The 62,363-nt window shown below is 46.3% G+C and overlaps 1 protein-coding gene across 1 annotated transcript; it reads right to left on the bottom strand.

Annotated features, from left to right (window-relative positions):
• Positions 1 to 26,732: 26,732 nt before the first annotated feature.
• Positions 26,733 to 30,204, bottom strand: EZHIP (EZH inhibitory protein). The gene is made up of 3 exons (XM_089323935.1): positions 30,166 to 30,204; positions 28,201 to 28,995; positions 26,733 to 28,104 (listed from the first exon to the last, which is right to left on the bottom strand). The coding sequence occupies exons 1-3, from the start codon at positions 30,202 to 30,204 to the stop codon at positions 27,055 to 27,057; spliced, it is 1,884 nt and encodes a 627-aa protein (XP_089180061.1). The 3' UTR covers positions 26,733 to 27,054.
• Positions 30,205 to 62,363: the final 32,159 nt, after the last annotated feature.

Here is a 62,363-nt window from a genome sequence, read left to right as displayed (position 1 = left end):
CATATGGGGAGTTCTCTGGCACGAAGAACATATTCTTTCTCCCTTCCCCCACCCCGACTTTTCTCTGCGACCTCTGGCCCTCCATAACCCTGCATTTCAAATAAATGTAGGAATCCAAAAATAAGCAACTATAACAGTCAAAAATTAAAATAAAATGTATAGCTTTGTTGATTTGAAAGGCACACATCAACACACAGAGAGATAAAGAATGGAACAGAGGATGTCTCTCTCTGCTATGTCAGTGCCCAAATCCCAGCCATATCCGCTCCCCTCATACCCAGTGAACACTTCACTAGAAATCACACATTATATACAATTAATGAATTAACTTGCTACTCCTAACCTGACATAGAGGGCTGGGAGCAGGCTAGTCCCATGGTCACGGTGCTCAGCCTCCACTTCCAGCCTGGGCAGGCGCCCCGGCAGTCAGGGTTCCACTGCAGGCTGCTCTGCTGCTCATACAGCTCCCTGCTAACGTGCCTGGGAAGCCAGAGGAGGACAGTGGGAGTACTTGCGCCCCTGCCAACCACAGGGAGACCAGAATGGACTACCTCCTGCTCTGTGTCTCCCTCTCTCTGTCTGCCGTTCCAATAAAGGAAAGACATCTTTGAGGGCAGTATGTCAGCAGGAGAGTGACACAGTGAGATAAACAGACAGACAGAAATCTCCATGTGCTGTTCCCTCCCCACATTTATAAAACCCCAGTGCTGGGCCAGGCTGTAGCTGGGCACCAGGAGCTGAATCCAGGCCTCCAGGTTCTGGGCCCGGATCCCAAGTGCTTCAGGCAGCACCTGCTGCCTTCCCAGTGTGTGTCCCCAGCAAGCTGCAATGGCCAGTGGGGCCTGGACCCCAACCCAGGGCCTGCATGGTGGGCATGGGCGTCCCAGGAAATATGGGACTTGTTAGGAGAAATGGGCATCACACAACGTGGCCATCCAGGATCAAAATGTCTGTATTTGTTAAGGACCAGAGGGTCTATTGCTAAGACATACCCTTTGGGTTCTGTTTCATGTCCAGATCTCAATCCTGATTTCCAGGTTCTGTGGGATCTCCAAGGTCCCAAGCAGACAGCTACAGATGGGCTGCACAGTGAGCAGGAAAGAAGAGCAGTACCCACAGCTAGTGCTGTCCCCAGATGGCACAATTCTTATGGTTGCTCCCATCATGGTTAACTGAAACTTTATCATCTATAGTAATTAATTAATTAATTAATTAGTAGGTGCTTTACCTGCAAAAGCAGAGAGAGTGCTGGACAACTTCACAGGGGAGGTATATCTTCTCTCTGTGTGATTTTTCTGTTTTCCTCTGTTCAAGAAAGAAAATATCTTTCGACACACTCAGTAAAAGGCAGAGGGACCAAAGGTGACACAGAGACGGACAGACAGAAGGAACCTCCCATCTGCCCTTTCGCTCCCCAGATTTCAGAAACCCTTCGTTCTGGGTGAGACTGAGGCCATGGTCCCCAGGAGCTGAACCCAGGTCTCCCATGTGGATCGCCCCAGTTCCTTTGCTACCGCCTGCCACATGAGAGAGGCCGCAGAGCAGTTTCCCCTCTTGCTTCCCACTGGAACCAAACCCAGCCTCTGATGCCATTTTTGAGTGGCCCATGGGTAAGATATTTCTTTCTGTCTCTGCTTCTCTAGTGTCACTCTGCCTTTTAAAGGAGGAAAAGATCTCCCAGGCAAAGAGGGAGAGAGTGACAAACGCAAGGACAGACAGACAGACAGAAAACTCCCATGTGCTCTTCCCTGCTAAAATACAGAAACACCTAGTTCAGGCCAGCTGGGAACCATGCTCCAGCAGTAGACTCCAGGCCTCTAGGTTCTCAGGGGGATCCCAGGTGCTCCCACTGTCACCTGCTGCCTCCCTCAGTGTGTATGCCCTGAACCTGGCATTGCCAGTGCAGCATGGACCTCAACCTAGGCTCTGCAAGGCTGTCAGGGGCATCCCCAGAAATGTCAGATCTGTCGCATGAAATGTACATTCTACAACTTGCCTTTCCAAGACCAAAACGGTCTGGAATTGCAAGACACACACAGAGAGAACTACAGATGGAATGAGTCAGTAAATAAGAGACAAAGAGACCTTCGTCAACAACTTTGGTCCCCAAATGCCCATAATATCCAGGGCTGCTCCTGTCATGGTAACACAAATCTCTATGATCTATAGTAACTGATTAATTTATAGGAGAGTTACCAAGGAGAGGTAGAGACAGGGCTGGCAAAATTTGGCAGAAAGCGATGATATGGCTTGTTACTGCGACAATCCATACCTGAGGGAGGTTCAATTACCTGTGGCTCAGATTCTGATGCAGCTCCCTGCTCATATGCCTGGGAAGGCTGATGAAGGTGGCCCCAGTCTGGGCATCTACGTCACTCTCTTGAGAGAGACCCAAGTGCAGTTCACCACTCCTGGCTTCCCATGGGGTACCACTCAGCCTCTGAGACCCTTACAGGAGTGAACCGGCAGATGAGCGGTCTCTGTCTCTGCTTCTCTCTACATCACTCTGCCATTCACAGAAAGAAAATATTTTTTAACACAATAAGCAAATGGCAGACATGATATAGCGAAACTTAAAATCTAAAGTAATTAATGAGTGAATTAATTAATTCAGAGGTTACTTACCTGCATAAGAGCAAGTGCTGGCAAACTTGGGATGAGAGGTGTCCTTTCTCTCCCTGTGTCTGCTTCTCTGATCCCAGCTCTCCCACGTGGACGGTAGGGTCTGAGTTCCCCTGTCCTTCACCTGCTGCCTCGCACAGTGTGTCTGGGAGGAGTCAGAACTGGAGCAGAGCCTGCACTGGACGCCAGGCCCTCCCACGTGGGGTGTGAGCATCACAGGGAGTGTCACACCCACCAGTCCCCATGTCCACCACCAGCCACACGTTCCTCAGTCCTGCTTCTGGGGGCGGTGCATAGCTGTGGCCAAGCAGGCAGCACTATGGCCAGGCATCCCCAGTGAGCATGGGTTCAAGTCCTGGCTGCTCCAATTTTCATCCAACTCCCAGATTACCTGCCTGGGAAAGCAGAGGCAGATTTCTTGGTCCTCAAACTCATGGGTCACCAGGTAGCTCCTGCAGGATCCTGGCTTCAGTCTGGCCCAGCCCAGGCAAGTGCAGTCATCTGGGGAGAGCTCTGGCACAAAGAAGATCTCTCGTTCTCGCTCCTTCTCTCTACCTATCTCTGTCTCTTGTTCTCTCACTCACTTTCTGACTTTCTGGGCCTCCATAACCCTACCTTGTAAATACATGTTGGAATCCAAAAATCAGCAAGTATAATGGTAAAAATTTAGAGAAAACACTAACTCTGCTCATTTGCAAGGCAGAGAGCAAGCCAAAGAAGAGGAGGAACAGAGCAAGGATGTCTCCGCTGTTTCAGTCCCCAAATCCCACCAATATCTACTGCCCTCCCTATCATGCAATATCTTCACTAGAGGCTGTACATTACATATAATGGACTCATTAATGGACATACAGGGCTGGGAGCAGGCTAGCCCCATGGCTCAGGGTGTTCAGCCTCCACTTCCATCCTGGGCAGGTGCCCTGGCCGCCAGGGTTCCACTTCATGGGTTCTCATGCAGTTCCCTGCTAATGTGCCTGAGAAGGCCGAGGAAGACAGTCCAGTACTCGGGCTACTGCCCACCCCAGGGACTACCAGTTTGGACCGTCTCCTGCTCTGCTAGCCCTCTGTCTGTCTGTCTGCCTTTCCAATTAGGGAAGGAAATGTTTGAGGACACCAGGTCAGCAGGAGTGTGACGCAGTGAGATAATCAGACTGACAGTTGGATGAAAATCTCTATCTGCTGTTTCCCTCCCCACATTTTTCATAGTTTTATTTTTTAAAGATTTATTTGAGATTCAGAGTTAAACAGAGAGAGGAAAGAGAGAAAGAGAGCGAGAGAGAGAGAAAGAGAGAGGTCTCACATCCTCTGGTTCACTCCCCAATTGTCCGCAATGGCTGGAGCTGGGCTGATTGGTAGCCAGGAGCCGGGGTCTTCTTCCACTTCTCCCACTTGGGGGCAGGGGCACAAGGACTTGGGCCATCTTCTGCTGCTTTCCCAGGCCAGAGCAGAGAGCCGGATTGGAAGAGGGGCAGCCGGGACTAGAACCGGCACCTATATGGGATGCCAGCAATGCAGGTGGAGAATTAACCTACTGCACCAAGGCGCCGGCCCCTCTCCTTATCTTTTTAAAGATTTATTCAGGGGCCAGTGCTGTGGCACAATGTGTTAAAGCCCTGGCCTGCAGTGCTGGCATCCCATGTAGTGCTGCTTCAAGTCCTGGTGCTCCATTTCTGACCCGCTCCCTTCTTATATACCTGAGAAAGCAGCATGGGATAGCCCAAATCGTGGCCCACTGTATGCACTTGGGAGACCCGGAAGAAGCTTTGGCTCCTGGCTTCGGATCTTCTTAGCTCTGGCAATTGCAGCCATTAGGGATGAACCAAAGGATGAAAGATCTCTCTCTCTCTCTCTCTGTCTCTGTCTCTCTCTCTCTCTCTCTCTCTCCAAAGGTGACACAGAGACAGACAGACAGAAGGAAACCTCCCATCTGCTTTTTCCTTTCCCAGATTTCAGAAAACCCTAGTTCTGGGCGAGACTGACTCCATGGCCCCCAGGAGCAGAATCCTCATCTCCCATGCAGGTGATAGGGACCCAATTCCTCTGGCTCTCACCTGCTGCTCCCAGAGTGTGTCTGGACAAGCACTGGAATTTCAGCAGTGCCTGGACTGGAAGCCAGGCCCTCCCATAAGTGGTGTGCCCATCACAGGAAATATCACACTAGCCAGAGCCCATGTCCACCCCCCAGCTCATGGTCCTCCATCCTGCTTATGGAAGCCAGAGTCGGGTTGAGGCAGGTCAATGAGAAACTGGCACCATGGCTAGGCAGCCCATTTATGCATGTGTTTGAGTAATAGCTGTACCACTCGACATCAGGCTCACAGAGAATGCACCTGGAAGTCAGTTGAAGGGTCTGGATCCCAGGGCTGCCTGGCTCTCTCATTCGACACCAGGATGGATGGTCTTGTGGGCTCCTGGCTTCAGCCAAATGCAGCCCAGGCAACTGCAGGCAGCTGGGGAGGGCTCTGGCACATCAAAGATCGCTGTCCCTCTCCCACTTTGTGACCCTCTGGCTCTCAACAACCCCCCCTTTCAAACGGATGCAGGAATCTCAGAGGAAGAGCAAACAGACAAATATAATGGTCAAAATTTCAATACGGTGCAGAATTTTGTTGGATAGAATGGGAGACAGACAGACAGACAAGGAAAACCAAACAGAGGCGGTCCTATGTGCTGGTTCAGTCCCCAAATCCCAGCAGTACGCACACCCTCCCATTATGTGACAGCTCCACTGGAATGCATTTTTACTCACGATTAATGGATTTATTCAGCAATTAAGTGATGTAAGGCTGGGAGCCCACTAGCTCCGTGGCATGAGCCGTAGGAGCTGGGGTTCCACTGCCGATGCTCTGCCTCTCATGCAGCTCCCTGCTAACACGCCTGGGAGATAGAGGAAGACAGCGCAGGTACTCCGGCCCCCTGCCAACCACAGGGAATTCCGCTTTGGACCATGTCATGGCTGTCTCCCTCTGTCTGTCACTCTGCCTTTGCAGTTAACGACAGGAATTTTAATAGCACTGTGTCACCAGGAGAGGGACACTGAGACAGAAAGTCCAACAGGCAGACTGAGACCTCCCATCCACTATTTCCCTCCCCACATTTCACAAAACACTAGTGCTGGACTAGGCTGTAGCTGGACACCAGGAGCTGACTGCAGACCTCCAGGGTGTGTGGCAGGATCCCAAGTGCTTCAACCCTCACCTGCTGCCTGCTGCAGTCTGTGTCCCCAGCAAGCTGGAATGGCCAGTGGGGGCTGCACCTCAGCCCAGGTTCCGCAAGTTCGGACACGGGCACCCTAGGGAATGTTGCACCTGTTGGAAAAGATGGACATTGCACAACGTAAGCTTCCAGGAGCAAAATTATCTGTAACTGAAAGACACAGACAGGTAGCTATGGATTGTCATAGACAGCAAGGAAGAGAGAGAGAAAACAGAACTTTCATTAGCTAGTTCAGTCCGCAAATGCCCACAATACCTACTGCTGCTCTTGTCAAAGTAAAGTGACACTAAAGGTCTGCAGTAATAAATAAATAGATTAAAGGTTATTTACTTACAAAGCATAGAGGGTGCTGGCCAACTTCGGCAGAAAGCAGTGATGCAGCTCACAACTCCCGCACTCCATATCTGAGGCAGCTAGGATTCCTGGTGCTCCTGTTCCCGTGCAGCCCCCTGCTAACGTTCCTGGGAAGGCAGAGGTTGGAAGCCCAAGCCTAGGGACACCACCACTCATGTTGGAGAGACCCCGGTGCAGTTCCCGTCTCCTAGCTTCCCACTGGGGCACCGTAGGATCTCTGCTCAGTTGCAGTATGAACCAGTGGATGTGAGCGCTCTCTCTCTCTCTCTCCCCCCCCCCCTTCTCTCTGTCACTCTACCTTTCAAAGAAAGAAAATACCTTTTAACACAATCAAGAAAAGCAAACAGACTGTGAGTGCCAGACAGGCTGACAGACAGAAATCTCCCAAACTTCGGAAACATCTAATTCGGGCTCTGGTTTAAGCCAGGTGCCAGGGGCCGACTCCAGGACCCCAGCGTCTGTGTCACACGATCCCAAGTGCTTCAGTCCTTGCTTGCTACCTCCCACAGTGTATATGTCCAGCAGGCTGGCACTGCTACTGGTGCCTGGACACCTCCCCAGGCTCTGAAAAGGGGGACGTGCCACCACAAGAAATGTCCAACCTATTTCCACAAATGCATATCGCACAACTTGATCTTCGAGGATCGAAATGATCGCCCGTGTCGCCCCGTCCTTCTTCCTGGTGGGTCCTGCCTGCGTGGGACATCTGGAAGAAGCTCCTGGCTCTTTGGCTTTTGGGGAGTGAACCAGCAGATGGAAGGCCTTTCTCTCTGTCCCTCCCTCTCACTCTGTAACTCTACCTCTTAAATAAATAAATAAAATCTTAACAAAATGATCTGTGTTGGAAGGGCACACATAGAGAGCTACAGATACACTGAGACTGCAAGGAAGAGGGAGAGAAAAGGGAACTCTCATCAGCTGGCTTGGTCCCTAAAAGCCTACAATACGCATTGCTGTTCCTGTTATGGTGACGTGAAATATTAACACCTATAGTAATCAATCAACCAATATGTTTGTCACCTGCTGAAGCCAGGAGAATAGTGGCAAACTTGGCAGAAAGCGATTACGCAGCTTGCAACTCCCGAAATCCGTATCTGAGGCAGGATGGGTCCCAGCTGATTCGGTTCTGTGCATCTCCTTAAATTGTGCCTGGGAAGGCAGAGGAAGGCGGTCGCAGTACTGGCTTCTACACCACTCTCGTGGGAGAGACCCAGGTCACTCCCGTCTCCTGGTTTCCCACTGGGGCACCACTCAGCCTCTGAGATGCTTTCAGGAGTGAGCCGGCAGATGAGCGGTCTCTGTCTCTCTCTGTCTCTGCTTCTGTCTGCGTCACTCTGCCATTCACAGAAAGAAAACATTTTTCAACACAATAAGCAAAAGGCAAAGAGACACAGGTTGACAAACAGAAAACCCCCATCTGCTCTTTCCCTCCCAGATTTCAGAAATACTTACCTACTGGGCAGGAGGAAGCCAGGCCCCAGATCTGAATCCAGGTCACCAGGTTCTGTGGCAGCGTCTCATGGACAGCTACAGATGGACTGAGACAGTGACGAAGAGAGAGACAAGACGGATCTTGCATCAGCTAGTGTGGTCCCAAAATGCCCACAGGACCCGCTGCTGCTCCAGACATGATATAGCGAACTTTAATATCCATAGTAAATAATCCGTTAATTAATTAATTCACAGGTTAGTTACCTGGAAAATGAGAGTGAGTGCTGGCAAACTTGGGATGAGATGTGTCCTTTCTCTCTCTGTGTGGGCTCTCTGATCCTGGCTCTCCCACGTGGACGGTAGGGACTGAGTTCCCCTGTCCTTCACCTGCTGCCTCCCACAGTGTGTCTGGGAGGAGTCAGAACTGGAGCAGAGCCTGCACTGGACGCCAGGCCCTCCCACGTGGGGTGTGAGCATCACAGGGAGTGTCACACCCGCCAGTCCCCATGTCCACCCCCAGCCACCCGTTCCTCAGTCCCGCTTCGGGGGGCGGTGCAGAGCTGTGGCCAAGCAGGGTAAGCAGCAGGCCATGTTGTGGCCAGGCATCCCAAATATGCATGGGTTCAAGTCCTGGCTGCTCCAATTTTCATCCAACTCCCAGATTACCTGCCTGGGAAAGCAGAGGCAGATTTCTTGGTCCACGCGGACTCCAGCCCTCCAACTCCTGGGTTACCCGGAAGCCTCTGTAGGATCCTGGCTTCAGTTTGGCCCAGTGAGGCTACTGCAGCCATCTGGGGAGTGCCCTGGCACAAAGAACATTCTCTCTCTCTCTCTCTCTCTCTCTCTCTGTCTGTCTTTCCTTCTCAGTTTGCGACCTCTGGCCCTCCATAATCCTGAATTACAAATAAATGTACGAATCCAAAAATAAGCAACTATAACAGTCAAAATTTAAAATAAAATGTATATCATTGCTGATTTGAAAGGCACACATCAACACACACAGAGCTAAAGCATGGAACAGAGGATGTCTCTATCTGGTATGTCAGTGCCCAAATCCCAGCCATATCCGCTCCCCTCAATATCATGGGAAAGCTTCACTAGAAGTCACACATTGCGTATAATTAATGAAGTAACTCGCTAACTCATTAACAGACATAAAAAGCTGGGAGCTGGCTAGCCACAAGGCTCAGGGTGTTCAGCCTGCACTCCCATCCTGGGTATGCGCCCTGCTAGCCAGGATCCCCATGCTACCTGCTCTGATTCTCATGCAGCTCCCTGCTAGAGTGCCTGGGATGGTAGAGGAAGACAGCCTGAGTAATCAGGTCCTTGCCAACCCCAGGAAGGACCAGTTTGGCTCATCTCCTGCTCTGTGTCTCTCTCTCTCTGTCAGTCTGCCTGGGCCCCTGCACACATGTGAGAGACCCAGAAGAAACTCTTGGCTCCAGGTTATGCCCGACAGTCCCATTCATTACTATCATTGGCAGAGTCATCCAGTGGATGGAAGATCTTTCTCTCTCTCTCATTTTCTGTCTGTAATTCTCTGCTTCATATAAATAAATAATTTTTAGAGATTTATTTTAAATATTTGCACAGAGAGGAAGAGAGAGAGAGAGAGAGAGAGAGAAAGAGAGAGAGGTCTTCCATCTGTTGGTTCACTCCCCAGTGGCCGCAATTGCCGGAGCTAAGCAGATCCAAAACCAGAAGCTAAAGCTTCTTCTGGGTCTCCCACGTGCATGCAGTGGGCCATGGATTTGGGCCATCTTGTGCTGTGTTTTTTTTTTTTTTTTTTGACAGGCAGAGTGGACAGTGAGAGAGAGAGACAGAGAGAAAGGTCTTCCTTTGCCGTTGGTTCACCCTCCAATGGCTGCCGCAGTCGGCACGCTGCGGCCGGCGCACCGCGCTGATCCGATGGCAGGAGCCAGGAGCCAGGTGCTTTTCCTGGTCTCCCATGGGGTGCAGGGCCCAAGCACCTGGGCCATCCTCCACTGCACTCCCTGGCCACAGCAGAGGGCTGGCCTGGAAGAGGGGCAACCGGGACAGAATCCGGCGCCCCGACCGGGACTAGAACCCGGTGTGCCGGCGCCGCTAGGCGGAGGATTAGCCTATTGAGCCACGGCGCCGGCCAATGTGCTGTTTTACCAGATCCATATGCAGGATGGGGGTCAGAAGTGGAGCACCCGGGATGTGAACCGATGCTATATGGGATGCTGGCACTGCACACTAGGGCTTTAATACATTGTGCCACAGCACTGGCCCCTGAATAAATCTTTAGAAAGATAAGGAGAGGGGCCGGCGCCTTGGCGCAGTAGGTTAATTCTCCACCTGCATTGCTGGCATCCCATATGGGCACCAGTTCTCGTCCTGGCTTCCCCCTCTTCCAATCTAGCTCTCTTTTATGGCCTGGGAAAGCAGTAGAAGATGGCCCAAGTCCTTGGTCCCCTGTATCTGCATAGGAGACCCAGAAGAAACTCCTGGCTCCTGGCTTCGGATCAGCGCAGCTCCGGCCATTGTGGCCTTTGGGGAGTGAACCTACGGAAGCAAGACCTTTTTGTCTCTCCCTTTCTATGTCTGTAACTCTACATTTCAAATAGTTTAATAAATAAAATCTTTTTTAAAAAGGTAAGGAGAATATAAAAGCAGACACAGCTATCTCCAGGTGGACTGAGAGAGCATGAAAGAGAGCGAGAAATGAATTCTTCATTAGCTAGTACAGTCTCCAATTTCCACAATGCACCATGATACTCCTGTCATAGAAATGCAAAACCTTGAGATCTGTAGTGCCGGCGCCGCGGCTCACTAGGCTAATCCTCCGCCTTGCGGCGCCAGCACACCGGGTTCTAGTCCTGGTCCGGGCACCGGATTCTGTCCCGGTTGCCCCTCTTCCAGGCCAGCTTTCTGCTGTGGCCCGGGAGTGCAGTGGAGGATGGCCCAAGTGCTTGGGCCCTGCACCCCATGGGAGACCAGGAGAAGTACCTGGCTCCTGCCATCGGATCAGCGTGGTGTGCCAGCCACAGTGCGCTGGCCGCGGCGGCCATTGGAGGGTGAACCAAGGGCAAAGGAAGACCTTTCTCTCTGTCTCTCTCTCTCTCACTGTCCACTCTGCCTGTCAAAAAAAAAAAAAAGATCTGTAGTAATTTATTTATCAACTAATAGCTTGGTTACCTGTGATAGTGCACAGAGTGCAGGAAAACTTCAGCAGAAAGCTTTGGTGCAGCTTACAACTCCCACAACGTATATCTGAGCAGGGGAGGATTCCCCAGGAGATCAGGTTCTGGATGCAGCTCCCTGCTAGCATGCCTGAGAAGGCAGAGGAAGGTGGCCCAAGTCCACAGGCCCACACAACAGGGAGGGAGACCTCAGTGAAGTTCCCTTCTCCTGGTTTCCCATTTGGCCCACACCCAGCCTCTGAGATCATCTGGGAAGTGAACCAGCAGATGAGAAGTCTCTATCTCTGTCTCTGCTTCTCTGTGACACTCTGCCTTTCACAGAAATAAAAGATCTCTCAACACAATCAATAAACGCCAGAGAAACTAAGGGTGATGGACAGATGGACAGACAAAAACTGCCATCTGCTATTTCCCTCCGCAGTTGTTGGGAAAACCTAGTTCTAAGCCAGGCAGAAGCCAGGCCCAGTATCTGAATCCTGGTCTGCAGGTTCTCTGGCGGGATCCCACATGGACTGCTATAGATGGACTCTGACAGTGTGCAAGAGAGAAGAGCTCTTCCATTTGCTAGTGCTGTCCCCAAATGACGCAATCCTCATGGTTCCTTACTAGTTAATTAATTAATTAGCAGATAATTTACCTGCAAAAACAGAGAGGGTGCTGGAGAACTTCAGTGGGGAGGTATATCTTCTCTCTCTGTGTCTGATTTCTGTTTTCCTCTGCTGTTCAAAGAAAGAAAATATCTTTCGACACAATCAGTAAAAGGCAGCGAGACCAAAGGTGACACAGAGATGGACAGACAGAAGGAACCTCCCATCTGCTCTTTCCCTCCCCAGATTTCAGAAACCCTTCATTCTGGGTGAGACTGAGGCCATGGTCCCCAGGAGCTGAACCTAGGTCTCCCATGCAGGTGGCAGGGACCCAATTCCTCTGGCTGTCATCTGCTACCTCCCATGGTGTGTCTGGACAAGCATTGGAACTTCAGCAGAGCCCGGACTAGAAGCCAGGCCCTCCCATAAGTGGTGTGCCCATCACAGGAAGCATCACCAGTCAGAGCCCAGGTCTTCCCCCCGGCTCATGTTCCTCTGTCCTGCTTATGGCAGCCAGAGTCGTGGTGAGGCAAGTTATAGAGAAACTGGCGCCATGGCCAGGCAGCACATTCGAACATGGGTTTGAGTAACAACTGCTCCATTCAGCTTAGAGCTCACAGAGAATGCACATGAAATCAGCAGAGGATGGCCTGGAACCCTGGGCTCTGCGACACCGTCATGGGACATCCAGGTGGCCTGGTGGGCTCCTGACTTCAGGTGACTCAAGGCCTCCAGGGTCCGTGACAGGATCCCAAGTCCTTCAACCATCACCTACTGCCTCCCACAGTGTGCGTCCCCAGCAAGCTTGAAATGCAAGTGGGGCCTGGACGCCAACCCAGGCGCTGCAAAGTGGGACATGGGAATCTGAAGAAATAGGAGACCTGTTGCCACAAATGTGCTTCGCACTACTTGATCTTCTAGCATCAAAGCTGTCTGTATCTGAAAGGCACACACAGGGACTGGCACTGTGGTGTAGCGGGTAAAGCCACTACCTGCATTCGGCCATCCCATATGGGTGCCGGTTCAAGTCTCAGCTGCTGCACTTACGATCTAGCTATCTGCTATGGCCTGGGAAAGCAGTAGATGATGGCCCAAGTCCTTGGGCCCTTGTACCCTCATGGGACACTGGCACAGTTCCCGACTCCTGGCTTCTCACTTGACCTAGAGATCACTGGGGGAGTGAACCAGCAGTTGAGAGGTCTCTCTCTCTCAGTCTATGCTTCTCTCTGTGTCACTCGGCCTTCCAATGAAACTATCTTCTGGGGCCGGTGCTGTGACATGGTGGGTTAAACCTCTGCCGAGGAGCCAGCCTCCCACATGGGTGCCAGTTCATGTCCTGGCTGCTCCTCTTCTGATCCAGCTCTCTGCTTATGGCCTGTCAACCCAGAGGAACATGGCCCACGTGCATGGGTCCCTGCACCCATGTGGGATACCTGGAGGAAGCTCCTCTGTGCTGGCTTCACATCGATGCAGCAACAGCAGCTGTGGTCATCTGAGGAGTGAACAAGCAGATGGAAGCTTTTTCTGTCCCAAGCTCTTACTCTAACTCTACCATTCCCGTTAGCAAATAAATTTTAAGAAGTGAATTTGAACAGAATCAATAATATGCAGAGACATGGGGTGACAGACTGAAAAATGATTCCCATCTGCTCTTCCCCTCCCCAAATTTCAGAATTACCTACCTACTGGGCCAGAGGAAGCCAGGCCCCAGATCTGAATCCAGGTCACCAGGTTCTCTGGCAAGATCCCACAACAGGAACAATGGACTGAGATAGACAGGAAGAGAGAGACAAGAGATTGCATCAGCTAGTTTGGTCCCAAAATGCCCACAGGACCCACTGCTCCTGAGATATACTAAGGCAAAACTTTAAGATCTACAGTAAATAATTAGTTAATTAATTAATTAATTAATTCACAGGTTAGTTACCTGGAAAATGAGAGTGAGTGCTGGCAAACTTGGGATGAGAGGTGTCCTTTCTCTCTCTGTGTGGGCTCTCTGATCCCAGCTCTCCCACATGGACGGTAGGGACTGAGTTCCCCTGTCCTTCACCTGCTGCCTCCCACAGTGTGTCTGGGAGGAGTCAGAACTGGAGCAGAGCCTGCACTGGACGCCAGGCCCTCCCACGTGGGGTGTGAGCATCACAGGGAGTGTCACACCCACCAGTCCCCATGTCCACCCCCAGCTCATGGTCCCCCGTCCAGCTTCTGGTGCCCAGACTCATGGTGAGGCAGGTGAATGAGACACTGGTGCCCTAGCCAGGCAGCCCATTTGCACGTGGGTTTGAGTAACTGCTGCTCCACTGGCATACAGCTCACAGAGAATGCACCTGGAAATCAGCAGAGGACAACCAGGATCCCTGGACTCCGTGACACCCTCAGTCAACACCTGATGGTCTTGTGGGCTCCTGGCTTCAGCCAAACTCAGCCCAGGCAACTGCAGACAGCTGGGGAGGGTTCTGGCACATCGAAGATCGCTGAACCTCTCCCACTTTGTGACCCTCTGGCTCTCAAACCCTGCCTTTTGAATGGATGCAGGAATCTCAGAGGAGGAGCAAACAGACAAATATTATGGTCAAAATTTCAATACAGTGTGTAATTTTGTTAGTTAGAATGGCAGACAGATAGCCAAGGAGAACCAGAAAGGGACGCAGTCCTATGTGCTGGTTCAGTCCCCCAATCCCAGCAGTATGCATTCCCTCCCTATACGTGACAGCTCCACTGGAAGGCAGGTTTTACCAACAATCAATGAATTTATTCATTATGAATTGACGTAAGGCTGGGAGCTGGCTAGCTCCGTGGCTGAGGGTGTTAAGTCTCTGCTTCCAACCTGGGCATAGACACAGGAGCTGGGGTTCCACTGCCGATGCTCTGCCTCTCATGCAGCTCCCTGCTAGCGTGCCTGGGAAACAAGAAGCAGACAGCCCAAGTACTCAGGCCCTTGCCAACCACAGGGAATACCACTTTGGACCATGTCTGTCTCCCTCTGTCTATCACTCTGCCTTTCCAATTAATGAAAGAAATCTTAAGGAGCACTATGTCACCAGGAGAGGGACACAGAGACAGAAATACCAACAGGCAGATCCAATTCCCATCTGCTATTTCCCTCCCACATTTCTCAAAACACTAGTGCTGGACTAGGCTGTAGACGGGCCCCAGAATTTGACTGCAGGCCTCCAGGGTGTGTGGCAGGATCCCAAGTGCTTCAACCCTCACCTGCTGCCTGCTGCAGTCTGTGTCCCCAGCAAGCTGGAATGCCCAGTGGGGGCTGCGCCTCAACCGAGGCTCTGCAAGCTGGGACACAGGCACCCTCGTGAATGTCAGACCTATTGCAAAAGATGCACATTGCTGAAGTTGACCTTCCAGGATCAAAAAGATCCGTAACTGAAAGAAACAACCAGGTAGCTATGGTTTGTCGGAGACAGCGAGGAAGAGAGAGAGAAAACAGAACTTAAATCAGTACATTCCCCATATACCTGCAATACCTATTCCTGCTCCAACTTAGCAAAGCGAATATTTAAGATTTACAGTAATTAATTAATAAATTTATAAGTTAATTACTCACAAAGCATAGAAAGGGTGCTGGCCAACTTCATCCGAATGCAATGATGCAGCTTGTAACACCCGGAACCCTTAACTGAGACATTGGTGCAATTCCTGGTGCTTGGGTTCCCATGCAGCTCCATGTTAACGTGCCTGGGAAGAAAGAGGAAGGCGGTCCAACTCCTTGGGACACTGCCACTTACGTGGAAGAGACCAAGGTGCAGTTTCTGTCTCTTGGCTTCCCACTGAGACCACACCCAAGATCTGATCATTTGGTGAATAAATAAGCAGATGAGACCTCTCTTTCTCTCTGTCTCTGCTTCTCTCTGTGTACCTTCTTTAACAGAAAGAAAATCTCTCAACACAATCAACAAAAGGCAGAGAGAACAGACAGAAAACTTCCATCTGCTCTTTCCCGGCCCAAATTTTGGGAATACTTAGCTCATGGCCAGGTTGAAATCAGGCCCCAGGAGCTGAAAACATGCCTCCAAGGTCTATGTCAGAATCCCAGGTGCTTCAAAAATCACCTGCTACCTCCCACAGTGTGTGTATCCCGCAAGCTGGAATTGCAAGTGGGACTGGACATCGACCCAGGCTCTCCAAGGTGGGGTATGGGCATCCCAAGAAATATCAGATCTGTTGCCACAAATGTGCATCGCACAACTTGACCTTTCAGTATCAAAACTGTCTGTATTTGAAAGGCACACACAGGAACTGGCACTGTGCTGTAGCGAGAAAAGCCACCACCTGCATTGGGCCATCCCATATGGGTGCTGGTTCAAGTCCCGGCTTCTCAACTTCAAATCACGCTTTCTGCTATGGCCTGGGAAAGCAGTAGAAGATGGCCTCCGTCCATGGGCCCCTATACCCACGTGAGACACCAGGAAGAAGTTCCTGGCTTATGGCTTTGATCAGTGTAGCTCCAGCCATTGTAGTGCAGCTCTGGCCATTGCAACAACTTGGGGAGTGAACCATTGGGTGGAAGACTTCTCTCTTTGTCTCTCTCTGCCTATGCCTCATGTAACTCTGCCTTTCAAATAAATAAATAAAAATTAAAAAAAAAGAAAGGCACATGCAGAGAGCTACAGATACACTAAGACTGTGAAGTAGACAGAAAGAAATGAGGTCTCCATCAGCAGGTTCAGTCCCCAAATGCCTGTAATACTGCTGCTCCTGTCATGGTAACACAAAACTTTCTGATCAATAGTAATTAATAAAGTTAGTAGGATAGTTACCTGGAAAAGCAGACAGAGTGCTGGCAAACGTCAGCGGATTGTGATGATCCGGCCTGTAACTAGGACAATACATACCTGGGACAGGGCTCAATTACCTGCGGCTCAGGTTCTGATGCAGCTCCCTGCTCATGTGCTGGGAAGGCAGAGGATGTGGCCCCAGTCCTTGGGTCTAGGCCACTGTCTTGGGCGAGACCCGGTGCAGTTCCCGACTCCTGGCTTCTCACTTGACCTAGAGATCACTGGGGAATGAACCAGCAGCAGTTGAGAGGTCTCTCTCTCTCTCTCAGTCTATGCTTCTCTCTGTGTCACTCGGCCTTCCAATGAAACTATCTTCTGGGGCCGGTGCTGTGACATGGTGGGTTAAACCTCTGCCGAGGAGCCAGCCTCCCATGTGGGTGCCAGTTCATGTCCTGGCTGCTCCTCTTCTGATCCAGCTCTCTGCTTATGGCCTGGCAACCCAGAGGAACATGGCCCACGTGCATGGGTCCCTGCACCCATGTGGGAGACCTGGAAGCAGTTCCTCTGTGCTGGCTTCACATCGGCTCAGCTCTAGCAGCTGAGGACATCTGGGGAGTGATCCATCAAATGGAAGCCCTTTCTGTCTCTCCCTCTCTCTCTCTCTGTAACTCTGCCTCTCAAATAAATAAATAAATCTTTAAAAAATATCTTTCAACAGAATCAATAATATGTAGAGAGTCACAGGGTGACAGACAGAAACCCCCCATCTGCCCTTTCACTTCTCAAATTTCAGAAATTCCTAATTCTTGGCCAAGTGGAAGCCAGGCCCCAGATCTGAATCCAGGTCACCAGGTTCTGTGGCAGCATCTCACGGACAGCTACAGATGGACTGAGACAGCGAGGAAGAGAGAGACAAGACAGATCTTGCATCAGGTAGTTTGGTCCCAAAATGCCCACAGGACCCGCTGCTCCTGAGATATACTTAGGCAAAACTTTAAGATCTACAGTAAATAATTAGTTAATTAATTAATTCACAGGTTAGTTACCTGCAAACTCAGAGCGAGTGCTGGCAAACTTGGGATGAGAGGTGTCCTTTCTCTCCCTGTCTGGGCTCTCTGATCCCAGGTCTCCCACGTGGACGGTAGGGACTGAGTTCCCCTGTCCTTCACCTTCTGCCTCCCGCAGTGTGTCTGGGAGGAGTCAGAACTGGAGCAGAGCCTGCACTGGACGCCAGGCCCTCCCATGTGGGGTGTGAGCATCACAGGGAGTGTCACGCCCACCAGTCCCCATGTCCACCCCCAGCCACCTGTTCCTCAGTCCTGCTTCTGGGGGCGGTGCAGAGCTGTGGCCGAGCAGGTTAAGCAGCAGGGAACACTATGGCCAGGCCTTCCATATGAACACGGGTTAGAGACCTGGCTGTTGGACTCATCATACAGAGCCCAGATAACTGGACTGGGAAAGCAGAGGAGGATGGCCTGGACCATGCCCCCCCCCCACATCATCAGTGGGACACTTGCATTGTCTTGCAGGCTCCTGGCTTCGGCCTGAGCAAGAACAGGAAACTGCAGGCATCTCATGAGTGCTCCAGTGTATAGAAGATCTTTCTCTCTGATCCTCTTGCTGTCAATAGCCCTGCCTTTGAAATAAACGTAGGAATCCAAGAATAAATTCAAATAAACAATTATAATGTTCAAATATTTTTAAAAAATGCATAATTTTGTTGATTTGCAAGGCAGATGGCGAGACAGACAGAAAGAAAAAAGAATGGAAGAATTGTCTAGGTGCTGTTTCAGTCATCAAATGCCAGCAATATGCATGGCCATCACTACCATCTGAAAGCTTCCCTAGAAGTCATGCATTACATATAATTAATGAATTAACACACTAATTCATTAATTCACATAAAGGGCTGGGAGAAGGCTCGCCCCATGGTCAGTGTGTTCAGCCTCCACTTCCATCCTGGGCAGGTACCCTGGCAGCCAGGGTTCTACTGCCAGCTGCTCTGCTTCTCATACAGCTCCCTACTAAGGTGCCTGGGAAGCCAGAGTAAGACATCCTGAGAACTCAGGCCCCTGCCCACCCCAGGGAGACCAGGGTGGACCATCTCCTGCTCCGTCTCTCCCTCTGTTTGTCAATCTGCCTTTCCAAATAAGGAAAGACATCTTTAAGAGCAGTATGTCAGCAGGGCAGTGACACAAAAATTTCCTATCTGCTGTTTCTCTCCCCACATTTCTGAAAACCCTGCTGTTGGGCCAGGGTGTTGCCCAGCATCAAGGAGCTGACTCCAGGCCTTCAAGGTCTGGGTCAGGATCCCAAGTGCTTCCACCCTCACCTGCTGCCTCCTGCAGTATATGTCCCCAGCAAGCTGGAATGGCCAGTGGGGCCAACACCTCAACCCAGACTCTGCAAGGTGGGACACAGGCACCCTAGGGAATGTTGCACCTGTTGCTACAAATGCACATTGCACAAGTTAACCTTCCAGGATCAAAACTGTGCTTGAAAAGCATACACAGACAGCTACAGATGGACTTAAGCAGTGAGGAAGTGAGAGAGAAAAGAGACCTTCCACCAGCTAGTTCAGTCTTCAAATGTCTGCAGTACCCACATCTGCTCCTGTCATGGTAATTGAAACTTTATGATCTCTAGTAATTAATGAATAGGTTAGTTACCTGCCAAATCAGAAAGAGTGCTGTCGAACTTCCACAGAAAGTGATGATGTGTCTTGCAACTCCCGCGATCCTTATCTGGGCCAGGGGTGGATTTGTGGATTCCCAGCTGCTCAGATTCTGATGAAGCTCTCTGCTAACATGCCTGGGAAGGCAATGGAAAGCCACCCAATCCTTGGCCCCCAACACCCATGTGCAGTTCCTGTCTCCTGGCTTCCTGTTGCCCATCCCCCCCACCCCACCCCCAGCCTCTGAGAATGTATGGAGTGTGAATCAGTTGATGCAAGCTGTCTTTCTGTCTCTGTGTCTGTTTCTATCAGTATCACTCTGCCTTTCACAGAAAGAAAATATATTTCAGTACAACCTACAAAAGGCAGAGAGACAAAGGGTGACACACAGATGGAGATAGAGACAGGCAGAAGCCTCCCATCTGCTCTTTCCTGCCCCAAGATTCAGAAACACTGAGTTCCGGGCCAGGTTGAAGCCATGCCTCCTAGGAGCTGAATCCAGGTCTCCCACATGCGTGTCAGGGATCCAATTCTTCCTGCTTTCACCCACTGCCTCCCACAGTGTGTGGCTGGGAAGCTGGAATTGGAGCAGAGCCTGGACTGGAAGGCAGGCCCCCCCATGTTGGTGTGAGCATCTCAGGAAGTATCAGACTCTCTAGACCACATGCCCCTCCCCCAGCTGCATGCTTCTCAGTCCTACTTCTTGGGGCTGGAGTTGTGGCAAGGTGGGTTAAGCAGCAGCCGGTGCTCTGGCCAGGCATCCCATAGGAGCACAGGTTCGAGTCTCAACTTCTTGACTCATTATCCAGCTCCCAGATAAAGTGCTTGGGAGAGCAGTGGCTTGTGCCCTTGGGCCCCAGCCACCCTCCTGGGACACCCGTGTGGTCTTGCAGGCTCCTAGCTTCTGCCTGACCAAGCCCTGGCAACTGCTGGCGTCTCGGAGTGCTGTGGTTATGGGAGATGTCTTTCTCTTTGTGTCCCTCTGTCTCTCAATAGCTCTGCCTTTCAAATAATTGAAGAGATCTCTAAATGAAACAACATAAAAGAAAATAAATACAATGGCAAAAATCTATATATATATATATATATATATATATATATATAAAATTTTTTTGAAATGTGGCCAGACATTGAGAAATGAACTGGAGGAGTTCTACTATGTGCCATTACAGTCCCCAAATGCCAGTGATCACCACTGCCATCTGTATCATGTTAAAGCTCAACTTTTAAACATATGTTTAAAAATTTATTTAATTATAATTTAAAATCTTAAGGCACCTTGGAAAGCAGCAGAAGATGGCCCAAGGGCTTGGCCCCTGCACCCATGATGGAGCCCCTGAGAAAGCAGGTAACAACAGCCTATGCAGTTGGACCCCTTCTACCCACATAGGAGCCCAGGATGGATTTTTGTGCTACCACCTTCATCCTGGCATGTTCCTGGCTGTTGTGGCCATCTGGGGGAGTGAACTAGTGGACAGAAGATCTTTTTGTTTCTTCTTCTCTTCCTTTTTCTCTGTCATGCTGCCTTTCAAGTAAATAAAGTAAACCTTACATATAAACACAGAGGACAGAAGGAGACAGGCAGGTAGGCAGGCAGGCAGGCAGGCAGAAGTTTCCCATCTTCTGGTTCCCTGCCCAAATTTTTGGAGCAGCAGTGATGGGTCAGGCTGAAGTTAGGTGCCGGAAGCTGAATCCAGGTCTCCCAGGTGTGTGGCAGGGTCCCAAGAGTTTGAAATATCACCTACAGCCTGCCTCGTCCAGTGTGTATCAGCAGGAAAGTGGAATTGGGAACACAGCCTTGACTGAAGCCCATCCTCTACCACACAGATTGTGGGCAGACTAATATGTGAACTGTTGCATGAAATGCCTATTCCACAGCTTTTCAATTTAGAATATAATTTTGTCTGTCTGAAGGGCAGACATTCAGACAGAGAGAAGCATAAATTGAGGACATTTCCTATCTACCAGTTCAGTCCCCTACTGCCTGCAATATCCACTGCCATCCCCATCATGTCAAAGCTTAACTTTAAAACATGGATTATGTAAAATTAATTTAAAATGCCGAGAGAGACCTAGCCTGTGGCACAGGGTATTAAGCCTCAGCATGCAACTCCAGCATCCCTTTTGTGACCCAGAGTTCAATTTCTGGCTCTCCTCTTTGGATCCAGTTCCTGCAAATGTTCCTGGGAAGACATAAGAAGATAGCCCAAGTATTTGTGCCCCTGCCACCCAGAATATGGACCAGCATGAGATTCTGGTCTCCTTGTTTCGGCCTGTACTAATTCCAGCTTTTGTGGCCATTTTGGGAGTGAACTGACAGGTAGAAGATCTCCTTCTCTCTGTCTCTCTCTTTCTCTCTCTTTTTTAAAGATTTTATTTATTTATTTGAGAGGTAGAATTACAGACAGTGAGAGGTAGAGACAGAGAGAGAGGTCTTCCTTCCATTGGTTCACTTCCTAAATGACTGCAATGACCGGAGCTATGCCAATCTAAAGCCAGGAGCCAGGTTCTTCTTCCTGGTCTCCCATTAGGTGCAGGTGCCCAAGCACTTGGGCCATCTTCCACTGCTTTCCCAGGCCACAGCAGAGAGCTGGATTGGAAGAGGAGCAACCGGGACTAGAACCCGGCACCCATGTGGGATGCCAGCACCACAGGCTGAGGATTAACCTACTGCACCACGGAGCCAGCCCCTCCCTTTCTCTCTTTACTCTGCCTTTCAACCAAATAAAATAAACCCTTAAGAACAATAAACAAAAAGCAGAGAGACAGAGTGAGACAGACAGGTATCTCTCACCTACTGTTTCTTTCCCAAAGTTTCTGAAATAGCTAGTGCTAAGCCAGGCTGTAGCCAGGTTCCAGGAAATTAAACAAGATCTCCCAGGTCTGTTCCAGGCTCCAAGTGCTTGAACCATCACCTGCTTCCTGCCTCAGTGTGTATCTGCAGGAAGCTGGAGTTGGGAATGGAGCCTGGGTGTCAATCAGGCTCTGTGTTGTGGATGTGAACATGTCAACAAATATCTGACTTACTGCACACATGATCATCCCGGCACATTAAGTTTTTAAAACACAATTTGATTTAAAGATAAAATTTTTTTTAAAGACAGAGCAAAAGCGAAAGGAGGGGAGACAAAAAGATCTTCTATCCACTAGTTCACTCCCCAAATGGCCACAAGTTTATTTTAAATTTGATTTATTTTAAAGAGAGAGAGGGAGGGAGAGACAGAGAAATAGAGAAATTCCCCATCAGCTAGTTCAGTTACCAGATGCCTGCATTATCCACGGTTATCCCTATCCTGTTAGAGCTGAACTTTAAAACATATATTCATTAATTGATTAAAAATACAGAGATGAGAGCAGCATTGTTTAACAGGGAGTTTAGCTGCAGCTTGCATCTCCAGCAATCCATTGAGAGCCAGTGTTTGACTCTCTGCTGCTCTGGTTCTGATCCTGTTCCCTGCTTACGTGCCTGGGAAGTCACTGGAAGATGGCTGAATTCATTAGGACCCTTCCACCACTGTGGGAGACCCAGATGGTGTTCTGGGATCCTGACTTAGGCCTGGCTCAGCCACAGCCTTGTCACCATGTGAGGAACAAAGCAGCAGATGGAAGATCTCTTTGTCTGTCCCTCTCTGTCATTCTGAATTTCAATAAATAGATCTTTTAAAACAGTAACTAAAAGGTAGAGAAACACGGGGAGATGGACATACATAGATCTTCCATCTGCTGCTTTCTTCTAAAAATTTCTGAAATAGCTAATGCTGGGGGGTTGAGACCTGGAGCCAGTAGTTTTAGCTAGGTCTTCCACGTGGATGGCAGGGACCCAAGAGCTTGACACATCACCTGCTGCCCTCCACAGTCTGTACTGGCAGGAAGCTGGAATTGGAACAGAGCCTGGACTTTAGAGTGCAGGCACTCTGGGCCAGCACCGGTGCGCAGAGTATTAACGCCCCAGCTTGCATGGCCAGCATCACATTAGGGCAACAGTTTGTGTCCTGGCTGTTTCACTTCCGATCCAGCTCTCTGCTAATACTCCTGGGAAAGCAGTAGAAGATGGCCCAAGTACTTGGGCCCCTGTACCCACATTGGAGACCTGGGAGAAGCTCCTGGCTTCTGGCTTCAGCCTGGCCCAGCCCTGGCCATTGTGGCCATCTGGGGAGTAAACCAGTGGATGGAAGACCCCTCTCTTTTTCTCTCTCTGTCACTCTGCCTTTCAAATAAATAAAAATAAATCTTAAAAAAAAAAGAATGCAGGCACCCCAACATAGGATGTGTGCATCTATGGAAATATCATACCTATTAAATTAAATGCCCAAATCACAGCTTTACTTTTTGTAAGCAAAATTTTATTAATTTTAAAGGCAGGCAGAGAGAGACATCTGCTTCTTTAGGCCCCATGTGCCAACAACATCCACTGGTATACATATCGAGTTAAAACTCAACTTTAAAGCATATAAGTAAAATTAATTAATTAATACAAAAGGCTGTGAGGGGACTAGCCTTGGGACACGGGGTGTTGAGACTTAGCTTTCAATCCCAGCCTGCTCTCTGGGAGCCAGCGTTCCATTCCTTGCTGTTTGCTTCCCATGCAGCAACCCACTAATCTACCTGAGAAGCCAGCTGAAGACAGTCAGTGTACCTGGACTCCTGCCCCGCCACCAGGGGAGACCAGGATGGTGTTCTGGCCTCCTGGGTTCGGCATGGCCCAGCCTCAGCAGTTGCGGTCATTTGGGGACTGACCCAGTGGATGGAAGATCTCTTTGTCTCTCTGTCTCTCTATCATTCTGCCTTTTAAATAAATAATTAAATCTTTAAAATCAAGAAAGAAAAGACAGACGCAGACAGAGTGATACTTCCAGTCTGCTCTTTACCTCCCCAAATTTCTGAATTGTCTAATGCTGGGCCAGGCTGAAGCCAGGAGCCAAGGGCATAATCCAGGGCTCCCCCGTGGGTAGCAAGGACCCAAGTATTTGAACCTGCTGCCCCTCCCCCCAACAGTGTAAATTGTATTAAAACGGGAATTGGGAATAGAGTCTGCATTTGAACTCCGGGGGCCAGCGCTGTGGTGTAGTGGGTTAAAGCCCCAGCCTGCAGCGCCGGCATCCCATATGGGTGCCGGGTTCGAGCCCTGGCTGCTCCACTTCGAACTCCGGCACTATAACATTGTATAGTGGCCCTCAAAGTGTGCTGCTAGGAGCAGGAGCTCGTATGCCCTGGCCCTTTGGACCCTCTCCCGCCCCTCAGCCACGGTCTGCCGGCCCTTGCAGAGCCTCTCAAGGCTGCTGCATGTGCCCCCTACCTGCGTCACAACCGGCGGTTACTGGCTTGCGAGATACGGTCTGCCAGGGTGTGCTTTGCGCCTGCGTGTGGCCCCCGCGGCCTTTCAGGGCGTGGCCCGCCCGCGGGTGGCTGCCGCTTGCCCGACTCCAGCTGGGCCTGGGGCCTGGGCCGAGGCGCGGGAGCAAGAGGGGCCCTGAGCCAGCTGGTTCAAAGCGGCTCAGAAGATAAAATAACTGTCCAGTTTATAAACCCTGATGGTGAAACCTTTACCAACAAAAGGAAAAGTCAGTGATTCTCTGCTAGATATTGTGGTAGAAAATAATTAAGATATTGAGTGTTTTGGTGCATAGGAGGGAAACTTGGCTTGCTCTGTCCCTTCACCTTAAATAACATAGATGAGTAGTTACATCACTGATAAGAATGACATGCATGAGCTTGCGTATGGACTAACAGATCGCGGTTGGGCTACCGAATCTGTTCGACAAAAATCTATGGACAATATGACTGTTCAAGTACCTGATGTGGCTGATGCCAGACAGTCTGTTGATGTGGGCGAGAAATCCTTAAAAAATAGAACCACGAAATTTTACCTGATTTTTATAATTATTATTTTTCTTTTTTAAAGATTTTTTACTTATTTGAAAGAGTGACAAAGAGAAAGGACAAGAGAGCTCTTCCATCCACTGGTTTACTCTCCAAATGGCCACCATGCCCAGGGCTGGGCCGGGCAGAAGCCAAGAGTTCCATCTGGGTCTTCCAAGTGGTGCAGGGGCCCAAGCTCTCAAGCCATCTTCCAGTGTTTTCCCAGGCCATTAGCGGGAAGCTATATGGGCAGTAGAGCAGCTAGAACTCAAACCCTTGTTCTTACGGGATGCTGGTGTTTCAGGCCATGGCTTAACCTGCTCAGCTACAATGCCAGCCCCAGAAAATATTTAATTGCTCAGTGAACTACTTGATTTCTTAGTTATTAACCTTATAAATATTTCCAATTTTTGATTTGGTGAGTTAAGTGTGCAGATAGGTGTCTTAACACTGTCAAAAAAGTTTGATCTTCATTCTGACTGAACTACAAGAATAAAGTAAAATTAGATATCTTTATTCCTTTCTGATATAATTGTCTATTTTTGTAATCTTTTGAAAATAACATATATAAATCAGGTTTCTTTCTCTAGAGCTGGAGAAAGCAATGAACTGCTCTGTACAGCACACCCCCAATTGATACCATTGTGTCACCCAGGGCCAAAGCTACATGGGTTCTGAGCCACTGCCCCAGAAGTGAGGCAATGGCCTGAGCACTATTGATTACCAATTATTTATGGAAGGCATGCATATCATTATTTTAATGTAAGTAAATTCATATATTTTTTAAAAATTGAATATGGCATCCCAAAGAAAAATCTCATCCACTGCATCAAAATGCCCACCCCAGTTTTTACATTTCTAAAATAAATTTTATTGGGGTCTGCACTGTGGCGTAGCTGGTAAAGCCTCTGTCTTCGATGTTAGCATCTCATATGAGCGGCAGTTCCGAGTTCCAGCTGCTCCACTTCCTTTTCAGCTCCCTGGAAATGCCCTCGGAAAGCAGCAGGTGGCCCATGAACTCAGGCCTCTGCACCCACAGTAGGAGACTCAGGTGATGCCTCTGGCTCCTGGCTTCCGCCTGGCCCAGCCCTAGCGATTGTGGCCATTTGGGGAGTGAACCAGAGGCTGGAAGCTTTGTCTCTCCCCACCCTCCTCTCTCTCTGTAACTGCCTTTTAAGTGAGTAAATCTTTAACAAATAAAAATAAAAAATAAATTATATTTATTTAATGTCAGAGAGAGAGAGAAAGAATGGGAGACAGAGAATTATCTCCCATTGCTGGTTCACTTCCCAAATTTCCCAACAGCTAGGCCTGAGACATGATGAAGGCACAAACTAGGAACTCAGTCTGGATCTTCTGGGTATGTGGCGGTGACCCAAGTACTTTAGCCTTCACCTACTTTACTTTTTGGGGAAAACAAACAAACAAACAAACAACCTGAATTGAGTTTTATCACAAAAGCAGTGACATGGTCACGACTGAAAATATAGAATATAGACTAAAACCATATCATCTCTCATTTCAAAAATGAGATAAGTATCCTGATGGTGTATGCCATTCATTTCTCTCCACACATACACTTATCCTCTCATATTTCTCACACAGTCACTGCTTTTAAAAATGGCATCATTCATTACAGCATTAATTGCACTGAATATCTGACAGTTTTCCTATCAGTCATCAACCCTGAAACACCCTCACAAGTTTACCCCCACACCTCCCTTGCTCCCTCCCTCCCTCCCTCCGAAGTTTAGAAGCCCCTGTTCCTAACACCTAAAATTTTTCTTCTAGAAACTGAGACCTTCCGGGCTCAGGTCCCCTATTCCTACTGTTCTATGCTTCCTGATCTTGGGTCTTCCTCCCCCACCCCATTCCTACTTTGGGCCATCCCCCCTCCCCCTTCCTGGATCAGGAAGTGTTTCCTGACCCTAGGTATCCCCCCCCACCCTTCCTTTTCTCCAGATACCTTGGTTAAAAACCTCCTCCCCCCTTTGATTCCTTCTCCCTGCGAAGCGTCAGCTAGCATGCTAGGAACTTCTTTTAATCCCCCAAATATGATAGGACCGCGATTAAAAAAAGAAAGAGAGAGTTTTGATGAAAACAGCATCTAAGTTTTATTGGTAAAAACATTTCATACGGAAAGTCAACTTGGAAAATATAACTCTCAACTTCGGGGCAAAGGCAAACCACTTTCAAGGACCAGGGGGCCTGGAATCTAGGGCCACCAGTAGGTAAGTGCTGCAGTGAGCGGGAAAGGAGGCTTCACCTCTGGCCACAATAGGATTAACAGCAAAAACTCTTACACACCTAAATAAAGGGGAGCCCGTTCACCCAGTGGGTGGCTGTTAGCTCCTTTCACAAACCTTGGGGAAACTAACAGAGGGGCACAGCACAATACTGGGGTTGCTGACTTAAGTCTCCTCCGTCTCCTCCGTCTCCTCCTCCTCCTCCTCCTCCTCCTCCGGAGATGCAGAACTCAGAGCCTCAACCTCAGGCATAAGAGCGCGCCGAAGGCTAGCAGGGCTGGGAGTACGGATGGAGTTCAGACCCAGAAACACAGGAGAGGAGGAAGAGGAACCACCGTCGGAAGATGCAGAGGAAGAGGGGATGGGGATAGGGATGGGGACAGGGACGGGGACAGGGGCCCGGGTGGGGGTGGAGGAGGAAGAGGAGGAGGAGGAGTAAGACCCAGAGGAGGAGGAGGGACTGCTCCCACCACACTTGCCAGGGGGACAATAAAACCTTCCCGGAGGTGAGGGCGAGGAGGCACGCATACGGACTGCGTGCCAGACAGGCGGCGGAGGCCGGCTCTCCACTTCACGTTCGGGAGACTCAGGGCTGCTATCAAAGACCAGCTTTCGTAAGGGGCACCCACGAGGAGAATAATGATTCTCCTCAGCGGGATCCGGCCCAGGCCTGGGCACAGATCGGCAGGTGACAGTGGCCGACCTTCTCGGAGCTGGGCGTCTCCGGGAGATACGATCTGGCATCTCGGCGCCACCGCCACCGCCACCACCACGACCACGGCCTGGACCGGATGCCCCGCTGTTGCAAACGGGACCCGGCGCAGAGGCAGTGCGCCGAGCCGCGGAGCCCGAAGGGGTGGTGCGCCTTCGGACAGGGAGGACCGGCAGAGTGGCGCGGCTTCGGGAAGCAGGATCCCGCAGAGTGGTGCGGCCGCGGGAAGAAGGGCTCAGCGGCGCGGCGCGGCGGCGTGCAGCGGGGCTCGGCGTCGGGGCGCGGCGGCGTGGAACCGGACCCGTCTGGGTGGCGCGGCTTCGGCAAGCAGGGCCCGTCTGGGTGCCACGGCTTCGGCAAGCAGGGCCCGTCTGGGTGCCGCGGACTCGAACAGCAGGACCCGGCTGGGTGGCGCGGCCTCCGTCAGCAGGAATCGGTGAAGCTGCGCGGCGTCGGATAGAAGGGCCTGGAGCAGATGCGCGGCCTCCGACAGCAGCAGGTGCCTGGGTTGGAAGAGCAGAAATTGGTGCTGGTGCACCGCTGCTGGCGGCAGAGCCTGGTGGCTTGGCCTGGCTTCGGAGGGCAGGGCCTGACCCTACCGCTTGAGTGCGGAGGCTTCGGCTGCGCTGAGACCCAGAAGATGGCGGCTCAGGGTCGGCAGCCCCAGGAATCACGGGGCGCTCTGGAGGCTGAGCGGCCTGCTTACGGCTGGACTGCTTCTTGCGACGCTTGGTCTCAGGGCTCTTCGTCAGGGACGCGTGGCCTTCGAGCTGGTCGGTGCCCTCCAGGGATTGCCCCAGAGTGTCCGCAGTGCCGGTCGCAGGCTCCTTAACAGACGTGTGGAGACCAGGGCTGCCCTGCAGGTCGCAATTCTCTGCCTGCACACTGGTGGGCAGCCCCGAGTCTTCCTGCACGTAGGAAATGGCGGCGGCAGCGGCAGCGGCGGCTGCTGCACCAGTATCGCCACCTCCGCTGAGCAGCACGCCATCCAACAGATCGCCTGAGGCAGGGGCGGCCAAGGCCAGCGGATAGCGGTTGCTGGGCCTGCAGGCATCGCCGGAGGCAAAGTCGGCCTCCTTCCGCCCTCCAGGCACCTCATTGGGCTGGTGCTCCTTCTCATTCTCAAAGCGCGACTGGGTGGCCATACTGCCCAATTCTCGCTGAGAGACTGGCTCAGAGACGGAGGAGGGCGGCTGCGGCGGCTGCGGCGGCTGCGGCGGCTGCGGCGGTGGTGGCGGCTGCTCCCGTGGCTGAGTGTAACAAAGAGTGGTATAGCCCCGAGGATGGGTGTGGCCGGCCAAATCTTTGTCTCTGATTGGCGAGCTGGGCATCACGTGACACTTCTCGGCTTTTCGAAGCTTCCCAACCCCCACAGCCGCCAGGCGTCTGACGCTCTGGGAGGCGGGAGGCCTCAAGCGGCAGGCGGGGAACGGGGGGAGGGGCAGAAAGGAGGATTGGGGGGGTCAGGGGGGATGGGGGATGGGAGGGTGGTGTGCGCCCTTTTTCCAGGGACTAGCTCAAACAGGTATATTCCACTTCTGTGGAGTCTACCTTAGCCTGGTCGCTAGTGTTGAGTTTGTGGGCCCTCAAGACAGTGTGTTTGAGAAACGGGGCCGCGTTTCAAAAACAAGGCTGCGGCAAGATGTCTGCGGCAAGATGTCTGCGGCAAGATGACTTGAACGAGTTGTGGCACCTCCAGATCAGCTTGTGGGCACCATTCTGGTGGCTCAATATCGAGCGATCCCTTGAGAGCAGTGCCACACTGGACAACGGGCTATATCCCCTGGCCAGATGTCCCTCCTGGTATCTAGTCAGGACAGTGAACCCCTGTGTGCCTCCTGGGGGGATGGTCCCATAGCTCCTCCAGGCAGCTGGAGGGTTCCACACTGGGCCTCGAGGGTTTTCAGCTTGGCAAAAGGCCAGAGGGAAACAAAAAGAATCGGTTCTATAGTGTCTTGACTCCAGATGTACAGTTCTGCCGTTTCCCTCAGGTTCTGCACACCGGAGAGGCGTTTAGAATTTTCCAGTAAAACGTTTCTCCCTGCTTTGTCCCCTGGGGCACAGGCAGCGGGATGCCTAGGATTAAAGGTGATACTGTCCTTAAATATGCATCGACATTTGTACAGTCTGTATAGTAATTCACAGATGAACGTAATTTATCTGGACTAATCTCTAGTTTCTGTTCATATAAATATGTGACCACAGACTGGATGGTTAATATTTGTACACTCATTTTTAGTCATCATTACAAAAGGGTCATGCGTTCAGTACCCAAAACAGAAAAGCAAATGTGTGAAAACTAGCTCTAAAATGCCCATGTACCAATCGGCAAATACCTGGGATTTTTAGTCACGTCACTCTAGAAACGCATTCATACACATTTCGTCGTTTTAAGGAAATGGACTTATTTATGCACACATATTTTAACTTGCTTTTTTGGGGTCCAGAACACACACTTTTTATGTCAATAAATACATTTCCATAAGGCATTTTGCACCTAAAAAATACACCTCTTAGGGAGGAGGCTTGTATTTTCCAGTATTCCTATATTGTCAAACCCTTACACATCTTTTCACACCGTGAGGCACACTGTCACCAAACATTGTTCATACCCTCAAATAAATACTTGTAGCTAAATTCTCAGAAGGGGAAATTCTCAGTACAAGTCCATGCACAATTATAATTCTTCGATAAAAATATTGGCAAACTGCTCTCCTGAAAATTGCTGTTAAAATTTGAGCAGAATAGAAAGGTATTTAAGGGAATGGGTGAGCAACTGGACTGAAACACAACTCAAAAATAGAATGGAATGGTATTTGGAGTGTACAATAGTGTGGAATGGAAAATGGATTTGAAATGGAATGCAGAATGGGATGAAATCGATACTGACAGCAAGTGGAAACGAATAAAATGGAGTAATAGAATATGGGTTTGAACAGGACATGCACAGGAAAATTGAATGGGATGGAAATTGAATAGAATATCACTGGAAAAGGGAATGAAACACAATTGAAATAAATAATATTATATGGAATAAAACAAAAGTATGAGGCAAAGAAGAAATGGAGTATAGTGTGAAAAATATTAAAGGAAATAGAAGGAAACCAAAATAAATAATATAAAATGGGATGGGATGTACAAATGACCTGAAATAATGGAACTATGACATATGCACTACAGATTTTAAAATAGCAGAAAAGAATGGAATGAAATATATAATAAAAATTCATAATGAGAATAGGAATGGAATATGGAAAATGAAATATTAAAAATACAGGGTGGAGTATTTTGTGTTGTGAAACAACATCTATTTCATCCTCATGGCTTTTATAGAGCTAGAATTCAGACAGGACCCAGATGGAGCAACTGGCTTCAGTCTGTCCCAGCCCTGGCTGTGGCCGGCAGTTGGGACATCAATCTTACGAATTAGCAATGGGATCTCTCTCTCTCTCTCTCTCTGGCAGTTGCTTTGCTTTTCAAATTAAATAAATACTTTTTAAATACCTTGTAAAAAGTAAAGCTGGGAGGTGGGCATTTGGTGAGCTGGTTAAATGCCTCTTGGGATGCCCACGACCCGGATCAGAGCACCTGGGTTTGAGTCAGACAGGATATAGTAGGGATGGTTTGTCTGTGCTCCACCGTGTCTGAAACCTCAGCTGGGAAATTTAAATGGCTTCCGAAGTCATGAGGGAAAGAAAGATGACTTTCATTCTTTTCATACTTTACTTTCTGAATGTTTTCAGTGAGTCTATATTGCTTTTGTACTCTGGAATAAAATGCCTATTTGCATTTTTGAAAACAACAATGTACAATTAAAACAATAAACATAAAAATGTTCAGATTTTAAGTAGTTCTAACACAAAGGGACCCCTTGTACTACTAGAGGGCTTTATAAATTCACAGCACCTTTTACAGATGAAAATTTGATGATATGATAATGCATATGTAAAAATCTCACATGTAATCTATGTGATGCCACAATTCCTATTCTGGGCATATGAAATGCTCATATATACTCACAGTGTTATAAGGTGATAATTAAAGTGTCATTTATCTTTTATTTATTTAAATTTATATTTAATAATTTTATATGTGGGATATAATATGATATTTTGCCATACAAATACTATGTAATGATAAAATCAGGGTACTTACCATATCTATCACTTCAAACACTCATCATTATATTGAGAAAAAAATTTTTAGCTATTTTGAAATATACAGTAAACTATGGTTAACTGTAGGCACCCTACTGTGATAATTAGAACTTACTCCTCCTATTGAACTATAATTGTATTTCCGTAAACCAGACTCTCCTCATTCTTCTTTCTGCTCTACCCATCCCAGCCTCTGGTAACCACAATTCTACTCTCAATGGCTATGACATCATCTTCTGCAGCTTCGACATATTAGTGAGAACATGTGGTATTTCTCTTTCTGTGCCTGGCATATTTCATTTAACATAACGTCTTTCAGTTATTTCCATGTTGACACAAATGACAGGATTTAAGTTTTTATGGCTGAGTAATACTTCATTGTGCACACAGAACACACATTTTTTTAATCCTTTAATCCACTGATGGTTATTTTCCTTTCTTCGCTATAGTGCTACAAGAACTATGGAAGTACAGATGTCTCTTTGATATACTGATTTCCTTTCTTTTGGATATATGCCCAGTTGTGGGATTGCTGGATCAAATGGTATTTCCATTTTTCACTCTTGATAAACCTCTATACTGTTTTTCCATAATGACTGCATTAAATTACATTCCTACCAACAATGTATAAGACTTCCATTTTCTCCACATACTTGCCAGCACTTATCATCTGTATTTTGATAATATCCACTCTAACTGGGATGAGATGGTATCTCATCATTTTCATTTGTATTTCTGTGATGATGACTATAGTGATGTGCATTTTTTCATATGCTAACTGGCTATCTATATGTCCTCTTTTGAGGAATATGCAACCCATTTTGACATGTGAATGATATTCTTCACAGACAATCCTAAAATTCATATGAAACCACAAAAGATCTCAAAGATCCAAAACAATCCCAAGCACACAGAATAAAGCTGAAAGCAGCATACTACCAGATTTCAGAATATATCTCAAAACTATAGTAACCAAAACAGAATGGTACTGGCATATTAACAAACACATAGACCAAAGCAACAGAATAAAGAACCTAGAAATAAACGCACATATTTGGGGCCAGCATTGTGGCATAGTGGGTAAAGCCGCTGCCTGTGAAGCTGGCATCCAAATGGGTGCTGGTTTGAGTCCTGGCTGCTCCACTTCTGATCCAGCTCCCTGTTAATGTACCTGGGAAAGCATCAGAATATGGCCCAAATGCTTGGGGCCCTGCAGCCATGTGGGAGACCCAGAAGAAGCTTCTGACTCCTGCTACATCTAGCCCAGCCCTGGCTGTTGCGGCTATTTGGGGAATGAACCAGTAGATGGAAGATCTCTCTGTCCCTCCCTCTCTCTCTCTCTCCATAACCCTTCCAAATAAATAAATCTTTTTTAAAAAATAAAATAAATGCACATATTTATAATCAACTGATTTTCAGGGTAGCAGGAATACATAATGGGAAAGGGACAATCTTTGCTACAAATAGTCCTGGAGAAACTATATATCTACAAACAGATGAATTTTGACCTGTAACTCTCACATATACAAGAATCAACTCAAAATTGGATAAAGATTTAAATGTAAAATATGCGACTGTGAGAAGAACACATAAGGGAAATGCACTAGGATATTAGTTTGGCAAAGTTTTTGCTGCTGTTGTTATTTTTTTGGCTATGACCTCAAAAGTATAAGAAACAAAAGCAAAAGGAGAAAAATGGGATTACATCAAAATACAAAGCTTCTGCACAGCAAACATTCAGCAGAGTGAAGAGACAACCTGCCAAATGGGAGAAAATGTTTGCAAACTATTCATCTGACAAGAGATTAATATCCAGAATCTATAATGATTGCAATAGCCACAACAAAATAAATCAAATTAAAATATGGGCAAATGATCCATATAGTATCCTTTATTTTTAAAAATCTGAAACAGCATAAATTTCCCATAGAATATTCAGTGTTCATAGAATAAACATGTAGCCTTTATAGGATGCTTTTTGAAAAACTTTTAATGCCATGGGAAAATGGTTGTTATATTATGCCCTCCCAAATATCTGATATACTATCTACTGATATTCTTATACTTTTTTCTTTTTTTAAGATTTATTTTATTTATTTGATAGGCAGAGTTAGAAAGAGAGAGAGAGAGAGGGAGAATCTCCCCAAATGGCTGGGGCTGGGCTAAGCCAGGCCAAAGTCAGGAGCCAGGAGATTCTTCCAGGTCTCCCACAAGGGTGCAGGGGCCCAAGCACTTGTCCCAGCTTCTTCTGCCTTCCCATGGGCATTAGTAGGGAGCTTGCTCATAAGTGGAGCAAACAGGACTTGAACAGGTGCCCTTATGGGATACCGGCACTGCAGCTTTACCTGCTATGCCACAATGCCAGCCTCACCTATTTATTTTTATATTTACCTAGATTTCTACATACATTAGCATTTTATTCTCCCTAGTGTAGCTTTTCTCAGGCAGGGGAATTCTGCCCCCACCCAAGGGGAAATGTAAAAATGTTTGTAGACTGCCACAATTAGGCAGGGGGTGATGCTATTGGCATCTAGAGTGTGGGGACGAGGGATGCTGCTTAACCTCTTCAATGCACAAGGGAACCTCTGACAACTGAATTACCTGACCCCAAATGCTGATAGTGTCAAGGTTGATAAATCTTACATTACATCGTATAGACAGTTTCAAAAACTTGAAGAGATTTTAGAGGTGGGTATAAGGTGCACTGGTTAAGATATAGCTTAGTATGTGGACATCCCATATTGTAATGCCTCGGTTCAAGTCCTGGATATTTTTCTGATTCCATCTTCCTGCTAATGTGTACCCTGGAAGATAGATTGAGTATTTGAGATCCTGTCACCCTTGTGGGAGACACAGACTGAGTTCCCAGCTCCTGGCTTCAGACTGGCCCAGCCAAAGTTTTACAGGCATTTGGGGGGAATGAACCAGCAGATGGGAGATCCCTATTTCTCTTTCTCTGCCTTTCAAACTAACTAGATAAATATATATATATATATATTAAGATTTATTTATTTATTTGAAAGGCAGAGTTACAGAAGCAGAGTAAGGGGAGGGGAGAGGGAGAGGGAGAGGAAGGTCTTCCATTTCTGGTTCACTCCCCAAATGGCTGCAATGGCTAGAGCTGGGCCTATCCAAAGCCAGGAGCCTGAAACTTCTTCCAGGCCTTCCACATGGGTGCAGGGGCCAAAGGACAATCCTCCATTGCTTTCTCAGGCACATTAGCAGGGGAGCTGGACTGGAAGTGGAGCAGCCAGGACTTGACCAATTGCCCATATGGGATGCTGGCACGGCAGGTGGCAGCTTTACCCACTATGCCACAGCACTTGCCACAATAAATAAATACTCTAAAGAATTTGAATCACAGCAGTGAGCATTTCCAAATTGTAGACAATGAGATATGGCTGCACATCAATCGCAAGTGATGTAGAACGATTGCTGAGAGCTATGTGTGTAAGCAACTTTTCTGTGATAATTTTGTACTTTATAATTAGTATAAAGTATATTTTTGAAAAAAAGTCATTTTATAAACTCATCTTCCTCAACAAGCGGCAAATATTTTTCACAGAGTACTACTCATCATTTAAGAAATTATTTAGCTTAGGAATTTAAAGTTCAGGCTGGCATTGTGGCATAGAGAATTAAACTACTGCTTGCGGAGCTGGTATCCTGTACCAGAGAGTGCTGGTTCGAGTACTAGTTGCTCCATCTCTGATCTAGCACCCTGCTATTGTGCCAAGTTATTGGACCCTTGCCCATCCACATGGGAGACACAGGTGGAGCTCCTGGGCAGTTGGCTTTAGCTGGGCCTAGCCCTAGCTATTGTGGCTATGCTGGGGAAGAACCAACAGACAGGAGATTTCTTTCACTGTCTTCCTCTCGGTCACGCTGCCTTTCAAAGAAATAAAGTAAATCTTTTTTTAGACATGTATTTATTTATTTGAAAGGCAGCGATACAGGGAGAGAAGGGAAGAGGGAGAGAGAGAGATACCATCTGCCAGTTCACTCCCTAAATGGCTGCAATGGCTGGGGCTGGGCCAGGTGGAAGCCAGGAGCCAGGAGTTTCATCCAGGTCTCCCATGTGGGTGCATTTTTTTGCTCTTTTCCCAGGTGCATTAGCAAGGAACTGGATTGGAAGTGGAGTATCTGAGACTCAAACTGGCGTCCATATGGGATGCTGGCACTGCAGGCGAGGCTTAACCCATTATGCCACGGTGCTGGCCCAAAAATCTTTTTTAATAAAAGAATTAAATTTCACCTCATTTAAATGGAGGTGAAATATACATATATATTAATATACATATATTAATATAAGCACATTATATTATCCAATATATTACTATACAATATATTATACATATATGTATAATATACATATATTAATATATTAATATACATATATATTTGTTCATGATCATGTATCTCCTGATTTTCAGACTTCTAATCAAAGCATTAGTTTCCAAATATTTATATTGGATTAATATATAAAGAAAACATTTTTGATAACATAATGTTTCTGATGTGTAAAAAGGAGTGTGATGGGCCAGTGCCATGGCTCACTTGGCTAATCCTCCGCCTGCGGCGCTGGCACCCCAGGTTCTAATCCCAGTTGGGGCACCAGGTTCTAGTCCCAGTTGCTCCTCTTCCAGTCCAGCTCTCTGCTGTGGCCAGGGAGTGCAGCGGAGGATGGCCCAAGTGCTTGGGTCCCTGCACCTGCTTGGGACACCAGGAGGAAGTACCCGGCTCCTGGATTCAGATCAGCACAGCACTGGCCGTAGCAGCCATTAGGGGAGTGAACCAACAGAAGTGACCTTTCTCTCTGTCACTCTCTCACTATCTATACCTCTCTCTCTGTCTCTCTCTCACTGTCTGACTCTGCCTGGCAAAAAAGGAGTGTGATGGATCATTATAATCTCACCACCACTCCAAGGATTGGCTTAGAAACAGGTATTTCCTAGTGATATACAATGAGATATAGATGCACAGCCTTTAAGAGCTTTGGGAAAATGTTTTGAAGCTCTTAAAAATTAAGGACATGAAATAGATTGTTTACATAGAAAGAATGCATATATGAAATGTGGGAATTAGTAAACAAATTTAGTATGATCACTGGCTATAATGTCAATATTACAGAATTGAGTTAAATTTCTCTAACTAGCATGAAAAATTATAAGCAAATTTTTTTCTTACTTTTAAAAATTTATTTATTTGTAAGCCAGAGTGACAGAGGAGGAGAGACCTTCCATTTCTTAATTCACTCCTCAAATGGCCACAACTGCCAGGGATGGTCCAGGTCAAAGCTGGGAGCCTGGAACTCTATCTGGGTCTCCCACATGGGTGGCAGGGGTTCAAGCACTTGGGCTGTTCTCAGCTGTCTCAGCAGGTACACCTGCAGGGAGCTGGATTAGAAGCAGAGCAACGAGGACTCAAACTGGGGCTCTGATATGGGAAGCCAGTATTGTAGGGGGTGGCTTAACCTGCTGTACCACAACACTGGCCCCTGTAAGGAGAAATTTTTTAAAATCCTATTTCTTATAGCATCAGAAATAAACACCTAGGGGCATCTAATAAAAATTCACAAGACCTCATACAACATCTGAAAGAAATTTAAGAAAACTTACAATAATCTGGATATGGCATGTTTATGGATTAGAAGGCAATATTTTGAAAATTAAATTGAAGAGAGAATCTTTGTCAAATGACCCAGCGCCGTGCCTCAATAGGCTAATCCTCCACCTGCGGCGCCAGCACACCGGGTTCTAGTCCCGGATAGGGCGCTGGATTCTGTCCCTGTCGCTCCTCTTCCTGTCCAGCTCTCTGTGGTGGCCCGGGAGTGCAGTGGAGGATGGCCCAAGTCCTTGTGCCCTACACCCACATGGGAGACCAGGAGAGGCACCTGGCTCCTGGCTTCGGATCAGCGCAGTGCACTGGTTGCAGCGCGCCAGCCACAGCGGCCATTGGAGGGCAAAGGAAGACCTTTCTCTCTCTCTCTCACTGTCCACTCTGCCTGTGAAAAAAAAAATGACCCATAGATTCAATGCAATCCCAATTCAAATTTCAGATTTTAAGCACAAATTGGCAAACAGATTTGAAAATATGTTTGGAAAGCAAATATCTGAGAACAGCCAAAGCCATCCAAAAAAAAATTGTAAGGACTTGTATAGCCAGATAGCAAGACCAACCATAAAGCCATAATAATTAAAATAGTGTGGATTTTTTTGCAAGAATAGTTTTATACAGGTATAGATAAATACATGAAGGTAGTAAAAGAATACAATAAGGACATAGATTCTACAAACAAACATATGCATATTTTGTCACCTAATTTATAACAAACGTACTAATACAGTGGTCCAGGTTTATAATCATTTAAGGAAGTGGAACTGGACAAATTTGACATCCAGCCATATGCAAAATATTAATTTGGGGCTCTAACTTACACCATACACAAAAACTAATTCCAGATGGTAAAACCTCCAGGAAATAATGTATAAATATATATTGATGATATATCTGCAAAAGGACACAGCCTACTAATTATAAAATAAATCATTGATTATGCATACATACACACAGGCTCATAAACCTTATTTACAGAATAAAATCAAGAAAAGAAAAAGTAAATGCAGTTACAACATAAACTATTTCAACAGATACTTCACAAAATAAGATACTCAGATGACCAGTAAACAAATATAATACTACTCAAACTCTGTCACCAAGGATATGCAAGGTAAAATCACAATGATATATCACCAAACATCTACCAGAATAACCAAACAAAATCTACCAGTATCAAGAATTGGAGATGGCATAGAGGAACTCTAAAAGATGGTGGGAGTATAAATTGGTACTACCACTTTGGAAAATTGCTTAGCAGTACCTATTAGAGGTGAATTTATGTATTTTCTCTAAGTCACCAATTCTATCTATTAGTTTTCAGTTCCTGAATAACAGAGTACCACAAATGTAATGGCTTTAAACAATATCTACTTATTTGTTCACACTTCAGAACTTTCTGCATGGCTTATCCAAGATCTCTGCTCAGTGTCTTAACAGAGAGAAATTAGCCTGTGATATCAGTCAACCAGGCTGTTTATTTTTGGGGCCCACTTTTAGTTCCTAGAGACTTCATGTACTTCCTTGTCACATCAACCTCTCAGGGCCCACACTATATAAATCAAGGTTTCACCTGATTAGGTATGGCCCTCCCAGGATGACCTCCTGATTCGGGACCTTAATAGATCTGCAAAATCTCTTTTCCTATACAGTGTAACTAATCACAGGAGTACTCTTTCATCATATTCACAGTCTCTTCTCATACTCAATAGGGGTCACCGAAGGATAAGGGAGGGTTATTAGGCATCATCCTAGAATTCTTCCTACCACCATCAGTCCTCTGGCTCCCAGAGATCCAATATTTCCCGCATACAAAATAAATTAACCCCATACCACAGTCCCCAAATTTTTAATAGTATTACAGCTTTAGTGCAATTCTGAAATCTCATCTGAATCTTATCATCCACATCAGGCATGGATCAGATTCCAAGGTCTGATCCATCCAGCACAACTCCTGGAGCATTTTTCCTCTCTGGTTTTGGACCAGGGAAAATTTATTTCCCCCTAATATTAAAACAAACAATTGATGGGACAGGTGTAAGATAATAGCGATAAACATTCCAGTTTAATGTGGGAGAAAATCAACAAGAAAAAAAAAAAGGTTAAAAATCTAGCTGATTTGTATTAACAGTCTGCTCAAGGCAATTTAAGCCTTCTCTATTGTATACTTCAGAATACTTTCAGTCTCTGCCCACTATCTGGGCCAAGCCATATTGACAGATTTAGGTGTTTGCAAGTGGCAGCACCCCACATCCAAGCACCAAAATCTAGATGGGTTTTCCATTTGTTTCAAATAAATTTTCACACTCTTACTAGCTTTAGTGTACAGCATGACTGTCTTCCCCTGCTCAGGATCTTACAGGCTGTTGGAGCTGCTGTGTTCCTTTCTGGTGGGCTCGGGGAAAGAAGCCTTCTATACCCACCCATGCTGTCAGCTGAACTCAGTCCCCAGCAGCAGGAGGATCTGAGCCTCTATTCTTGAGCTGGGTGGCAGCCAGGGCAGTATTTTTCTGCTAGAGGCCACCTGTAGTTCCTTGTCACATGACTCCCTCCAAATGTTCGATCAGACCTCAACTATCTCAGCAATAACCTACTCCCTTCAAAGTACTCACTTGATTAGGTCTGACCCACCCATCTCAAAGGCAACTGACTTGTAACCTTACCTACAGCCACAAAAATCCTTTTTTTTTTCATATAAAGTAATAAAACTTGGAAGTGATAGCTCCTCATATTCACATGTTCCACCCACATCCAATGGGAGGAGATTAAACAAGGACAAGAGTCACTGGGGATCTCATAGGATTATGCATATGACATAAATTGTTTTGTGTGCTATAGAGATGCACAAGGATATCATCCAGAAGACATGAATAAGACATGCACAGTAGCATTATTGGACACAGCCTCAAACCAGAAACAACATAAATGTCTATCAATGGTAAATTGAATAAATTGTGGTATATTCATGAAATGGAATATTATACAATAATGAAACCAGACAAATTCCCACATGCCATAAAAATGGACAGATCTCAAAAGCATTTGTATTGAGCAAAAAAGAGTAGAAATGTACATGATTTATAATTCTGTTTGTATAATATATTAAAACAGGCAAAATGAATCAGAATAGTGTAACTTTCAGGGGTGATGGCTAAAGTAGAGATATAAAATAGGTTTCTGGGAGTGCCAATGGTTTTCTATATCTCTCTTTGTGGTTGTTACATGCATGTGTTTGCTTTATAAAATGTCATCAGTGTGTTGGCTCTTATTATTATACACTCTTCTATTTCAATGTTGTACTTCAACAAAAAATGCTAAAAAGAAAAACATCTTATGAAAGGCAAGAATTGACAAAAATATATTTCAGATGCACAATCCTTTATAAACAAGTCTCAAATCCAAAATGCTTTGAAAAATGAATTTTCCTGATTTATTCATCCACAAAACCTGACCTGCACTGACATGAAGCTATTTGTAATTTTTAGATCTTGGAGTAAATATTTATATTCTGGTTTCACTGCAGAAGTATTGTTGTATTTGATTCAGCAGTATTATTGCAGACCTCGCTTTGGATTTTGTGTAATGTATGCTTTGTGAATTCTGAAACATTCAGTCCCAAGAGTTTCAGATGAGATTGTGGCAGTGTAGTAGTGGAGGATTTTAATATAATTGTGTCAGCTGAAAACAGATCGAGCATACAAAAACTAAGAAAGACTGCAAAGAATTTATCAGATTATTTGGATTTTTTTGAGCTCTTCAGGTAGTCATATGAGGAGGACTTCAAAAAAATTCATGGAAAATTCACATTATCTTTTAATTCAGTTTCCAAAAATTTTTGAAGCTCCTGCTTGATGTATTAACTGAAACATTTCCTAGGGGCCAGTGTTGTGGAACAGCAGGAAAAGCAGCCACCTGCAATGCTGGCATCCCATATGAACACTAGTTCAAGTTTCAGCTGCTCCACCTCCAATTCAACTTCCTGCCAATGAGCCTGGGAAGGCAGTGGAGGATGGCCTAAGTGGTTGGGCCCCTCCCACATATGTGGGAGACCCGGATGAAGCTCCCGATGCCTGACTTCAGCTTGGCCTATCCCCTGCCTTTGTGGCCACATGGGGATTGAACCGGAGGATGGATGATCTCGCTTTGTCTCTCTCTCTCTGTAAATCTGCCTTTCAAATAAATAAAATAAATTTTAAAAAATAAATATTTCCTAATATTACACTGTGTTCTCATAACCAGGAAACTACCAGAATGTGGTAGATTTTTATATGCTGTTAAGTTTTATTTAAACTTTATGGATAAAAATAAAATCTATATTAATTAATGAGATAGATCCATATATATATATTTGTGTATTGGTGGCATACTATCTGGAATCAGGGTTTAGACTCCCTTCATTAAATAGATTTGGAAGATTTCTATCTTTGCTCCTAGCTTCTAAATCTTTTTTTATTGGCTTCAGTATTAGCTATTCCTTATATGAACTGAGTGACCATATTCAGAGCTCCCAGTACTTTTATCAGTAATTTGATTCCCGATCCTGGTAGAAGAACAACGTCATTTTCTGAAAAAGGTATGGCTATTGAAAAATATGTACAGAAAAAGGGAGAGAGAAAGACTACCACCGTAAATAATATAGGTGCCGAAGTCATAAGAACTTGGGAAAATGTCCCAGTTCCACCACTTACTGATTATATGACTTGCAGCAAATTAATCTTTCCAGCCTTAGTTTCTTCATGTGGAAAATAACTTCCGTATTCGCACTGTTTTCCTCAAATTTAGCAAAGTGAAATTTTCACATTACCTATGCCAATTAATGTGCAGATCTGCTTGGAGTCAAGACTAAAACATGCATGCTAATTTATACAGAGTCACAATTGACATCAACAATTGAGAGGTACTTTAGATTTAGAAATTGTGTATGTTTGAGCATTGAATCTTCTTGAAATTTGACTTAGTATTTGGACCTATTTTTCTATATAAAAGTTTTACAGATTATTTCCACATAAAATGCATCACCTATTATTTTTCTCAAAATAACACACATACATGATCTTAAAAGTTAAACAGCAACACCAGCTTTTAATGAAACCAAAACTCATTTAATTTTAAATCCACACCTGTCCCCTACTACTGCTCTGGCTGCCTGAGACAACTCCCCCCCCCCCCCCCCCCCGCCCTTCTGTTTCTCAGGCATTTACTATGATGTTTCTAATTAACAGAGTTAACAGTAATTGTGGCGTATTGCAAAAATGGCCACAAGAGAGACTTCTGACTTCTGGTTTTAGCTGCCTTGCCTAAAAAGCTGGAAATGGTCACTCGCCCCCCCCCCCCCGCCACTTTTCATATCAAGAAAAACAATCAATTTCTTTCCGGAAACAGATGCTTCTAGAGCTACAAACGTACTTACGCTACGACTTGAAAAAGTTCGTGGAACAACGAACTAAAAGAGAACTTTATTTTGGTGCAAAAAAAAAAATTGCAACCCATGCATGTGAGGGTTTTTCAAAACGCTCATGAAAAAAATTGCATACCATGATAAAAAAAAAAAAAACTACGTAGGAATTGCAAACATGTTTTTTGCACCAGATTGAACGCATCTTTTAATTCCACTTTTCCACCAACTTTTCAAAGTAGCTTTCCGAAACAATTAAGCGCTAAATGTGATCAATTACTTGGGGCTGTGTGGGCTAGCATGCGCGTGAGGGGGCTCCTACATATTCGTGGGAATTCCTTCAGGAAAATCATCCCTCACCAAGGCAGTGCGCGGTCATGCGGTGCACGGGAGGTCGGAGACGCCGGCGGGGGCAACTGTGTGCTCCGCACCTGCTGCATAAACTGTTTACCCCCCGGCGAGTGTTGGGGAGGTACCTGATGATGCTGTTTGTGTCCTGCAGGAGTGTGAGGCTGCAGAGTGTTAATTCCAAGTGCAGTTGCTACTTTGTCCTGCACAGCCTGCAGTTGTAATCCAGGATTCGCGCGTTTGTGGAGGCTCAGAACTCCGCTTCAGTCGCGTCGCAGTGGCAGCCCCTTGGTGTGGGACACCAGGCCGGGAACTCGAAGTTGTCCAGCAGCAACTTGGTGGCGCCTGGGCAGCCGAGGTCTCCAAGCTTGCGGAACGCCTCCCGGCACTCCCGCTGAGCGCCCAGGTCAGTTTTATTAGTGGACACAGCGGGTAACCACGAGTTCCGGGCGGTGCGTGTGGCTGTGATTCTTTGGAGCCCGCCCACATGAGCCTGTTTCCCATCAGGGGTGTCCTTTGCGGCCGCGAGCCTCCTGATCCGGGTTTGGACAGTAGGGTGCAGCGTGGGGCTGGAGTCAGTGATCAAGGTGCTGAGCTGTTGGGGGCAGGGAACCAGGGCAGCCAGGATTCCTGGGCTGCGGGTCTCTTTTTCCCTGCCCCGGCTTTCAGCCAGAAAGGCAAATGTGTCTTAGTGGTGGTCCTGCACCTGTTTCAGGTGGGTTTCCAGGGGGCAGGGTAGGGAGGAGGAAGTTTAGTTCCTGTTTTTGTTTTTAGATATTTATATAGTTGAAAGAAACAGTTGTGTGGCACGGAGAGGTCTTCCATCTGCTGGTTCACTCCCCAAATGACCACAATGTTCAGGGCTGAGCCAGGCTGAAGCCAGGAGCTTCTTCCAGGACTTCCCCGCGGGTGCAGGGGCCCAAGGACTTGGGGCATCTTCTGCTTTCTCAGGCCATAGCAGAGAGCTGGATCAGAAGTGGAGCAGCTGAGACTCAAACACCAGCCTGGCAGACTGGCTTAACAGACTGCACCAAAACTGTCCCCAAGATTTGCTATTTGTTGAAAATGATGCTGAGACTCTTCCCTTGATCTTAAAGTGACAGCTTTGTTTTTTTGGCTTTTGTGTGTGTGTGTGTGTGTGTGTGTGTGTGTGTACCATGTTGTTGAACTCTATCTGCACCTCCTTCTCCTAAGAGGTTTTACATTCAGCACACACATCTGCAGATGACCATTGAAGACTTCCTTCCTGGAGTTGGCATCACACAGCCAGCATTTTTCCACACTCATTCTGTTACATACTGCCCCATGACCACAGAAACAGTCCTGTAATTTGTTAAGTTCTCAGTAATCTCATGTGAAAAATAGGAAATAATATGTCATATTTTGAATGCAGTGTGAAGTAAATACAAGAACATTTTTGAAATATGTAATACAGCAGAAAGGAACTGGATTTATTGCATGTGATTTATATGTATATATTTATACTTTCTAAATTAATTTTCCAATAATTTCATGAGCTTAATTTTTTGTTGGCTTTATTTTAATTTTCATTTTTGCCAAGATTCAGGAACTATTCTGGATGCTGCATGGGTAAAAACTCATCCATATTTGACAAGTCAACCTAAAGTTTAGGTTACCATTCTTCTTTTTATCACATTTTTAAAATTTTTTAAGTTAATATTTTTGAGATACCATATTTTTAATTTACATTATAATCAAATCCTTAATGGCTCTACTAAACAGTTTAACAATTAAAAATAAAAAGACCATAGTCCAGCAGGAGAATAGGCAAGGGCTATTAACAATAAAAATTTTAATCTAGCAATTTCAGTCTGGCTTTTAAATTTAGGTCTTTGGTCCATCATCCATATGATGAGAGGTAAGGAACTAATTTCATTCTTCATTTATATGTCCAGTTTTTCCAGCACCATTTAAACACTCTCCTTTCTCCATTGTATGTTCTGGAGATTTTTGTCAAAAGTCAGTTGGCTGTATGTATCTGAATTAAATTCTGGGCTCTCTATTCTGTTTAATTTGTTTTTGTGCCAGCTTTTGTGCCAATACCTTGCTGTTTTAATTATGATAGCTTTGTGCTATGCTTTGAAATCAGGTATTGTGATGCCCCCAGCTTGATTTTTTTCCCCCCCTCAGAACCACTTTGGCTATTCAGAATAGTTTTTTGTGATCCCATATGAATTTTTGGATTTTTTTCTAATTCTATAAAGGATAGCACTTTAAGAAGATTTACTTACTTGAAAGGCAGATTATAGAGAGGGAGAGACAGAGAAAGAGATCTTCCATCCACAGATATACTCTCCAAATGGCCACATCAACTGGGGCCGGGCCAGGCTGGGGCCAAGATGAAGCCAGGAGCCAGGAGCTTCTTCCAGGTCTCTCATGTGGGTGCAGGAGCCCAAGCACTTGGGCCATCTTCCACTGCCATTAGCAGGGAGCTGGATAGGCAACCATATGGCATGCTGTTGCTGCAGTCTTCTATTTAACCCTCTGTACCATAGTGCTGGCCCTATCATTGGTATTTTGATAGGGAATGAACTGAATCTGTAGATTGCTTTAGATAGTATAGATATTTGAATATTAATTCCTCCAATCCATTAGCAAGGAATAACTTTCTATTTTTTGTGTCCTTGATGATTTCTTTCCTCAATGTTTTACAAATTTCATTGTAGAGATCTTTCACTTCTTCGGTTAAATTTATTCCTAAACATTTGATGTGTGTGTGTGTGTGTGTGTGTGTGGCTATTGTGAATGGGATTCCTTTCTTAGCAAGTTCATTATTGGTGTTTAAAAAGGCTACTGTTTTTGTATGTTGATTTTGTATTCTGTGATTTGACTGAATTGGTTTATCAGGTCTAACAGCTTTTTCGTGAAGTGTTCAGAGTTTTCCACGTACAATATTGTGTCATCTGCAAACAAGAATATTTTGACTTCCTCCTTTCCAATTTGATGCTCTTAATTTCTTTCTCCTCCCTAATTGCACTTGCTAGTACTTACAATATTATATCAAATAAGAGTGGTGAAATGAACATCCTTGTCTTGTTCCAGATCTGAGTGGGAATGCTTTCAGCTTTTCCCCTTTCAGTCTGATATTGGCTGAGATATATTCCTTCTATACCTAATTTGTGGAAGATTTTATCATGAGGGGATATTGAATCTTATCAAATGCTTTCTCCATGTCTGTTGTGATGACCCTATGGCTTATGTTCTTCATTCTGTTGATGTTATTTATGACGTTTATTGATTTGTGAATGTTGAACTACCCTTGCATCCCTGGGATAAATCCCACTTGATAATGATGTGTGATCTTTTTAAATGTGGTTTTTATATTCAGTTTGCTATCATTTTGCTGAAAATTTTTTGCAACTATGTTCATAAGGCTATTGGTATATAGTTTTCTTCTTGTGTCTTCGTTCAGTTTTGGTATCACAGTGATGCTGGCATCATCAAAATATTTTTACAGACTTCCATCCTGTTCAGTATTTTGGAATAGTTTGAAAAGTATTGGAGTTAGTTCCTCTTTAAATGTTTTGTAGAATTCAGTAATAGTGAAGCCATCAGGTCTTGTACTTTTCTTTGAAGGGATTCTTTTAATTACTGCTTTCACAACTGCTTACTGTTTATTATGGTATGTTTAGATTTTCTGTATTTTATTGATTTAATCTTGGTAGGTTATGTGTATCTAGGAATTTATCCATTTATTAGAAATTTCCAATTTGTTAGCATATAGGTGTTCATAGTAGTTTCTTGTGATCCCTTTTGTTTCGACAGTGATTCATTCTTCATCCTAATTTTATTTATTTGAGTGTTTTTTTTCCTTTGTAATGCTAAATGTTTGTCTATTTTGTGTATCTTCTCAAGTAGTGTTTTTGGTTGACCTTTTGCATTTTTTACTTTCAATTTCATTTATTTTCTGATCCTCATAATTTCTTGCCTCCTGCTGATTTGAGGCTAGGTTTGTTCTTGTTTTTCTGAGTCTTTGAGATGCATTACTAGATAATTTATTTACGATCTTTTTTAATGTAAGCATTTATTGCTATAAACCTTCTACTTAATACCGCTTTTACTGTATGTCACAGATTTTGATATGCTGGGTTTTTACTTTCATTTGTTTCAAGAAATATTTTTATTTCATTTTTAATTTCTTCAATGACATTTTTCATTCAGTAGCATCTTTTAATTTCCATTTATTAGGGCTGGCACAGTGGCACAGTAGGTTAAATCCTCTGCCTGCAGTGCCAGCATCCCATATGGGTGCCAATTAGAGTTCTGGCTGATCCTCTTACGATCCAGCTCTCTGCTGTGGCCTGGGAAAGCAGTAGAGGATGGCCCAAGTGCTTGGGCCCCAGCACCCACGTGGGAGACCCAGAGGAATCTCCTGGCTCCTGGCTTCAGATCAGCGCAGCTCCACCATTGCAGGCATTTGGGGAGCCAGCGGATGGAAGACCTCTCTATTTTTCCCTCACTGTCTGTGACTACCTCTCAAATAAATCAAATCTTTAAAAAATAAAAATTTCCATTTATTTATGAGTATTCTGTTGTTCTCCTTGTTTTCTAGTTTTATCTTTTGCATTCTGAGAAGATACATGACATGATTTCAATGTTTTTTAATTGACTGAGGCTTGATTCGTGGCCAAATACATGGTCTGTGCTAGAAAATGTTCCTTGTGTTGGTGAAGATGTGTATTCTGTAGCTGTTGGTTAAAATGCTCTGTAAAAGTTTGCTAGGTCCATTAACTCAATATTATGGTTTAAATCTGAAGTATCCTTGTTGATTTTCTGTCTGGATGATCTGTCCACTAATGACATTGGGGTGCTGAACTCCCCCATTATTATTGTATTGGAGTCTATCTCTCTCTTCAGGTCTAATAGCATTTGCTGTATATATCTGGGTATTTTGTATTACATGTGTATATATTTATGATTATTATATCTACTTACTGAATGGATGCTTTTATCTATATAATATCGTTATCTTTTTATAGTTTTTGATTTAACATCTGTCTGATATGAGTATAGCTCTTCCTGCTCACTTTTGGTTTCCATTTGGCTGGTATATCTTTTTCCAGACCTTCATTTTCTTTTTTTTTTTTTTTTTTTGACAGGCAGAGTGGACAGTGAGAGAGAGAGACAGAGAGAAAGGTCTTCCTTTTGCCGGTGGTTCACCCTCCAATGGCCGCCGCGGCCGGCGCGCTGCGGCCAGCGCACCGCGCTGATCCGATGGCAGGAGCCAGGAGCCAGGTGCTTTTCCTGGTCTCCCATGGGGTGCAGGGCCCAAGCACCTGGGCCATCCTCCACTGCTCTCCCTGGCCACAGCAGAGGGCTGGCCTGGAAGAGGGGCAACCGGCACAGAATCCGGCGCCCCGACCGGGACTAGAACCTGGTGTGCCGGCGCCGCTAGGCGGAGGATTAGCCTAGTGAGCCGCGGCGCCGGCCCCAGACCTTCATTTTCAGTCTATGTGTTTATTTACGTATGAAGTGAGTTTCTTAGACAACATATAGTTAGGTCTTGTTTCATTTTTAAAAAATGCAAAGGCCGGCACAGTGGCACAGTGGGTAAGGCCACTGCCTCCAGTGCCGGCATCCCATATTGGGCACCGATTGATAGATAGTAAATAACCCCTGTCATTTTGTTGACTAGTTACTGATTGTGTCTGCTCTGTTAGTGAATTTGGTACTGTCACATGTTCTCATGGTATTTACTTCTAATATAGGACTCCCTTCAGAATTTCCTGTAAGGCTGATCCAGTGATGATGAATTCTCTCAGTTTTTGCTTGTCTGGGAAATGTTTTATTTCTCCTTCACTTCTAAAAGATAGCTTCTCTGGCTATAACATTCTCAGTTGGAAGGTGTTTTTTTTTTTTTTTTTAATTTCAAGACCTTGAATATATTATCCACAATTTTCTGGTCTGCAGGGTTTTTCTGTTGAGAAGTCTGGTGTTAATTTAATGGGTTTTCCTTTATATCTAACTTGACTCTTTTCTCCTACTGTTTTTAGCATTCTCACCTTGTCTTTAACTTTTGATAATTTGACTATAATATGCCTTGGAGAAGATCTTTTTTGGGTGAGTCTATTTGGGGCCCTTTGAGCTTCCTGTATCGTGATATCCAGATCTCTTTCAGGACTTGGGAATGTTTCAACTATTATTCCATTTAGGAAGTTCTCAATACCTGTTCATCCTTCTCTTTTCTTTCAGAAGTCCCTATAATATGAACATTTGCTTTCTTCATAGTATCTCATATTTTGCATAGAGTTTCTTCATCCTTTTTAATTATTTTCTCTTTATTTTTCTCTGACTGGGTTATTTCAAGAAATTTTCCCTCCAGATCAAAATTCCTTTCCTCTGCTTGGTCTGTTCTTCTGTTAACCCTCTAAATTGCATTTTTTTTATTTCATTACCTGAAGTTTTCAGGTACAAAATTTCCTTTGGTTCTTTTTTTTTTTTTTTAAGAATTATTTTATTTATTTGAAAGTCAGAGTTACACAGAGAGAGAAGGAGAGGCAGAGAGAGAGAGAGAGAGAAGTCTTCTATTCTGCTGGTTCACTCCCCAAATGACCTGCAACAGCCAGAGTTGAGCTGATCTGAAGCCAGGAGCCAGGAGCTTCCTCCAGGTCTCTCACATGGGTGCAGGGGCCCAAGCAGTTGGGCCATCCTCCACTGCTTTCCCAGGCCATAGCAGAGAGCTGGATCAGAAGTGGAGCAGCCAGGACTTGAACCGGTACCCATATGGGATGCTGGCGCTGCAGGCTGCAGCTTTAACCTGCTGCACCATAGCGCCAGCCCCAACCTTTGGTTCTTCTTAATGATTTCTTCGCGAATCTCTCATTCACGTCATCTACTGTTTTCCTTATTTATTTAACCTATTTGTATTGTCTTGCATTGCATTGAGGTTTCACAGGATCATTATTTTGAATTCTGTTTCAGGCATTTCATAGATTTCCCTCAGATCAGGAGCTAATTGTGGAGAACTATTTTGTTCTTTTGGAAGTGTCATGCTTCCTTGCTTCTTCATGTCTCCTGTGTCCCTATGTTGACATCTGTGCATCTGGTGTAATAATTCCTTCTTCTTTAAAGAGTTTTATTGGAAAAGAGGTGTTTTTTGTTTGTTTGTTAGTTTTAGGTGGAATATAGGCTATCACCTAGCTTGTTGCTTTGACTTTAGTTCTAGGTGAGCCCAGAAGTGTAACCTCTGAGTGATTTCTTTAGCTTTAATCAGTATCAGCAATTTCTATGAGTGCCACAGTTGTCTTGTCCGCAGCAGTTCATTGAGAAAGAAGTATGACTTTGAAGTTGATATGGGCTTCCTAGGGTGTGTATCTTTAGTCCCCAGAGTTGGGTGTCAATCATTCTAGGGTTTGTGATAATTGGAGACTTGTTTTTGGTGCTGAGGGACACAGAGGGTACTGTACTCTGCTTTCGCTGAAAATGGCCTGCATGATGTTTGGGCTTGTGGCTCCAATTGTACGACTGTGTGATATGGATGGGAACTAACCCAGGTCCTGCTGGGAGAGTGTGACTGGTTCTGGGGCTTACATCACCAAAATTCTTAGTCCCAGAACTCAGGGGTGCAAAGGGGGCCCTGATTCAGTCCTACTGTGTGGCTATAAGATATGCTGGGGGTTTTGCACAGAAGGTATTGGTCTGGAGAGGTGGAATGTACGCAGGTCCTTTTCTAGATCCCCCAGGGTATATTGCAGTGAGTCTGAGGATAATGGTACCAATAGACACAGTCCTGGTGCTATAGGGTGCAGCAGGATTGTTATCCAGGGCTCATAATGTGAAAATTGGTTATGTTGAGCCGGCGCCGTGGCTCAATAGGCTAATCCTCCACCTTGCGGTGCCGGCACACCGGGTTCTAGTCCCGGTTGGGGCGCCGGATTCTGTCCCGGTTGCCCCTCTTCCAGGCCAGCTCTCTGCTATGGCCAGGGAGTGCAGTGGAGGATGGCCCAGGTGCTTGGGCCCTGCACCCCATGGGAGACCAGGAAAAGCACCTGGATCCTGGCTCCTGCCATCGGATCAGCGCGGTGCGCCGGCTGCAGCGGCGGCCATTGGAGGGTGAACCAACGGCAAAGGAAGACCTTTCTCTCTCTGTCTCTCTCACTGTCCACTCTGCCTGTCAAAAATAAAAAAATAAAAATAAAAAAAAAAAAGAAAGAAAATTGGTTATGTTGGGAGTGGTGGTTGTTACCAGCCTGAAGCAGAGGAATGCAGACAGAGTTCTCCATGTACCACGAGTGCAAGTTATTCCATGGGTTGTAACATCAACATGAATAGTCCCAGATCTATAAGGCAGAGACAAACCGCCCCAATTCCCATGGGGCATGCAAGATTGATGCTGGGGCCTATGCCTGGGTCTCCCAGTGCCATGAACTAGGAGGTACAGAGGGAACTTCTTCAGATCTGGTAGTCTGAAATTTTCATGAGCTGCTGCTAGTGCTAGCCCCAGGAAGCCAAAGGGAAACCCCTAAAACACACAGATTGAGTAAGTGTGGTTCCAGAATTCCCACAGCTTCAGGGCACAAGGTGTTTACTCTCTGCTTTGAAATGTGCCCCATCTCTGGATCTTGTGTCTTCTGAGAGCAGCGGGGCTATGTGCTGTCCCCTGGGTCAGAACACAGTTGAGTAGCTGCTCTACCAGCATGTAGGAGTCTGGGACTTTGGGAAGAGGGAGGCAATGTGGGTTTCCTTTTCAAAGTAATTGCTCAGTCCTCAATCAGCTCTCTAGGTTCAACTTGAAGTCATTGAGGACTGTGGGATTTTTCCCATAGTTGGGCTGCTGGTCTCTAACTGTGGCAGGGGTCATAATACCCTCTTACCTTTTCTCAGCCAAATAGTATCCCCTAGCCAGGAGCCAGTGTTCTAGAAGTTGTAGTGGCCAGTGACAGCAGAGTATCTAACCTCTCAACTGGCTTACAGAGTATCTGTGCTGTTCCTTCACTTCTTTTTTAAATATTTATTTATTTGAAAGGAAGAGTTATAGAGGGAGAACGGGATGCAGAGAGGGAGAGAGAGAGTTTTTCCATCTGCTGGTTCACTCCCCAACTGATTGTGATGGTGGGGGCTGGTCCAGGATGGAGTCAGGAGCTCCATCCAGGTCTCCCATGTGGATGACAGGCACCTAGTACTTGGGCCTTCTTCCACTGCTTTCCCAGGCACATCAGCAGGGAGCTGGATCTAAAGTAGAGCAGCTGGGACTCAAACCAGAGCTCAGATAAGGGATCTAGCATCGTGGGCAGTGGCTTAACCTGCTGAGCCACAACACCAGCTCTGTTCCTTCACTTCTTTGCTTAGAATTTCCCTCAATCATTCCCCAGGAAATGTGGGTCCTTCCTTTGTTGTTCTGGTATTATTTTGGGGGGGTTGGTGCTGAGATGAGCATGCCTTCTCTCTATTCAGCCATCTTGGATTCTCCTAGATTCTCATTCTTTTTTTAAAAAAAATATTTATTTATTTGAAAGGCAGAGAGAGAGAGAGAGAGAGAGAGATTTCTTCCATCTGCTGGTTCACGCCCCAGATGACTGCAATGGCCGGAGCTGTGCCAATCCAAAGCCAGGAGCCAGGAGCTTCTTCCAGGTTCTTTCCTGCGAGTGCAGGGGCCCAAGGACTTGATCCATCTTCTACTGCTTTCCCAGGCCATAGCGAGAGCTGGATGGGAAGTGGAGCAGCTGGGACTTGAACTGACGCTCATGTGGGATGCCGGCACTGTAGGCAGCAGCTTTTACCTGCTACGCCACAACGCCGGCCCCAGAGTCTTGATCTTGATTTTGCCAGTGGGTCACTGGAGGCAGTCCTTAAAAGAGGTGTGATTATTTCGGTTTTAGTTTGGCTTCCATTCTTTCTCTCTGCTTCCTGGATCACAATGTTTTTGTGCCTCTGCACTCATCATGACCAGCCTCCATCAGATGCCATCCAATCCTGAGTCTCCTAAACTGTAAACCAAAATTAACTTTTTCTTTTTCAAAAAAAAACTCCTATGAGGTATTTTAGTTAAAGTAATGAAAAACAGACTAATGCAGAAAATTGGTATCAAGATGTGGGGTTGTTACTAGTAACCATTAAGATATGAAGCCTTTGGAATTGATTTGTTGGGACAGTTTGGAAGAGTTTGGAAGATCAGTCTAGAGAAAGTCTAGAGTGTTGTAAGCCGAGCACTCTGAGCAATGCTGATGAGGGCTCTATATAAAGGCAAGAATGCTGGTAGAAATATGGACAGAAGAGTCTATGCTGGTGAGGTTTCAGATGCAAGTGAAACTCCTTTTGGGAATTGGGCTGAAGGCCACCCTTGCTACATTTTTGGCCAGGAACCTGGCCATATTGTTTCCCTATCCTGAGAGTTTGTGAGACTGAATTTAAAAATTGTGGACTGGTTTGTTAGGTAGAAGAAATTCCAAAGCAGCCAAGTGTTCATGCTTTAGCATGGGTCTTAATGGCTGCTCTTAGTAAGCTTAACAGTGAGAATCACAAACAGAAGACAGTAGAGCAGAAAGAGAGAGGTTCAGGCAAAAAGCAGTCCCAATGTTAATAAGCAAGGCAGTGGGAGAAAAACCCTGAATTTATTGCAGAGATTTTTGAGGCTCCCCTGCCTGTCACAGGTGCATCAGAGGGATAGCAGTGTAAATTTGTGTCAAAGCATTTCAGATTCTGATTTGCTGGGTCCAGGTACACTTCTTGCTAATGGTAGATTTTGTTGTTGACCATGTGGTACCAGTTTGCAGGTGTACAGAATACAAGGCTCACAATGTTTTAGGGTATGGTTGTGTGTGTTTCCCCAAATAGATTTATTCCTAGTTCTTTTTTCAACATGAGAGAAGAATTCAAAGCAGAGACATAGATAAAGAGCAGGATTTATTTGAAGAGTTTGAAGAGATACTACACACGCAAACAGAAGTGCAGGCAACTTCATGAGGGAGAATCACTCCCACCCTAGTTTGGCTGCCCCCTTTATTTGGTCAGAGGTGGTGCCCTAATTGAACATACAAATGGGGTTGAGTCTGGGAGGGGTTTAGTTTACATGATCTCTGGGAAGGTTTCTTGGCCTCTCCACGTGGAGCTCAACATAATCTTGTTCATCGTGGCATCTTTGGAGGAACATTGGGTGCATTGTGGGAAAGTGGGTGTGCTGAATCAGCATAGAAGAAGATGGAATTCTGGTAGGGCAATGGCAAGGAGACAGTTGGCAGCCTCTTAGCTCCTTTGTTCGCTAACTAGCTGAGAACCTAACTCATATCAATGGTAACTCCCACAGAGATTTATGTCTGCAAGGTCAAGGCAGCATGGTACTGTGAGGTGGGAGCCCCAGGTTGAGCAATGCTTAGTGAAACTGTGAGCGTGGAGCTACACAGGATATCCTGAAACAGTACAGGTATCAGTAAGACGAGACACTTGCTGAGAAAAACTATAAGCAGTATGGCAAGCCAACCTGGCAAAGCTGCAGACATCTGCATGCAGCCTCCAAGAATAGCCAATGTGAGTGGACACCAATAGGGACATGGAGGCACGGAGGCTTCCTGTGAAATTCCAAAGGGCCTTTTAGACAAATAAGAAGCACAGACAAGTTCAGTTCTAGGGGCAGAGTCACTACGGGCAGCTTCCACTTATTATCTCTACTCCATTGACTAGTGGAGCTACAGAGATGACACTCCCATCTGTGGAACTGAAGCAGGGGCTGTGGGCAGTAAAGCTGTAGGGGCAGGGCTGCCTAAGCTGTTGGGAGTCCCGCCCCCAACACAGTATGGCCAGGATGTGAGACGTAAAACTTTGGACCCTATATTTGCTCTGTGGGTTTTTAATCTTTACCCTGATGAGTCCTTTCTCTTTTGTCTTCACTGTTTGGAACGGAGATGTATACCCTTTTGCCTGTCTGCCCATTGTATCTTGGAATTGGGTAATTTGTTTTTGATTATACAGCTCCACAGTTAACAGAGTTTATCTTGAGTCTCACATCAAACTATGGACCATGGCCTTTTAAACAAATATTTTTAAAATATTTATTTCTTTATTTGAAAGAGTTACACAGACAGAGGGAGACACAGAAAGAGATCTTCCATCCTCTGGTTTTCTCGGCCAGGGCTGAGCCAGGCCAAAGCCAGGAGCCAGCAGCTTCTTCCAGGTCTCCCACGTGGGTGCAGGGACCCAAGCACTTGGGCTGTCTTCTACTGCTTTCCCAGGTGCCTTAGCAGGGAGCTGGATTGGAAGAAGAGCAGCTGGGACTTGAACCACCACTCATATAGGATGTCGGCTTAACCTGCTGTGCCGCACTAGCACCAAAGAACATATTTTTTAAAAGCCTCATGTGGTTGATGTTCAGTGTAACCTGAACAAATAGAAATATTAATGCTCACTTAAAAAGGAGAATCACTTACAATTTAGTAATTGAAATGTTAATAGGTAAATTATTTTCTTTTTTAAGAAGCATCATTATATATTTATTTGAAAGGCAGTTATGGACAAATAGAGATCTTCTGTCAGCTGGTTCACCCCCTAAATGGCACAATGACCAGGGCTGTACCAAGCCAAAGCCAGGAACCCAGAAGTCTCTCTGGATATCCCACATGGGTGGTAGGAGCCCAAGAACTCATGACATCTTCCTCTGCTTTCCCAAGCACATTAGTAGGGAGCTGGAGGAGAAATAGAGCAGCTAGGACTCAAAGCAGCACTCATGTGGAATGTGAGCATCACAGGTGTGGCTTAATATCCTGCACTACAATGCTGGCCTTGTTCAGGCATCATCTTAAGAAAGAAATTACAGGCTTTATCTTAAGAAAGAAATTAAATTTAAACTTTTTGGACATTAATTTTAACCCACTTATCCCCTAAATGATTTATGTATATCCCCAAGATTCTCAAAATCACAACTAGGATGCTTTTGTATATTCATTGTCTAATGCCTTGTTCAATCGGTTTATCAAATTATCTCTGAATTTATGTGCATTGGAAAATCTTGCAAGTCTTAATCTAGGTGGACAATTATATTCTCAAAGCACAGACAACATTAAGTTACAGCTATTTGAGGGTGATAAAGAAGAGTACTGCTAGTTAGTTGGGGGCTAGATCAAAGACCATTGCTTCTTTTTCTGTGCTCTCTCTCACATACTTAATTTTTTGTTAGCATCCTAGTTGAATAAATATATTTTTAAAGATTTATTTATTTGAAAGCAAAGTTGCAGAGGGAGGGAGGGGGAGAGAGAGAGAAAGAGAGAATGGTTCCACTGGTTCACTCAAGTGATAATATACTTAATTTTAACATTAAAGAAACTTAATATATTTCTTGAATCAGGCCTCTTGTTTTTTATTTTCTTTAAAATATTTATTTTATTTGAAAGGCAGGTTACAGAGGGAGAGGGAGAGAGGGAGAGAGGGAGAGGGAGTGAGAGTGTAGGAGGAGAAAGGGTACAAGCTTCCATGCACTGGTTCACTCCCCAAAATGGCTGCCATGGCTGGGGCTGGACCAAGCTAAAGCCAGGAGCCTAGAACTCCATCTGGTTGTCCCATATGGGTAGTGGGGTCCAAAGACCATCTGTTGCCTTCCCAGGAGCATTAGCAGAAAGCTGAATCAGAAGTGGAGCAACCAGAACTTATATGGAGCTTATATAGGATGCCTGCGTCACAGGTGGTAACAACCCACAAGCCTTGTCACCCACAAGGGCTCTTGGGTTTTAAATTTTGGTAAATCAGCATGTGGACCACTTCTCAATGAGACTAGTTCTGTTTTGTAAATAAAATCTTTAATTAGTTCATTAGATAATATCTGAACTTTGAAATAAAATATGCTGATTATAAAAAGTAAGGAGAGAGGCCGGTGCTATGGCATAGTAGGTTAAGCCTCACCTATAATGCTAGCATCTCATATGGGCACCAGTTTGAGTCCCAGCTGCTCCACTTCTCATCTAGCTCCCTGCTAATGTGCCTGGGAAAGCAGTGGAAGATGATCCCAGTGCTTGGGCCCCTGCACCCACATGGGAGACCCAAAGGAATCTGCTGGCAAAGATGACTGGCATAGTGGACGTCAGGTCCTTGAGGCAGGCTTCCACAATCATTCCTGCCTGGGTGTCCCATCTGGCTCCTAGGGCAGAAACACAATGGTTGTAACCATGTGGCACAGGGGTACTGATGATGTCATCATTTGTCACAGTAAACATTCCTGTTTTATAAAAAAAAAATTAAAAATGGCTCTTGCTATTGTAGCCATTTGCCAAATGAACCATCAGATGGAAGATTCTCTCTCTCTGTAACTCTCCTTCTCAAATAAAAAAATCTTTTTTTTTTTGACAGGCAGAGTTAGACAATGAGAGAGAAAGAGAGAGACAGAGAGAAAGGTCTTCCTTCTGTTGGTTCACCCCGCAAATGGCTGCCATGGCCGGTGCGCTGTGCTGATCCGAAGCCAGGAGCCAGGTGCTTCCTCCTGGTCTCCCTGCGGGTACAGGGCCCAAGCACTTGGGCCATCTTCCACTGCCTTCCCAGAGCACAGCAGAGAGCTGGACTGGAAGAGGAGCAACCGTGACTTGTGGGGAGCCATTGCACGGCGCCCTAAAGATGGCGCCGGCTCCTTTCCCCCGGAAGGACTGGCGAGAAACAAACATCTCCTAATAAGGAGATGGCTGAGCTCCCTTCCGGCTTCCGCATTGCTGTACCAATCAATGCTTGCCACTTGGCTGCTTTTGATTGGTGCGCGGATGGCTATAAGAGGGAGGGGAGAGGAAAGGGCGCGGTAGTAGAAGTTTGAAAGAGGTTCCTGAATAAACTGCTGGAAGAAGAGTTCGGGTCGTGTCTTCCTTGCTGGTCGAGGGACGCAACAACTGGTGGCCTGTACCGGGAACCATCTCAAACGCGAACTCAGAACTTCCTGCAGTCAGGGCAGCGCTGGTAAGTTCCCCAGGAAAATAAGGTGGGGATCCGCGATAAGAGCGGGAAGTCCTGCGACAATAGCGGGAGGATAGCTCTGCGATTAAAGCAGAGGAAGTTCTGTGACAAAAGCAGAAGGAGCTCTGACCCGTGGCCAGGGAAAGAGTAAAATTTTTGACAATGGGTAATTCACAGTCCCATCAAATTTTTCTGGCGCTGAATGCGCTGCTTTGGGAAAACGGTTTGAAACTTAAGCCTGGTACGTTGCATAGGTTTTTACGTAACTGCGATACCATTGCACCCTGGTATGGGGTTTCGGGAAGCCTTACTATCCCTTCATGGGACAAACTAGGCAGGGATTTGGATTTTGCATTCGAACAGGGTAATCTTGAAGGGGGAGTGAGACCAATATGGAAGTTAGTGCAAGCATGCCTCGAGGATGAGCAGTGTAGTGAAGCTATTCTGAGCGGTCAAGCTGCCTTGGAGGAGCTTCAGGAAGAGCACTCCGAGAGAGCTGCCGGTGAAAAAGGGAAAACTTTGAAGGAGAGTCGGAAAAGAACTAGGAAAAAACTGTACCCCGATCTTTCCGAGTTGTGCAGCCCCTCCTCAGTAAGTAGTACTAGTGCAGAAAGTAGCTCAGAAAGCAGCAGTGAGTCTGAAGAGTGTGGTGATAATAAAGAGTCTGGTATAAAGCAAGTACGGGAATTGAATCGGCAAATGAGGATTTCCAAAAATTACAGCCGCTGAGCCATTACCAGGTGCTCCAAATATATTTATGGATGGGTCAAAAACAGGCTGTGGGGTTTATATGGTAGAGGGTAATGACCCGGTATTTCATCAGTTTCAGCCAGGCTCACCTCAAGTTGTGGAATTAAAAATAGTTATTGAAGTCCTTAAGCAGTGTTCTTTTGCCTTTAACTTGTTGTCAGATTCCTTATATGTGGTGAACGCATTAAAGATATTGGAAACCGCAGGACCGATTAAACCTTCTAGCCCAATTGTATCCCTAATGTCAGGTGATTGCTCATTGTCTGGATGCATGGGCCGCCTGGGGGAGACCCCAGGTGCTAAAAACTGATAACGGCCCGGCCTATACATCTCAAACCTTTACCACCTATTGCCAAAAAATGGAGGTTCAACTTGTCCATGGATTGCCATACAATCCTCAGGGCCAGGGCATAATTGAGTGAGCACACCGCACACTGAAAGAATATCTTTTAAAACAAAAAGGGGGAGTTGGCTATAGCCGCACCCCGAGAGAGAGAATTGCCTTAGTCTTATTTACAATTAATTTTTTAAATTTGGATGTGCATGGGCACTCAGCTGCAGACAGGCATCAGCAACAAGGAAACCCAAGTAGAGGGTTGGTAAAATGGAAAGATCTCTTGACGGGCCAGTGGCGTGGCCCTGATCCCGTGCTGGCATGGGCACGAGGTGCTGTTTGTGTTTTTCCACAGGATCAACATGACCCGGTGTGGGTTCCGGAGCGAGCGGTCAGGCGGGTCTGCCACGAGGAGAATCCTGCTGTTGCTTTTGATACTTCTGCCTCAAATGCAGCGGACACTGGCGGAGCAGAGATGGGGGATTCTATCAGTATTCCCAAAGCCGATGCCGAATTGGTCTGCGGAATTTGACTACACCTTGGAGCAACTGCGCCTTGCCGTGGTCACCATCAACTCCACGCGTGTGGATGTCTCCTTCACATCTGGATTGTCATCCTGGATCCGCACAGCCGTCTCTAACCTGAAGGAGTGGGTGGGACTTGGAGCTTTGACGGGGTTGCTGTTACTTGTTGTGTTATTTTGCCTGTGGTGTTTGTGCAGGATGAGGACAGCTCATCGGCGGGAATTGGCCATGATAGCTCAAGCCTTTTATGCCCTTGAGGCTGGACAATCGCCGCAAGCATGGCTGGCCTTCCTTGAATGCTAGGCATGGGTGCAGGGTGCGAGGCAAAGCACTGCAGAGAGAACGAGCCATTACGTTCTCTGGAAGGCAAGTCTGTCTGCATGTGGGTTGGCATCCCAGATCCCACCCCTGCGAAAAGGATGCTGTTCCAGGTGGATGCCTGGCAGTGAGGGACAGACCCCTACCTTCTCCTGTAATCCTTAGATGCCTGGTTCTAAAACAAAAAGGGGGAACTGTGGGGAGCCATTGCACGGCGCCCTAAAGATGGCGCCGGCTCCTTTCCCCCGGAAGGACTGGCGAGAAACAAACATCTCCTAATAAGGAGATGGCTGAGCTCCCTTCCGGCTTCCGCATTGCTGTACCAATCAATGCTTGCCACTTGGCTGCTTTTGATTGGTGCGCGGATGGCTATAAGAGGGAGGGGAGAGGAAAGGGCGCGGTAGTAGAAGTTTGAAAGAGGTTCCTGAATAAACTGCTGGAAGAAGAGTTCGGGTCGTGTCTTCCTTGCTGGTCGAGGGACGCAACAACTGGTGGCCTGTACCGGGAACCATCTCAAACGCGAACTCAGAACTTCCTGCAGTCAGGGCAGCGCTGGTAAGTTCCCCAGGAAAATAAGGTGGGGATCCGCGATAAGAGCGGGAAGTCCTGCGACAATAGCGGGAGGATAGCTCTGCGATTAAAGCAGAGGAAGTTCTGTGACAAAAGCAGAAGGAGCTCTGACCCGTGGCCAGGGAAAGAGTAAAATTTTTGACAATGGGTAATTCACAGTCCCATCAAATTTTTCTGGCGCTGAATGCGCTGCTTTGGGAAAACGGTTTGAAACTTAAGCCTGGTACGTTGCATAGGTTTTTACGTAACTGCGATACCATTGCACCCTGGTATGGGGTTTCGGGAAGCCTTACTATCCCTTCATGGGACAAACTAGGCAGGGATTTGGATTTTGCATTCGAACAGGGTAATCTTGAAGGGGGAGTGAGACCAATATGGAAGTTAGTGCAAGCATGCCTCGAGGATGAGCAGTGTAGTGAAGCTATTCTGAGCGGTCAAGCTGCCTTGGAGGAGCTTCAGGAAGAGCACTCCGAGAGAGCTGCCGGTGAAAAAGGGAAAACTTTGAAGGAGAGTCGGAAAAGAACTAGGAAAAAACTGTACCCCGATCTTTCCGAGTTGTGCAGCCCCTCCTCAGTAAGTAGTACTAGTGCAGAAAGTAGCTCAGAAAGCAGCAGTGAGTCTGAAGAGTGTGGTGATAATAAAGAGTCTGGTATAAAGCAAGTACGGGAATTGAATCGGCAAATGAGGATTTCCAAAAATTACAGCCGCTGAGCCATTACCAGGTGCTCCAAATATATTTATGGATGGGTCAAAAACAGGCTGTGGGGTTTATATGGTAGAGGGTAATGACCCGGTATTTCATCAGTTTCAGCCAGGCTCACCTCAAGTTGTGGAATTAAAAATAGTTATTGAAGTCCTTAAGCAGTGTTCTTTTGCCTTTAACTTGTTGTCAGATTCCTTATATGTGGTGAACGCATTAAAGATATTGGAAACCGCAGGACCGATTAAACCTTCTAGCCCAATTGTATCCCTAATGTCAGGTGATTGCTCATTGTCTGGATGCATGGGCCGCCTGGGGGAGACCCCAGGTGCTAAAAACTGATAACGGCCCGGCCTATACATCTCAAACCTTTACCACCTATTGCCAAAAAATGGAGGTTCAACTTGTCCATGGATTGCCATACAATCCTCAGGGCCAGGGCATAATTGAGTGAGCACACCGCACACTGAAAGAATATCTTTTAAAACAAAAAGGGGGAGTTGGCTATAGCCGCACCCCGAGAGAGAGAATTGCCTTAGTCTTATTTACAATTAATTTTTTAAATTTGGATGTGCATGGGCACTCAGCTGCAGACAGGCATCAGCAACAAGGAAACCCAAGTAGAGGGTTGGTAAAATGGAAAGATCTCTTGACGGGCCAGTGGCGTGGCCCTGATCCCGTGCTGGCATGGGCACGAGGTGCTGTTTGTGTTTTTCCACAGGATCAACATGACCCGGTGTGGGTTCCGGAGCGAGCGGTCAGGCGGGTCTGCCACGAGGAGAATCCTGCTGTTGCTTTTGATACTTCTGCCTCAAATGCAGCGGACACTGGCGGAGCAGAGATGGGGGATTCTATCAGTATTCCCAAAGCCGATGCCGAATTGGTCTGCGGAATTTGACTACACCTTGGAGCAACTGCGCCTTGCCGTGGTCACCATCAACTCCACGCGTGTGGATGTCTCCTTCACATCTGGATTGTCATCCTGGATCCGCACAGCCGTCTCTAACCTGAAGGAGTGGGTGGGACTTGGAGCTTTGACGGGGTTGCTGTTACTTGTTGTGTTATTTTGCCTGTGGTGTTTGTGCAGGATGAGGACAGCTCATCGGCGGGAATTGGCCATGATAGCTCAAGCCTTTTATGCCCTTGAGGCTGGACAATCGCCGCAAGCATGGC

Source organism: Oryctolagus cuniculus, chromosome X (genome assembly GCF_051225735.1).
Source record: "Oryctolagus cuniculus isolate XC-2025 breed Fujian yellow rabbit chromosome X, ASM5122573v1, whole genome shotgun sequence".
NCBI classification, from domain to species: domain Eukaryota; kingdom Metazoa; phylum Chordata; class Mammalia; order Lagomorpha; family Leporidae; genus Oryctolagus; species Oryctolagus cuniculus.
The sequence above is the reverse complement of the archived record's forward strand: the minus strand, read 5'-3'. Positions and strand labels throughout refer to the sequence as shown.

Coding starts and splice junctions, on each gene's coding strand:
- EZHIP (XM_089323935.1), bottom strand. CDS start 30,204: ATGTTTGGTGACAGTGTGCCTCACGGTGTGAAAAGATGT. Junction 28,996..30,165: donor CTCACGGTGTGAAAAGATGT/GTAAGGGTTTGA, acceptor CCCGCCTCCCAG/AGCGTCAGACGCCTGGCGGC. Junction 28,105..28,200: donor GAAGCCTCCGCACTCAAGCG/GTAGGGTCAGGC, acceptor CTTCCAACCCAG/GCACCTGCTGCTGTCGGAGG.